Here is a 61,264-nt window from a genome sequence, read left to right as displayed (position 1 = left end):
ATAGTGGCAGAAATGGGTTATAATCCGTGTAAGAAGTTGGTAAAAATGGGATGAAAGTGGGGAAAAGGTGGTCAAAGGCAAAAGTGGCAAAAAGGTGGCAAAATAGATCACAAGTGGCAGAAAAGTGGCAAAAGGGGTTAAAGTTACTACGAGGTGGTAAAAAGGAATTAAAAATGATGGGAGAAAATGGCTGAAAATAGGGGTTGGGGGGGCCAAACAATTGCAAAATTGTACGAAAGTGGCAAAAAGGTAGCAAAAATGGGTTGAATGTGGCAAAAAGTTCCCAAAAAGCATGCAAAAATTGGTTAATTGTGGGAAAACGTATCTTAAAGGGTAGCAAAATTGGTTAAATGTGGGAAAAAGTTCCAAAAAAGGTAGCAAAATTGGTTAACTGTGGGAAAAAAGTTCCAAAAAAGGTAGCAAAATTGGTTAAATGTGGGAAAAAGTTCCAAAAAAGGTAGCAAAAATGGGTTGAATGTGGCAAGAAGTTTCAAAAAAAGGACACAAAAATGGGTCAAAAGTAGTAATAAGAAGGGGCAAAAAAAGCAGTCAAAAGAAGTGGTGAAAATGGGTAGAAAAATTGTTTAACTTGGTTAAAAATAGCACAAATTAATAAATTTTACACCAATTCAACCCAATAATGGCTTGCCATGCTTTTCAGCTCTTAATGAGGTAACTGTTAGCCAGGATGCTAGCACCAATGCTACTGATCCAACACGCATAGACTGATATCATCAATAAATCCCAACTGAGGAGGTCCCACTCTCTGGGATTTTTCAAGGGCCCAGCCAAATCTGTGGGCAGGCCTGGTTACAGTTCTTGCTATAAAGTTGTAGTAATAACATATGGTACAAATTACCATGGCACACGTAGACTTGGACACACTAGTGTGCCTTGGCACACCATCTGAGAACACCCCAGACCCCAGGTTGGTTCCTAACCTGGGGTCTGGGCACCAAAGATCTCAGGGGGGCGCAGGATCCTGTCTGCTCTGAGGTTGTCAAAATTATATGTACAAATATATTTAGTAAGAATCATGATTAGAAACACGATGTATAAAGGCCAACCTAAAATATTTTTAAAAATGAAGAGAACCTGTAATTTTTAGGCAAATAAGTTAACATTTTTCAGGGGAAATGAGGTTTTAAAGTTTTTTATTTTCCAGAAAAAAACCTCGGCATTTCAAAATTTAAAAAGTAAAGGAAATCTGCAAGACAATCTTGCGATTTCCGAGTTCACGAAGTCTTTAATTTTGACAATAGAAACTCATAAATGTCAAATTTTAAAATCCTTCAACACAATGGAAAGTAGTGTTTTGGCCAAAAATGTACAAGAAACCAAACTGAAAATATTGGTTTAATTTTTGACTTTATAATCACAAAACACAAAGTTTTGATTCACTTACATTTACAACTTTTAAAGTGACAAAATCTACTTTTTCTTGTAAATGAACAACTTTTTAAATTGAGAATTTAGAGTTTTTAATAAAAAATGACTAAATCCTCTATTGTTTTTTCAAGAGTTGCCCTGTAGTAATAATGGAAAGTTTATACATTCATTTTTGTCAAGAACAACAGTATGTGGGCCTATCATGTCCAGATTTTGTCGATAAAAACAACAAATGTTGTGTGGCAGCGTTCATCCAGGCTTTTAACAATTTCTACAATAACGCTGAAACTTTTTTTCCTGAATATTTCACGACTATAGGGACATAAAAGTAGCTTAAAAGTAAAGAGTGTTTTTATTTTTGCACTTTGAAATCTTGGTTTCCATGGTAACTGGAGACCCCACCAATCACTGACTACTGTGACACTCAAGGATTGTGGGTATTGTAGTATTTTTGTCTGAGATGGTGAATAAACTCTGTTTTTCTTAAAAAGGGGTTCATATTTTGTGACTGTTTAACTTCAACAGGGGCATATGTCGTGGTTTCACTCTCAGGTGGCTCGTGGTGAGTCTAATTTGGATATTTCTGATAAAATGGCTGATTATCAAATCCTCTATGGAGAAAAAGAGTGGGACTTCTACTTCCAGAACCACACTGTGGAGCCCTGTTGGAAACCACCTTGGAATCAACCAATCAGGAGCTTCGGAATGTTGGCGTGGAATAGAACCCCAATGACATCATCAATGGACATTCTAAAGCCTATAAAAGCTGAAGTAAGGTGAATCTATCCTCAGACTTCAGTCAGAGACCTAAAGTCTACCTGAGAGACGAACCAGAGCCAGGAACAAATCTCAAACCTGAACGCCATTTACGTTTCATCTGTGAACGTTGGAAGTAAGTACTTCAAGAAATCACTTAAACTTTCCCTAAGTAAAAAAAAAAAAGTCACTTTATGTATAAAATTGACTCTAAAACTTGGCACAAGTGTTTCATAAATCAGTTTACTTCAAGCTGACCTGGTGATTAAAAACTTTTTAAAATAAGACTAAAATGATAAAATATTCAAAATATATTTCTTTTTAAATATTAAATCATTCATAAAATCATTATTTACCAACCTTCAGATTTAATGTGCTGGAACTGTTAGTACAATAATCTCACCGACCAAATTATTAGGTACACCTGCTGAACTGTTAATATGTAATATATGTGATGCTTTAGCAAGAAATTCATAGATTTTCAGTAAACAGCTCAAAAAAGAATAAAACTGTCAGTAAACGTACTAAAATAATCTGTAAACACTGTTAAATGCATTAAAGTAGTAGCTAGTTCAACATTTACAATTTACATCCATGCTTAAACTGTATAAATGCCAGGATAAAAATTCTGAAAAAAGCTAAATATGTTAGTTTTTGTCTAAAATATGACTTGATAACCACGGTTGCCCATCCTTGGTGTTAAAAATGTGATCCTCCTCTCCATGAACGTGTACTAACTGAGTCTCTTCTCACTTTTCGTGACAGGAATTCTGTTATAATCACCATCTTTCTACAAGAGTTGAAAAATGGACCTAAATGCAGAATTTGATGGTATCATCGGGGAGATGGAGTGGTCAGAGGTGGTGTCAGAACTGAAGGAGGCCGTCCAAACCATAATTGACCTCCAGGCTGACGCTCCACCTCCAGAAGCTGGTCCTGAGACCAGCAGTCCTCCTCTTCTGGAAGGCAGTGAAGAGGAAACCCGACCGGACTCGCTGTCTTTTTGTTTCGATGATCTGGATATCTTGGACCTGTTCAGCACGTTGGACGGTCCTCAGAGGACAACAGCCCACATGAGGAGCTCTCCAGCTCCCCAGGCTGGTTCAGAGGTTGTGAATCTCAAAGAAGAGGACATCATGACACTCGTGGACGCCTGGGGTGAGAAGGAGGAGCAAAACAAGGTAAGTTAGTGAGTGAAGATCTTTGTGCATTAACATATTACTTCATAAACTTTAAGTCCAGAGAAAGACCTCATACTGGTCTGATCTCTATGACTCTCCAGTCACAACAGTCCAGTGACAGATAGCGCTAACACCTGGTGAACCAATGACACTGCAGCTTGTCTAACCTCATGTTCTGTTTCAGAATAATGAAGAACCAGTGAGGCCTGCTGGTCCCAGCACCTCAAACTCTGATGATGCTCAGCCCGGCACATCTCAAGGTGGAAATGAGGGTCGTTGTGCACGTGGCTGTTGCAATGCTGCTCCTAGCACATCGTACGTTGAGGATGCTGGTCCTACCTTGAAGCTCAATATTCTCCCACGCTCCCATGCTCCTCCTCCCAAGACCAACAAAAAGTAAGTGTTGGTAAAAATGATTTTCTCTCTCCTCTACACAGCAAAACCTGGAAACGTTGAACACTGAGGCGTCAACACTCAAATTTGACTCTGTATCAGTTTATTCCTCAGACAGGCTCATTACACAGACTTACTGTTTTTGTTTCTCCACAGAAAAAGACGACGGGAGGAAACTTCAGAGGACAACAGGCTGTACATAAAGAAGCCTGATAATTCCTTCATGATCTTCATGAAGGAGCGGAGGCCTGGTGTTCCTGATGAGGTCAAGAAACAAGGGATGGCAGCCAGTAATAAATACCTGGCAGGGATAGTAAGTCACTCTACATGTTCATGAAACTTAAAAACATGATAGAAGTTTGGTTAAAAAGCTTTTTAACATTTTTAACACCATCACTTTTCAGTGATACTTGAATATTTCTAGTCCTTAGAGAAGAATTTTGAAGTATTTGTTTATTAGTTAGGATGTCCATTAGCTGAACTCTAAGGACTGTTTTTATACTGTGAGTAAAGCCAACCTGTAAAACAGTGACAGTGTGTGTCTGTGAGAGCTTTCTGACCTGGTGTTGTCGTCTGTTCACAGTGGAACTCCATGCCAGGGGAGGAGAGACTGGTATATTACCGTCGGGCCGATGCTTTACTGGCGGCCCACAAACAGATGTACCCTGACTGGGACAACAGTGACAACTATGTAAGTACAAGCTGCCAACACTCTCCAACATGTTAACAACCTTCTACAAACACAAACATTAGACCTGGTCACACTACTCTGACTGACACAGTCAGAAGACTATAGCTTCATACTAACAGCCCTGCATGGACAGGACTGGATTGAAAATGTTTTCTTTACATGGATCAGGTTCAATCCTTTTTTTAAGTGTGTAAATTTGGCCGCTAGGGGGCTCTCAGTCAAAACAATAATAGACATTGATGTGCTCCCCCATCCTGCAGTTTAGTCCCAGTATTTAACTGTTGTGTTGTCTCCACACTGAAATCCTCAAAGTGTTTTAGTCTGTATGGTTTATGATATTAGGATCATATTGAAACTCTAGAGAGAGCCCAGTCATGACGTCTGATATTTTTGTTGTTTTTAGGGCAAGAAGAGGAAGAGAATAAGGAGGAGAGGCCACACTTCAACTGAAGGTATGTAGATATTTCTATCAATCACACTGTCCTTTATGTTAAATACACTAGATATTAGAAGTTGGACCACTCATTCAGGTTAGTGTTGGTTAATCTTATATCCAAATGTCAGCGTTCAGCTGGCTAACCATGCTCATACCTAGTTAAAACAGCCATGGCAATAACACTGGGTGGCACAGAGATAAATCAGTGTAGCAATCATGATGATTTAATTTCAGCTGGTTAAAACCAGCACAGGCTGTTTAAAACCAGGACATTTTAGCGTTTTATACTTATTTTGGGGAAGTGGGACACCAATCTAGAAAGGGGGAGGGGGTTCCAATGATCTGGGACGTATGGTCACTCCAGTTTATGAGGCAGTATTGCAGAAGACTGATTAGTAGTTTTGTCTGTTTATTCACAGATGCAGTGGAGCCTCCCATGATGCTGCCAGTCCCTCCTGTGATGCTGCCAGTCCCTCCAGTGATGCTGCCAGTCACTCCAGTGATGCCGCTGGCGCCTCCTGTGATGCCGGTAGTCCAGCAGCTGCCCCAGGCTAATGCCTTACCTGTTTACCTGGAAGTAACAGACAGTGTAACAGGTCAAAAAAGTTTCATCATGTTGCAGACGGTGAACACGGCCTTTGTGATGCCACCACAAGGCCAGGTCCCAGTATCTGCACCTGTGAACCTCCAGAGCCAGGGGCCAGCGGTGGACCAGAGCAGCTCCTCATCAGGAGATGAAACCGGCTCCTCCAGTTAAAGTCCTCGGTCCTCATTTATGGTTTTTTTTTTCTCTATTGTTTCATTTTATGTAAATATGTTTGTTTTCAGTGTTTATATTGATTTCTAATGAATGAAAATCATTGTAAATATTCTTTATTTGTCTGCATCCTGACTCTCCAGCCTACTGAAAGAGTTTGCTGATCATTTTCAGCGTTTCTTTCTTTATTGGACAGTAGTGCTATGAGGTGTCAGTGCAGTAAAAAGCAAAATAAATGAGAACATTTCCTTTTTTTAACTGATTGTGTTCAAAGTTTTTCTTTCACTGTCCCATGCCATTAGCCCAAACAACAACTTATATGAGTTTTACTCCTATCTAATGTGATCTTCTTAATAAAGACGTAAAAAGAGAAGAACTACTCTCTTTATTTGAATGTCTAAGCATGTTTTTAGTTGTAGTGGACTTCAAGAAAAAAGCATCCATAAAGACACCAGATATAACACTTCAGTAACAGCCTACTTTACCAGATTTGACAGTGCTTGATGCAAAAACATGAAAAAAAAAGGATAACTACTGAGAAGTAGTACCCACTTACTGAATACATATCCAACACAGCAATATTAAAACTAATACTGGGTTTATGAGCTTTGAATGTGTTTCTATTGAAGGATGTTTGGCCTCGTAATTCTTGTAAAATCTCATCTTGGAGACTTAGCTGCAAGGAAGATAGACGCCCCACAGAGCCTCCAGCTCTAATCTGGGTAAGCTGTAGACCCACAACCAAGCACTTCCAGGTCAGGTTTATGAAGCAAATGCAAAAAGCACAGGGGAAGAAGGACAGGCAAATAAATGGAAAAGCAATAACAGGAAAAGTACTGAAAAAATACAGGCTCCAATGCTTGTCTCAAAAATGGGATTTCAGAGAACAGGAAGGTTAACTACACCTACCAACGGAGGCAGAACAACAGGATTTCAGATAGTTTGACAAGAAGACCGAGAGTTTTCTACTCAAAAGATGATGTGAATCACATTACAACTAAAAAAAGGCAGACCATCACAACAGTTCCTCTTGAATACCATGACATACACTATATTGCCAAAAGTAATCACTCACCTATCCAAATAATTGAAATCAGGTGTTCCAATCACTTCCATGTCCACAGGTGTATAAAATCAAGCACCTAGGCATGCAGACTGTTTCTACAAACATTTGTGAAAGAAAGGGTCACTCTCAGGAGCTCAGTGAATTCCAGTGTGGTACTGTGATAGGATGCCACCTGTGCAACAAGTCCAGTGGTGAAATTTCCTCGCTCCTAAATATTCCACAGTCAACTGTCAGTGGTATTATAACAAAGTGGAAGCGTTTGGGAATTACAGCAACTTAACCATGAAGTGGTAGGCGACGTTAAATGACAGAGCTGGGTCAGCGGATGCTGAGGCGCATAGAGCGCAGAGGTCGCCAACTTTCTGCAGAGTCAATGGCTACAGACCTCCAAACTTCATGTGGCCTTCAGATTAGCTCTAGAACAGTGGTTACACTCCAGACACAATTTTTTCATGCAAATTATTCACACAAAATATTTACATTTCCAACCTGTAGCGAGTCAATGCAAGCTTCCACACCAGCAACATAATGTAACAGCGCAACACTGCTGCAGATATTTTTCAAAGTTTCGCTCCGACGAGCACACATGGTGGTGGTGCCTATTTTTTTCAGGCAGACGGGGGAAAAAAAACGTCCTCCTCTCTAACACCACCTGATATTTGTCCTCTTCTCATACGTCAGTTGTCAGTTCTTGTGTTTTTGCTTCACGTAGCCTGGTAGAAAGGGAGAGAGGCAGCAGGCAGCACGACATGTCCATATGAGTGCAAATGTTTATCGGAGGACAGAGAAAGCACACCGCAGACATTCACAGCACGAATGTGATTTTAGAATGCACGTAATAAACTTGCAAAATCATGTGGCTCCGGACATCCATAGAAAGGCGCTACTTTTCTGAAATAGCCAGAATATATTTTAAAATTTCATGTACCCCCACCGAGTGCCTTCACGTACCCCCATTTGAGAACCACTGTTCTAGTGGATGGCAGTAGATTGTCCCCAGCTATCCAGCTGAACTGGCTGTACAGCACTGTTACCACCTCCCCGCAAAACAAAGCTCACCCACGAAAGTTTTAAAAGCCAACCCATGGTCACCCCTGGTCTTGTTCCAAAATACAACGACACTGGTCGGGTATAGTAGAGCAGCTGAGTATAATATTTGGCGTGGAGGTTGAGCCAGACCCTGTTTGCCTTATTCTTGGACTTCCTGATAGGAAGCTTGTCAATAGACATCACAAACGTCTGTTTAACCTTTCAACATATGCTGCAAGGAAAAACATTCTGTTATCCGGATTACGGAAAAGCCTCCAACGAAGAAAAACTGGCACAAAATTATCATGCAGTGTATGCCCATGGAGTTTCTTACATGTATGCTCCACTCAACAATTCATACCTTCTGCAAGGTTTGGGATCTGTATCTACAGTAAACTGATCCCAACCTAGCCAACACATTAACTGTGGGATTCCTTAACAGAAGTGACACTGTCAACCAGGACACATAGGAGCAATGACTGCACCTTACCCTGAATATAGCTGTAATGGGACTGTCTTGTCTGCAAATATGAATGAGGGGTGCCTAACCGATTAACTTAGGTTTTCATCTTGGTCCACCTGTAATATATGTCACATCTCCAGGTTGACCTAGTTAAGTTACTTTTTCCCTCATGTTTCTAGTCTGTCATTTCCTGTTTTATTTTGGATACTTACCTTGTGTCTCTTTTCCAGATCACTCCTTCCTGCCCATCCCTACCTGTTTCCCTGTGTCCTGATCATCCTCATGTGTCTCACCTGTGTTGATTGTCGAGTGACTGCACCTGGTGATCCCCGGCTGAGTGTTCCCCTCCTCGTGTATTTAGCTCATTCACTCCCTGTCTGCTGTGCGAGATCGTCTTGTTTCCTTTGTGTCCAATTCCTTCGAGCCTTACTTCTGATTGACCTTCGTGATTTATTTGACCCAGTTTCCCGTCCTAGTTTCCGAGTTAGCCTGCCGTTTTTTGTACCTCTGCCTGCTTGTTTTGACCTCCCGTGTATCGAACCTTTTTCCTGATTAAACGGACTTGAAAGTGCTTGATTCCTGTGTCTGCTTTTGGGTCCTTTGGTCCGCATATCGTTACAGTACGATCTCGCCAACAATGGATCCAGCAGACTCTGACCCGCTCGACAGGCGCCAAAGCGCAGGGTCAGCGCCTTGCTCAACAGGATGAGCAAATTAAAGCGCTTGGACAGTTAGTGCAGCAGTTGGCCGGACGACAAGAGACTACCACGGCTGAGTTGGGAGCACAGCTCAGCACCATCACGCAGATGATCCAGATCAACCTGTCGAAAAATGATAACGCTCCTCCTCTGCCTCCTGAGCCGGCTACCCAGCCTTCTCTGCCTGCAGCTTCTCCCTCACTCGTTCCCCAGCTTTCCAGACCAGAGAAATTCTCCGGGGATTCTGGCGACTGCAAGACGTTCTTGACACAGTGTGAGCTTCACTTCGAACTCAACGCAGCTGCCTTCCCCTCGGACCGGGTCAAGATCGCCTTCATCGTCTCTCACCTGATGGACAGAGCCAGCCGTTGGGCCACTGCGGAGTGGGGCAGGAGATCGGACATCTGTAACTCCTTGGCGGCGTTCACTAAAGCCTTTACTCAGGTATTTCAAAACATTCAGCCAGCCAGAGAAGCAGCCAGGGCCTTAACTAGAATTAAGCAGGGGCATAGAAATGTGTCTGACTACGCCATTGAATTTAGAACATTATCTGCTGAAAGTGATTGGAATTCCACTGCCCTGCTTGATGCCTTTTTTGAAGGCTTATCTGAGAAATTAAAGGACCATCTAGTGACTTTTGATCTTCCTCAAGATTTAGATTCTTTGATTGCTCTGGCCATTAAAATTGATAAGAGACTCTGAGAAAGAGAGAAGGATAGAGGCAGGCAGCGGGAACGTTTTTATCCTGCTTACACTAGGAGGTCCAGCCCAGCTGATCTTCCCCAGGCCGGGAGAAGACCTGCCTCACTCCCGCTGGTCACCGATGCCCAACCTGAGGAACCCATGCAGCTAGGCCGCACCAGGCTCACTCCAGATGAGCGTCTCCGTCGAATGAAGGAGGGCCGCTGCATCTATTGTGGACAACTGGGTCATCTTTTGGTTGACTGCCCTATCAGACGGAGATCCCCTAGACTACAGACTGTGGTGAGTCGCAACCTCATATTTAACAATCCTGCCCAATTACTCCCTGAAGTCTCCATTGAAGCCAAAGACATTAAGACTGTGAAAGCATTCATTGATTCAGGATCTGATGCTAATCTGATGAACTCTCTCCTGGTTAGGAGACTCGGCCTTACGACTTTCAACCTGAATCATCCCCTGGAGGTCTGCGCGGTTAATGGCAGTTCAATGGGCAGAATTACTCACCGCACCCAGTCTGTGACCATTCGTTTTCCTGACTCACACAGTGAACAAATCAGTTTTCATGTTTTTGACTCCTCAATCATGAGATAATCTTAGGAGACCCTGGCTCGAGATTCACAACCCTAAGATTGATTGGGCTTCAGGACAAATAACTGACTGGGGAATAAATTGCAGTCTGACTTGTTTTCATAGTAAACCCCAGAAAGTTCCGGTAACAGTACCTCACCCTGACTCTGATTACCCTGACTTATCCCAAGTTCCTGACTTTTACCATGACCTGAAGGAAGTTTTCAACAAAGCTAAAGCTAAATCCCTACCTCCACACAGACTTTATGACTGTGCCATTGATCTCTTACCTGAACGCTTTCCTCCCAAGGGAGACTTTACTCTCTCCCGAAAGACAGGCAATGGAGCAGTATGTGGAGGAGTCTCTGGCGGCAGGGATAATTCGGCCGTCCTCTTCACCTGCAGGAGCTGGTTTCTTCTTTGTGGACAAGAAGGACAAATCGCTCGCCATGCATTGACTACAGGGGCCTTAACAACATCACCGTGAAAAACAGGTACCCTCCCTTTGATCTCATCTGCTTTTGAACAATTAAGTGAAGCTAAAATATTCACTAAGCTGGATCTGCGAAATGCTTATCACCTAGTCAGAATAAGGAGGGGGATGAATGGAAGACAGCATTTAACACTCCCACGGGTCACTACGAATATTTAGTTATGCCCTTTGGCCTTACTAACGCTCCTGCAGTTTTTCAAGCCCTGGTCAATGACGTTCTGCGGGATATGTTAAATGACTTTGTATTCGTTTACTTGGATGATATCCTAATTTTTTCCTCGGATGAGCAAACCCACATCAGCCATGTCAGAAAGGTCCTGGAGCGCCTCTTTCAGAACCAGCTTTTCGTCAAAGCCGAGAAATGTGAGTTTCACAGACCTTCCGTTACCTTCTTAGGATACATCATTGCAGAAGGTCAGATCCAGATGGACCCTGAAAAGGTTAGTGCTGTCAAAGATTGGCCAGTACCTTCTTCCCGCAAAGAACTTCAAAGATTTCTGGGGTTTGCCAACTTTTATAGAAAATTCATTCGAACTTTAGCATTATTGCCTCACCCTGCATGAGCTTACCTCCTCTAAGAGGCAATTTTTGTGGAACTCTGCTGCTGATGCAGCTTTTGTCAGACTTAAGAACTGTTTTTCTTCTGCTCCTGTCCTCATTCTGCCTGACACTAACAATCAGTTTGTTGTTGAGGTAGACGCATCTGATGTAGGCATTGGAGCTGTATTGTCTCAACGTTCTTCCAAGGATGATCGCTCTCCACCCCTGTGCCTTCCTGTCACGCAAGCTTTCTGCAGCTGAACGCAACTACGATGTAGGCAACCGGGAGCTGCTGGCAGTCAAAGTGGCACTGGAGGAGTGGAGGCATTGGCTGGAGGGAACTTCTCAACTCTTCTTGGTGTGGACTGACCACAAAAATTTAGAATATCTTCAAACAGCCAAGAGACTGAATGCCAGGCAAGCCAGGTGGGCATTATTCTTTAATCGTTTTAATTTTACCCTATCCTATCGACCTGGTAATAAGAATGTTAAGCCTGATGCTCTCTCTAGAATCCATTCTAATGAGGAGCAAAAAGCAGAACCTGAACTGATCCTCCCACGTTCCTGTGTTGTTGCTAATGTTACTTGGGAGATAGAGAGAAAAGTCCAGGAGGGCATCCCTCATGTTAACCCCCCTGTGAACTGTCCACCTGGTAGCCTGTTTGTTGTTCCTGAGCTCCGCTCCCAGGTTATCCAATGGGCACACTCCTCTCGGTTTTCCTGCCACCCGGTGTTAGCCGAACTCTGGGGGTCCTTAAAGAACGTTTCTGGTGGCCCTCTATGGACAAGGAGGTTTCGGAATTCATCTCAGCCTGCCCCACCTGTGCCTCCAGTAAGGTCTCCCATCAGCATCCGGCAGGTCTGCTCCATCCTCTTCCGGTACCCAAGAGGCCCTGGTCCGACATATCCCTGGACTGTGTCACGGACTCCCCATCAGAAGGTAACACCACTGTTCTAACAGTGGTGGACATAATTTCTAAAATGGCTCATTTTATCCCTTTAACCAATTTGCCCTCTGCCAAGGAAACAGCCGAGGCTATGCTGCACCATGTATACATGGTCTCCCTAGAGATGTGGTGTCGGACCGGGGCCCCCAGTTCACCTCCAGGTTCTGGAAGGAATTCTGTTCGCTGATTGGAGCCACTGTGAGCCTCTCCTCTGGATTTCACCCTCAATCGAATGGACAAACTGAGCGGATGAATCAAGAAATGGAGACGGGCCTGCGCATTCTGGCTTCCCAGAACCCTTCCTCATGGTCCAACCAGCTCGTGTGGGTAGAATATGCACATAACTCACTTATTAACTCATCAATTGGCATGTCCCCCTTTCAGTGTGTGTACGGCTTTCAACCTCCTCTTTTTCCTGCCCTAGATAAGGAGGTATCTGTCCCCTCTGCCTGGACCCTGGTGCGACGTTGTCGCCGGACCTGGGAGCGAGCCAGACAAGCCCTCCTCCGAGCTTCAGCCAGACACAAGACGGCGGCTGATCGCAAAAGGTCTGAGGCCCCCAAGTATCACTGTGGACACAAAGTTTGGCTATCCACTAAAAACCTGCCTCTGCGTCCTGGATTCTAAGAAGCTCGCTCCCAGGTTCGTTGGTCCGTTTCCTATTTCCAAAGTTATTAATCCTGTAACTGTCCAACTAAAACTACCCAGAACCATGAGAGTCCATCCTGCATTCCACGTCAGTCAACTTAAACCCGCCAAATCCAGCCCTCTGGTCCCCACCTCCAAGCCCCCTCCTCCCCCCCGTTTCGTTGATGGAGAAAGAGTCTACACGGTCTAAAAGTTGCTAGCCGCCAGAAGAAGAGGCCGTGGCTATCAGTATCTGGTGGATTGGGAGGGTTATGGCCCTGAAGAGCGCTCCTGGGTCCCCGCTAGAGACATCATGGACCCAGAGCTCATCAAAAACTTCCACAATGAACATCCTGATGTTCCTGGGCCGTCTGGAGCCAGCCGTGGAGGGGGGGGTACTGTCACATCTCCAGGTTGACCTAGTTAAGTTACTTTTTCCCTCATGTTTCTAGTCTGTCATTTCCTGTTTTATTTTGGATACTTACCTTGTGTCTCTTTTCCAGATCACTCCTTCCTGCCCATCCCTACCTGTTTCCCTGTGTCCTGATCATCCTCATGTGTCTCACCTGTGTTGATTGTCGAGTGACTGCACCTGGTGATCCCCGGCTGAGTGTTCCCCTCCTCGTGTATTTAGCTCATTCACTCCCTGTCTGCTGTGCGAGATCGTCTTGTTTCCTTTGTGTCCAATTCCTTCGAGCCTTACTTCTGATTGACCTTCGTGATTTATTTGACCCAGTTTCCCGTCCTAGTTTCCGAGTTAGCCTGCCGTTTTTTGTACCTCTGCCTGCTTGTTTTGACCTCCCGTGTATCGAACCTTTTTCCTGATTAAACGGACTTGAAAGTGCTTGATTCCTGTGTCTGCTTTTGGGTCCTTTGGTCCGGCATATCGTTACAATATATGTAAGATGTACAACCTGTTTTGTGTACCTTTTATTTCCTAGTAGTGTGTCCTTTTGTAAAATGTCTGAGCTGCCCTGTTCATGTTCTTGTTTGTTTATATGTTTGTTTTAATTTGAAAAACCCCTAATAAAAATATGATTGGAAAAAAAAAAAAAGAAAAGCCAACCCATGAAAGCCAAGGAAAGTCAACCCATGAAGTGGCGAACACCACAAGTCAACACACCTGTTCAACTGTTAACATGTAAAATGTATGTGTTGCTTTAGCAAGACATTTATACAACATAATAGTTAATAAATGGCTCTAAAAAGGATAAAACTGTCGGTAAACTTGCTAAAATAACCTGTAAACACTGTTAAATGCATTAAAGTAGTATCTAGAATTAATTCTACATTTACATTCATATTTAAACTGTATAAATGTCAGGATAAAAATTCTAGATAAAACTAAATGTTTCCGTTTTTTTCTAAAATATAACTTGATACCCACAGTTGCCCATCTTTGGTGTTAAAAATGTGATCCTCCCCTCCATGAACGTGTACTAACTGTAGTCTTTTCTCAATGTTTTTGACATGAATTCTGTTATAATCGCCATCTTTCTTCAAGAGCTGAAAAATGGATCTAAATGCAGAATAATAATACTTTGGTCAGTGAGATTGATATGCATAAAAACACGGGTCAGCTTTATAACAGATTGAAATGTTCAACAGCGTAACAGTGGTAATAACTGGCATTAAAACAAGCCACAGTTTGGTAAATAGAGACTGAAACTTGATTTTTATACAATTTAGAATTGAATAAATCATTTGAAGTTCAGAGTCTGGTGAATGACTATTTAGTGTTTGGTTGTTTTCCTTGTGAAATCACAATTTAAGGTAGTAAACTTTATTGTTTATAGTTTTTTACTGCTCATATAACCTCAAATTAACTTTATCTCAGTGTTACAACAGCTGTACTTTGAGTGTTTTTCAGATTAAAATCATTCACTTTAACTTGAGTTTATTTTGAATATTTTATCATTGAAGTATTATATTTTAAAAAGGTTTTTAATCACCAGGTCAGCTTGAGGTAAACTGATTCATAAAACACTCGTGCCAAGCTTTAGAGTAAATTCATACACATAAAGTGACTTTTGACTGTGTGTGTCAGAGAGGGAAAGGTTGAATGATTTCTTGAAGTACTTACTTTCAATGTTCACAGATGAAACGTAAATTGTGTTCAGGTATGAAGGGCCGTGCAAGACATAAATACCTCTGCCAAGGAGGTTATGTGATCGGCAGGGTTTGTTTGTTTATTAGCAACATAACTCAAAAAGTTATGAACGGATTTTGATGAAATTTTCAGGAAATGGCATAAGGAAGAACTGATTAGATTTTAGGAGTGATGTGGATTAGGGCTGAACGATGTGTGAAAAAAAATCGAATTGCTTTTTTTTTCTCCAGTATTGCGATTCCTATTTGATATGTGATTATTTCTAGATTAAACAAGAGGTAAACAACTTTTTAAGAAATAGTTATTGTACTGAATATGACTCGTATTGCAAATCAGATATGAATTCTTGTATTGAAGGAAGTGGTAATTTCTATATCATTTTCATATTCAATAAGAATAATGTAAAGAAAAATAAAAGGAAGAAAATAGTATTTTTTTAAACTATTCTAAAAAATGTAACTTGAATGATTGCATGATATGTAATGCATAATGCCTCTACTGCAAAAAAGTTGTAAACAGGTATTTTGGCACCAATTTCAGGTTTATGAAATATTGCACCATCTGCGATATGAAAATTGCAGCACACCATATTACGATTTAATCTAATTTACGATTAGTTGCCCAGCTCTAATCCGGATCATCATCTGGATCCAGGAACTTTTTAAAGGATTCTTTACTATTAGGAGATGGGGCTCATGGCGGAGGTCTGTGCTCTCCGAGTGCTTTTCTAGTTCATACTGGACCTTTCACATACAGTTGAAACCAGAAGTTTACATACATTTCATTAGTATTTGGTAGGATTGCCTTTAAACTGTATGACTTGGGTCAAATGTTTTGGATATGCTTCCACAAACTTCTCACAATAGTTTGCAGGAATTTTGGCCCATTCCTCCTGGCAGAACTGGTGTAACTGAGCCAAGTTTGTCGGCCGCCTTGCTCGCACATGCCTTTTCAGCTCTGCCCATAAATTTTCAATGGGATTGAAATCAGGGCTTTGTGATGGCCACTTCAAAACATTGACTTTGTTATCCTTAGGCCACTTTGTAACCAGTTTGGAGGTATGCTTAGGGTCATTGTCCATTTGGAAATTTTATTTGTGCCTAAGCTTTAACTTCCTGGCAGATGTCTTGAGATGTTGCTTCAGTATTTTCACATAATGTTATTTTGTCATGATGCCATTTATTTTATGAAGTTCACCAGTCCCTCCTGCAGCAAAACAACCCCACAACATGATGCTGCCACCCCCATGTTTCACAGTTGGGATGGTGTTCTCAGGCTTACAAGCTTCCCCCTTTTTTCTCCAAATGTAACAATGGCCATTATGGCCAAAAAGTTCAATTTTAGTTTCGTCAGACCACAGAACATGTCTCCAAAAATTAAGGTCTTTGTCCCTGTGTGCATTTGCAAACTGTAATCTGGCTTTTTTATGTTTCTTTTGGAGTAATGGCTTCTTCCTGGGAGAGTGGCCTTTCAGCCCATGTGGGTACAGGACTCGTTTGACTGTTGATAATGACACACTCTCACCAGCTTCAGCCAGCATCTTCACAAGGTCTTTTGCTTTTGTTCTTGGGTTGAGATGCAACTTTCAGACCAAAGCACGTTCATCTCTGGGACACAGAACCCGTCTCCTTCCTGAGCGGTATGATGGCTGGACATTCCCATGGTGTTTATACTTGCATATAATTGTTTGAACAGATGAACGTGGCACCTTCAGGCATCTGGAAATTGCACCCAAGGATGAACCAGACTTGTGCAAGTCCACAATTCTCTTCCTGATATCTTGGCTGATTTCTTTTGATTTTCCCATGATATTATACAAAGAAGCAGTGTGTTTCAGGTGTGCCTTAAAATACATCCACAGGTGTGCCTCTGATTAACTCAAATGTTGTCAATAAACCTATCAGAGGCTTCCAAAGACATGACATCATCGTCTGGGCTTTCCCAGATTGTTGAAAGGCATAGTAATCTTAGTGTATGTAAACTTCTGACTCTCAAGAAAATAATAAAAAATTGTCTAAAAAATTATCTCTCTCATTATTCTGGCATTTAGCAAATAGAAATAATTTTGGTAATCCTAATTGACCAAAAACAGGAAAAGTTTAATCTGATTTAATGTTAGACAGTGAGAAAAAAAAGTTTATGTGCCTTTTTATATAGTGTATGTAAACTTCTGGTTTCAACTGTACATACCTGCTTCTGTCATACACATATTCTTCCCTCACATACAAACATATATACTTCTCATATATACACACACACACATATACATACATATATATATATAGAGAGAGAGAGATACTCCTCTCACACACATATATTCTCCTTGCACATACATACATTCTTCTCTCATATACATACATTTGAGAGAAGAATATATGTATGTGAGAGAAGCATATATATCTGTATGAGAGAAGTATATATGTGTGTGCAAGGAGCTGGGCCTCGATTTAAGGACTGAAGTGACATCACCACAGCGGCAGGGGGAATCTCGCCACATTCAGATTACAACCAGCCACGCCACTTTGTTTGTTAGAGCTCTTGTGGTAAATTATGTATATTGGGTAACGTAAGGGCAAACATTTGGTGTTTTTGGTATAGTTAGTGTTGTAGTTAGAAATAATTAAAAACAGTGAAAATAAACATACACACAATGAAACACAATGGAAACAACACAACAAAAACATACAGGAGGATGCTAGGACGCTGATGAACTGGAGGAGACGGTGGCGTTCCCTGACGACGACCCGGTGGCCTCTGGCCTTGTGGTGGCATCACAAATACTGTGTTAATGTTAATATTTTCTAAAACTTAAGCTCAATTCACTTAATATTTTTTAGTAAGAATAACTCGTTTGGCAACTTAAACATAAAAACAAACCTTAAACCTGTTTGCTATTGAAATGTGCTCATCTTTTTGCTTATATGTAATTAAATTTATTAATACATTTTAATCAAATTTGTACAACTTATGGTCTACTCAATGATATTGTCACTTTGTCGCCTTAATTTTATTGAGTACTAGTCAGACTTTTTCCAGTCCACCTGTTGCAGTGTTCTTGTTCAGTGTGTAACAACTCTTGACGTAACACCAAGCTTAACCGCTGCAATGAAGATGGAGTTGTAGTAAGGTTTCTGTCATTTCTGAAATTTGTCCACATTAACATGTGGTAAATACTACAAAACAAACAAACAAAAAAAAAAAAAGATGCAAAAACATTCATTCTCTACTATGGTACAAAAGAACTGCATCTCACATGCATATGAAATAAAACTGCAAATTATACAAACATCCTTCAATAATGTCCTATGAAATATAATGTCCAACATCTCTACTTCAATACAAAATACACCCAGCATTGCCTGTCCTGTGCTTCTAGTGGATGGGAGTGGATTGTCCCCAGCTATCTGGCTGAACTGCACTGTTACCAACTCCCCACAAATCAAAGCCCAATCAGGAAAGTTTTAAAAGCCAACCCACGAAAACCAAGAAAGTCCACCCCTGAAGTGGCGAACGCCACCAGGCAACGCACCTGTTGTGTGTAACATTTGTGTTGCTTTATCAAGAAGTTAATACAAAATAATAGAAGAAGGGCTCTAAAAAGGATAGAACTTTCAGTAAACATGCTAAAATAACCTAAACACTGATAAATGCGTTAAAGTAGTAGCTAGAAATAATTCTACATTTACAGTTACATTCATATTTAAACTTTAAAAATGTCAGGATAAAAATTCTGAATAAAGGTAAATATTTTAGTTTTTTCTAAAATATAACTTGATACCCACAGCTGGTCCTGAGATCAGCATACTGGTCTGAAAAACCTGTCCTCGAGTGCTGAATAGAAACCAGGACATAGTGGCATTAGGGCTTGGCAATATATAGAGTTATTAAATATATTAATTTTTTTTTAAAGACATAAAGGGTAAAACAGCATTGTTTAATCCATTGTTGACATAAAAATTAGATACCAGTGCCAATGCTCAGTAAAACACAAATATCACCACAAGATAATATGTTTGAAATGTTTAGAGTGAATGGAAAGTTATCATTTGAAGATTACTATTAGTTTATAACATTTCATTGAGTTATGAATATTTTAATTGTGCATAGACCTCACAGTGTCATAGACTTCCATTCATTTTGAGCTGCAGTATCCCCTCAACTCTCCACGTTTTACCATTTTGAACAGGAATGAGGAATTTCAAACGGAATTCACCTTTTTATACCCACATTTGAGCCGGCTCACTGGGCTTCTCTGAGAAGTCAGAAATGAATCAAGCATAACATTCAAGCACTAAAACTCATTTTTCTGTTCAGGAATGCAAGTAAATAACTATAATTTGACATTAATCAAGAAATATTAATGTGCTTTACTATTTTTTCAGTTTTTTTTTGTAAATCATTACATTTGAAAATTCATGGATAACAATAATAATTATATTTTAGCATGAAAACTATCATTTGGGTTAAAGAGCTTCTACATATTGGTGTATTAACCATTGCAGAAACATAGAAAATTATTTTGGTAATTACCAATGCTGTTAATTTAGGGCAGCTGTGGCATAAACCTTACTTTGGGTGGTGGTCCAATGAATTTGTTAAGCACTGTATATTTTGAAAAATAATTAAAATATTTTAATTTATTCAAACAAATATAGCATAAATGGAGCAAAATACCAGCTCAAATATCAGTCATATGTCATGACATCACTAAATTTGGCAGTTCAAATGAAGCCAAGTGATACCGAATGAGGAGCAGTTTAGGTGCTAAACAGCTCTTCTTGCTAAAGACCAAAATACCTGGATAACTAAAAAGAGCCAGAATTCCCAACACTGCTGGTTATATACAGTACCTTAGCAAAAAACTGCATTACTGATAGAGTGCTGTGATAAAGTCTTCACCCCCTTAGGATTTTTTTTTTTCCTTAATAGATAAAACCATCACTAAGAAACTGCATTTTGTATTTACTTGGGTTGTATTTGTGAGATTTTAAAACTGGTTTGATGATCTGAAACATTTAAGTGTGATAAATATGCAAAAAAAAAAAAAAAAATCAGGAATCAGAAAGGCGGCAAATACTTTTTCACGGCACTGTAAGTTGCTGCCATAAAGTCTCAAACGTCACCGCCACCTCTGCTCCCAAGAACAAGCACAGGGCATCTACTAAATATTCTCAAATGTGCTGTTAAAGGTTACCTTGGAGAGCTAATGCTGTGCATGCAGAATGCAAAAATATAATGGGTTCACAGCTATAAAACCAGAAAAGAAAACCCTCGTACTTGGCTCTTAATTCTGCAGTTAAGCAAAAACAAAAATAAAATCACACTGAATGAATGGACATGTTTCTGACTTTACAAAACAATAGTTTAATTTACATTCAGAATGTAATCTTAATGAGAATATAAATAATAACTCTTGAGATACAGCTATTTTAAGACATGAAACATTGAAAAATATTCAAACAAGTGTATAAATTATTAAATTCAAATAAATTGACATTTGTTATATAATAAAGAAAGAGTTTAAAACATCAATCTCAGTTCTTAAAAGCTGGTCTGCTTAGTGTCCTTTTCCTTTTCATCATCCATTTGTTTGGTTTCGTAGCTGAGGGAAAAGTCGACAGAGAAGTAGAATTAGTTAGAAAATAGAAACTCTAGTACTGTGAAAGTTCAAACAATATGGCGTCCTGGGGGGAGGATGACAAGGAACAAATATATTTTGACGTAAAGTTTCTTACCCGTTTTCTTTTCTGCTCCTTTTACACCAGGCTTGCAGAACAGTCACTATGAACACCAACACCAGAAAGCCGGTCACTGCTGAGAGGCCGATAAACACCTGGTGCCGGGTATCTACAACTGAGTGCAGAAAAACAAGAAAATCTCAGCAAAGAAAGCTGCAAATAGCAAAGTGGAGAGACTCACAGGTCAGGAGGACCAAGGTTGATGCTCGTAAAAGAAATGACACTAACAAAGCTGTTTTTTTCTGTTTTTAAATGTCAGTAAATCTACAAAACAAAGTCATGCAGATCAGTAGTGGTTGTCGTAATGAAGTTTTGGTTATTGTTCCTGCACGCACTCTTACTTTGTGTCATTTAAGAATAAAATAGCAACAACGTATATGATGATATCTCGCTGGAGGACATGGTGCAGTTTTACCTGCAAGATCATTTCATATTTTAATTATGATTATCGGCTCCCCCGAATGAGGTCTGCAGATTTCCTCCAGTATAAAAATGTAAATTTAACCTTGAAGATTTAAAAAAACAAAACAAAACAAAACAAAAAACAAATAAAAAAAAAAACCCTTGTTGAGTCATAAAAATCTGAAAAAGTAGAGAGTGGAAATAGTCACGGATGAGGGAAGGGAATTAATTTGTGTTTTTCATTTCATGTTTTCATTTTGCATCCCAAGATTATGACCTAAATTTAGGATTTTGAAATTTTTTTTCATATTTTGACATTTTCAATTCATAATTTTGACCTTTTCTCTCATATTATGACCTTTTAGGTTCACAATTTTTCATCTTAAATCATATTGTGACCTTTTAAACTCCTAACTTTGACTTCTAATCCCATATTTTAACTTTTTAAACTCTTGACCGAGAAATTTATCTCATATTTTGACATTTAGAGTCACAATTTAGAATTTTATCTTCTATTTTGACCCTTTAAAGTCTTGGTTTTGCATTTTCTGTCTCTATCATATATTTGCCTTTTAAAAACTTATTTTGACTTTTAATTTTGTATTTTGACCTTTAGGACTTATAAGGCTGACTTTTTAACTCAGATTTTGAGCCTTTAACTCATTTATTTATTTATTTAGCATGTATTTGACATGGACACACAGTAACATTGATGCTGTGATATTTAATCGTTTTGACTTTTTTTTTTTTTTTTTTTTTTTTTGAAATCTTAGAATATTTAATCATCACTGCTTAATTTTCCCTTTAATTCATTACCTGTAAAAACACGGCTGACAGTTTTTAGTTAAATCTCGACCCTGTTAGGCCCTCAGGTTAAACCTAAATTCAGATTTCGGCCCCTGCTGTGATTGAGTTTGACACCCCTGCACTAGAAGAAGTGATGACTCAGGATCACGTCAAAAGTCCATCATATGGTCATCATCTGCTCCTTATCTTTACATGAGTCAATATGTATGGGATTTTATGACCTTGTAAAGCACATGGATTGGCCAGATTCCATGTCTGTCACCAGGAAGAACAAACACACTGAATGCGAAGTTTGCAGTAGATACGGGTGGGGTTTAGTTGCCTGAAGGAAGGACTTCTGCTGATGGAGCTGTTAATGCATATATATATATATATAGAGAGAGAGAGAGAGAGAGAGAGAGAAAGAGAGAGAGAAAAGTGACTGGGTTTTACCCAAGTCACTTTGAATGGAGAGTTTCCCTGATGAATGTGAAATATATCCCATGCAAAGGATATATGAAGCAGCCTGTCTGGTGCAGGGGTGTCAAACTATCACAGCAGGGGCCGGATTCTGGATTCAGAACTAACCTGAGGGCCTAACAGGGTCACCTTTTAAACCATAAACCGTCAACCTTGCTTCACACAATCTGAGAAAAGTAAATTTATTAGTTCAAAAAGGTCAAAACATGACATTGAAAAATAATGTTTTTTTCAATGGCTAATACATTAGAAAAAGTCAAAAATCACGAATTTAAAAGGTCAAAATATAAAATAAAATTTGTAATCATGAAATTAAAAGTCAAAATATGATTCAAATTTTTAAATTGTGAGTCTTAAAGGTCAAACTATGGGATTATTAAGTCTAAGTTTGGAGTTGAAAATATAAGGTAATATACAAAATAATTGTTTAAAAAGGTTAAAATATCATCTAAAAATTAGAATTTTGAATCTTAAAGCTCAAAATATTGTATGAGAAGTCAAAATTACGAGTTGAAATGCTCAAAATATGAAATTAAAAGTCAGAATCCTAAGTTTGAGTCCTGATTGTGAGATGCTAAATGAAAATGTGAAATTAAAACACAAATTAATTTCTTTTCCCACATTCCTGACTACTTACCTAAATATTTTTACTCCTTTTTCAGATTTTATGACTTAACACAGAAATCTTAAATCATCAAGGATAAGTTCACATTTTTATACTTCAGGAAATCTGCAGACCTCATACTGATGGGTCAGTTATAACAGAAATATAAGATCATCTTGCGGGCCGGATTTGGCCCCAGGGCCTTGAGTTTGACACCTGTGATCTGGTGTGTCAGGTTATAATTCACAGTGAAAGTGAGAAATCTCAGCAGGCACAGTGCCTATCAACAGTGTTCACCCCCTAAGATGTTTTTCCCTTTTGTTTATTCTATAAATCAACCATGGTCAATGTAATTGGGCTCTTCCAATGTTTTTTCACAACAAACTTCTTCAGTGTCAAAGTGAAAGCAGATTTCTACAAAGAAATATCAACTGAATAAAAAAATGTAATGTAAAATAAGTGACTGCATAAAAATTTGCCCCCTTCAAGTCAGTATTTTTTCATAGAGCCACCTTTGTCTTCAATCACAGCACTGAGTCTGTGTGGATAGGTCTCAATCAGGGTTGCAGATCTGGACTCTGCAATTTTACTCCATTCCTGTTTGCTTTCCTGTCAGACTGCTCATGGAACTGTGTGAATATTCTCCTACAAGTCCAGCTACAAATTCTCTATTGGAGTGAGGTCTGGGATTTGACTCGGCCACTCCAGAACATTCACCTTGTTGTCCTTAAACCATTTCTGTGTGGCTTTCTCTGTATACCTCAGGTCATTATCTCGCTGGAATATAAATCTTATCCTGCAGACTGAATAAGATTGTCCTGCAGGATTTCCTTTGTTTAGCTGCATTCATTTTACCCTATACTTGTACAAGCCTTCCAGGGCCGGCTGCTGAGAAGCATCCCCACAGCATGATGCTGCCACCACTGTGCTTCTCAGAGGGGATGGTGTGTTTGTGGTGATGTGCAGCGTTTGGTCTGTTGACTGTTGGCCAAAAGCAACATTTTGGTTTTCTGACTTTTCAATAGCCTTTTCTCTGAGTTGCTTGGAGTGTTCTTTTGTCATTATGGTGTAATGGTAGCGCGGATTGCTGATTAACCAGTCCCTGGACCTGACTGGACCTTGATACTACAATCACACAAGATACATTTACTGCACTCAGGTGATCCCCATCTTTTAAAGAGGGTGAATAACTTATTTTACATTCCATATTTTTGTTAAATTGACATTATTTTGTAGAAATTTGTTTCACTTTGATTCTAAAGAAGTTTTTTGTGATTTTTTTTTGTCAAGAAAGCCCAAATTATATTGACCATGACTGATTTATGAAATCACTGAAAGGATAAAATTATGAGGGGTGTGGGGGAAGACACTCCTTGCAGTGGAGCCAAAGTTGCATACATTTGAATTAATTGACTCAATTATTTTTTAAATTGGCTAAATGTCAAATATCGACAACAATAATCGGCCTGGTTGATAATCAATCAACCCCAGAACAGGGCTTTGGGAACTTGCAGTGCATGCTGTGGTATGAACTTAATGCAGAGAAAGACACACGGACAGTACAGACTAGTACTTCTTACCATTGCCGTCTCCCTCTGGGTTTATTCTGGAGACCAGCATGCCTTTGGTGTTGTCCAAATGTCCGTCATTGATCTCAGGTTTTATTCCTAATAGATGGCACATCAGTGGGTACACATTAACTGTCTCAAAGTTCCCAAACCGCAGGTTTTTCTTGAAATCAGGACCCACAGCCCTGAAGAACGGCTTCATATCCATCTCCAAGTTGTCGAAGCCGTGCTCTCCTTTGTTGGTTTGGAAAGAAAAGAACTGTACAGGGAAAAAAACAAAGTGTGAGCCATGATGGTAGGTATTTCAGATAACATGATTATCCTGAATTAGACAAGGTCTCAAACTTTTTCAGTTTTTACTGCAGAGGGTCTTGAGCTAAACACCCCAGAACAGCTGGAAACAATGCAATAAAGTATTTGCCCTTTCGAAATTTATATTTTTGACATTTTTGGCACACTTAATTGCTTCAGATCATCAAACTCATTTTAGTATTTGACAAAGATGACAGGGCTGCAAGGCGGCGCAGGGGTTAACGCTGTTGCCTCACAGCAAGAAGGTCCCTGGTTCGCTGTCCGATCAGGTCCTTTCTGTGTGGAGTTTGCATGTTCTCCCCATGCATGCGTGGGTTCTCTCCGGGTACTCCGGCTTCCTCCCACCACCAAAAACATGCTCATTAGGTAAACTGGTGCCTCTAAATTGGCCGTAGGTGTGAATGTGAGCGTGCCTGGTTGTTTGTCTCTATGTCAGCCCTGTGATTAACTGGCAACCAGTCCAAGGTGTACCCTGCCCCTTGCCCAATGACAGCTGGGAAAGGCTCCAGCCCCCCCGCGACCCTGAATGGGATAAGTGGTATAGAAAATTGATGGATGGACAAAGATAACAGCAGCTGCCCTCCACCCCCAAGTGCTTCATGCTCCCAGCTTCACCTGAAAGTCTGGCACAGTCTGTAATTGGTTGGTTCTCTGACGCCATCGGGGCAGTAGTACAGCCCATCAGTGTCTGTAGGACAACTTGCAACTCTTCTCCCAGCTCTAGGATAATACGAGTCCCGCTTACGTCCTACAGTTGTTCACTGACGTTACAAGACACACTCAACTGTGGAGGAAACACTAATGAACTGATCTCTGCTTAGTCCTGGACCTAGTCAGACATCAGACTCTAATCACAAGTGAGAGGCTTATTTTGGGCAGAAATAGCTGAAGGAAGTGTTTCGTGTTTATTCCTTTAAAGCTGCATTTGTTGTCTTGTTGTCTCTGCTCATGGCTGTTGATTTACTTTGCTGTGTCCATTTATGTCCAGAACAGTGCCTTCACTTAAACACCAGTGTGACTGCCGTAGAATCCAAGTCCAGCCACTGGGTTTTAGTGTGGTGAAGTTACCATACTGACTCTGGTTTAGCACCCTTGAAAATGGGAAGTGCCCTTTAAACATCTAGACCAAAATTCTAAGTATTTTAAGTATCAGAAAAGGGGAAGTTCTTAGACTTTTCCTCTGACAGGAATTTGAGTTTTAAGTAAAAACGTGCTGTGCTTTCACTCACCCCATTGATAACATATCCAGGATCAGCATAGAGGATGATGGGCAGGAGTCGAGGATGGTTACTGTAGTGTAGTCTGGCTGGCATCTCCTCCTTCTTGTACACATGAAGGTGAGGGTGTCCCCCCTTCAGAGCCTGGTACACCTTCTCCAGCTTCCCCTCTTTAGGAAGCAGCATCCCAGCGGGGCCGTAATCCACCAGATGAAACTCGATGTCTCTGAAGCTGAAGCCGGGGATCTTAGAGAGCATGATCTCATTGACCGTTCCACCTCGTAGGACTGTGGTCATCCCGTGGTCGGCGGTGATGATGATGTTGAGCTTGTCTGTGAGGCCGTGTTGTTGGATCTTTTCTCGTAAGTAGCCCACGGTACGGTCCACTTGTTTGACCATCTCTCTGCGCTCTGGAGAATCAGGTCCATATCTGTGGCCTACCAAGTCTGGTTGTCCAAAGTACAAGGAGACAAAGTCCAGGTCTTGTTGGTGGAACCACTCTCCAACCACCTTGTCGATGTTCTTCCTCCAGTCTGTCTCATTGGAGTGATCGTAGAGAAAGGGCTCTACCTGCCGAAACTTCACAGTCTCGTTTCTGTAGGTGGCTGCTGTGCCAGGAAAATGCAGAGAGCCTGCTTTCAGACCCTTGAGGAATAAAACGATACATGAGGATAAATGTGTAAATGCAGTACATATTTAGACAGATATAAACCTCACTAACCTGTCTCTGTGCTGTTATCCAGATGGGTAGGCTTCCATTGTCCCAGTAGGAATCAACAAACTGGGTCTGGTAGTACTGCTTCTTCTCCTGAGTGGTCGTGTTGAACCACAAGTTATGGATGACGCCGTGATTCTCAATGTAACGACCTGGAGACAAAAGTTCAGATAGATAAGGAGATTAAGAGAGCAGGGAGGAAACTTTTTGCACAGAGGCTGGTGGTGAGAAGAGACTGACCCTAGTTGGACTTTACTCCAGCACCCTGAGGGCTGACATTTGTGGTTTGATGGTTTATTTATCTAAAAATGTCAGGTCAGATAGATCAAAACAATCACTTAGAAATACTAATAATGGTAGCAAAATAGACCACTCTTTAAGTGAGGAGATACTACGTGTCTTGGCATTCCCACTGTCTGTAAGGTGAGGTCATAAGCAGCAGAAAGTATTGGAAAATGCCTGACTGAGGTCAGCCATTGGGTTACTGAAGAATCCAATCTGCAGGACCCACCAAATTGAATACACAGTACCACTCTGCATTCTTCTTTTTGGCCATATTACTGCATAGTTTATCATATACCACTGATCATCAACTGGAGGCCTGGGGGCCACATCAGGCCCCTCATAGCTTCTCATCCGGCCCCCAGAAGACTATCATGTTCCAAAAATGGGAGGAAAATGTATTATGGCATTTACAGTGCATTTGCATTTTCAGAAATCCATACAGCTATTAACCCGACGCAGTAGCTGGATTTGACACGATTTTACTATTTAATCCCATATTTTGACCATTAAACTAATGATTTTGACTTTTTAATCCCATACTTTGACCTTTAAACTCATTATTTATATTTTTTAAATCCCACATTTTGACCTTTAAACCCATATTTAGATTTTTTAATCCCATATTTTGACCTATTAATTCATGATTTTGACTTTTTAATCCCATATTTTGACCTTTAAATTCATAATTATGATTTTTAAATCCCATATTTTCCCATATTCATGATTTTGACTTTCTTATATATTTGCCTTTTCAAAATGATTTTGCCTTTAAATTTGTGTTTTGTCCTTTTGATCTCATAAGTTTTTTTTTCTTAGATTTCGATCCTACAAACTTATCATTTTGACTTTTTTAATATCAAATTGATTATCATCAGTGTTAAGTTTTTTTTTTTTTTCATATTTTATTACTGGTTAAAATGAGGTTGACAGTCTGGTTAAATGTTGACCATCTTGGGCTCTCAGGTTAGAGCTAAATTCAGTATCCGGCCCCTGCTGTGATTGATTTTGACACCTCTGGACCAAATAGTTTGGCCCTCAGGACATCTCATTTCAGCAAATCTGGCCCTGGACTCAATATGAGTTTGACACCACTGATCTAAACTGACTGGAGATATGCTTTAGCACCATGATAAAGTTTCTGCTTTGTTAGAGGCAATTTAGCTTCCTAAGCAGACTGCTGTTTGTAAATTAGTTAATTTTTACTAGTTATCTTTTGTGTACGAGATTGGAACGTTTATCTCACATACAGAGGCAGGCTGATAACTTGTGAATACAAGATAATATTTTATTTTTTGCCAACATGGGGCTCTGTAATATGTATGGAAGACCATTTCTGCCACTTGAAAAAGAAAAATGTGAAAGTTAGGCAATCTTCAAAAAAATAATAAAGAAAAAAATCTTAAGTCATAATTATGAGATAGAACATCAAATAATGGGGATAAAAGTCAATGAGATTTTAAAAAAATTCAAAATTTTGAGAAAAAAGTCATAATTATAAGATAAAAATTTGAACTTATGAGATAAAAGTAAATATAATGAGATAAAAAAGTCAAAACTCTGAGATAAAATCATACATATGAGATGAAAAGTTGAAATTATGAGAAAAAAAGTTATAATTATAAGATAATTCCCACTCTCTTCATCACCCCACTCTCATGCCCTCAGGGAGGCGAGACAGATCTCTGCCAACCAAGTCAGTAAGACTCAAAAACAGTTTCATCCCCTCTGCCATAAGAACACTCAATCAAGCCATGGACTAAATATGCCTTTTTGTTGTACTGTTGTCTAATGTCTAATGTTTTTATCTGTTCTGTGTTGACACAGTTGATGCGAGCGTCCTTTTCAAGTGCTGTGCCGAAAGCAAATTCCACCACATTGTTTGTGTGGTCATTAATAAAGATTCTGATAAAAATTCGAACTTGTGAGATAAAAAGTCTAAATTATGAGATAAAAAGTCAAAATATTGAGATAAAAAGTAAATATAATGAGATAAAAAATTAAATTATCAAATAAAAGTTATAATGATGAGATAAAAAGTCAAAAGTATGAGATAGAAAGTCAGAATATTTAGATAAAAAGTAAATTTAATGAGATTAAAAAAAGTCAAAATTATGAGACCAAGGTCATAATGAGAAGATTAAAGTCAGAACTCTGAGTTAAAAGTTATACATGAGATAAAAATTCAAAATATTGAGATGAAAAGGAAAAATTATGAGACAAAAGTCATAATTATTAGATTAAAAAGTCATCTCATAATTCAAACTTTTTAATCACATATTTTAATCTTTTTATCTCAGAATTCTTTTTTAAATAGAGTTGTCTAACTTTCACATTTTTCTTTTTTAAATGGCAGAAATGGGCTTCCATAAATGTGTTTTTCAAAACTGTCAAATTGATAAAAATCAAATTAGCTAATGTGAGATTTACGAGTCAGTTAAACTAAAGGCATATAATTTTATATAAACACAGGCTTGAAATGTCGGTCTATAAACCTCTTTTAAACTGTAGTGGACCTCCCACCACTAGAGGTCGCTGTAGCTTCAGTTAATGGCCGCTGCCTTCCTGCCTGAGATTTCTCCAAATATCCAAATATAAATATGAGAAGCTTAGCGGTTAGCGTGTAGTAGGAACAGCTCAGTATTGCAGTGTTTTTAAGTAGTAAATGGAAATTAAGGTGTATGTATGCTGTTGAGGGTTTCACCTGTAACTGCTCAACTAAAGTAAAAGAGGCCAAACATCAAAGCACGATATCAATCTGCGAAGAGGAGCGAAGGCTGTCGGAGCTAGCTGCTAATGTTAGCCACACTGGGGAGAGTATATCAGGTCACATCACACCCACTAACACAATGGCTCTGTGATGAATTTGACTGTTTTTTTTTAAATGTTCTTCTCTAAAGGCTAGTCGGTTAAACCCAGTTTAACTTGGCGTTTAGCTGAATGGGGAAATAGGCGCATAAAAACATCCCTACTTCTGACCGTCTTTGTTCCAAAATGTCTTATGTTCAAAACTTGTGTTGAAAGTTGACATGAAAGGATAGATTTCATCTTGAATGTTCTAGACATTGAAATGTTTCTTTCAAACATCCTCTGTATAAACTTTTCTTTTAGTTTTCTGACATTAAAATCTAATCTGTAAATTCTTCTTCTTTTCTCTTTCACTTCTAATCAGTTTAGCTTTCTGCATGCAGGCCCTCTCTGAGTGTTTTGGTAACCGTTACAGGCTTTAATGTTTGGAGAAACTGACCAGTTTCCTTGTCATGTTTCTGACTGATCCGCTCTATCACATTTTGTCTGTGTGCCAAAATGAATACAGATATCTTTCAGAGTACCTGTGAGCAGGGTGAAGTGTGCCGGGCTGGTGATGGTGAGGAACGGCGGTGTCACGTATTCTGCTTTCACCCCATCCAGGACCATCTGATCCAGGTTAGGGGTGTCCACATCTTGGTCGTAGTCCCAGCGAAAACCATCGAAGGAGACCAGCAGTACCTTGTTCCTAGTTGAGGCAGATCTGGAAGCGTCCCGTGTCGGGGCAGCAGCAGAGGGAGAGACGCCACAGAGGCAGAGAACAGCGAGGCAGAATGGCAGCAGCATCTCGGACCTAGACCTGAACGTCTGAGTGAGCAGGGTGAAAGTCTGATCCTCTGAGGTGGTACAGGCTTTATCTACTCCTTTGTCCTTCTCTCATATGATCCGTTCATATCTCTTGACTCTTTTCTTAATGATGGAATTGAAATTATTGCGGTTGTTTTACCCATATCACCTGATCTGAAGCAAACCTGACAGAGATAGAGGCCGATAACGCTCAGCTGTATCTGCACTTACACCAAGAGAAGGTGCTCCATCTTATCTTATCAGCTCATAAAGAAATCTGAACCTTACATAACCCATCTGTCATGGACTGTAGGTTTATGACTTTATGAGCAGGTGAGGGTCAATACAGATGGATAAAGAACAAAACTGCAAACACAGACGGGACTTGTGGTAAAAACAATATGGAAATGATTTAGTTAAACAGTGTAGTTGATGATGCTCGCAAGCAATATTTTAGACATAGGAAAGAACAGAAAGACCATGTTAAAAAATAAACCTTGAGACCTCTGGTGAAAAATGAAGCCAATGCAGAAGTGCAAAAAATTGCTGCAGGAACACCAGAAGTCCCATCTTAACACGTGTTAAAAAGCCGTTTTTTACACTAGAAATAAACTGGTTTACAGCCTGGTTCAAAATACCAAACGTGTCTCATTAGCTAATGTCTTCATGTCCTCCCACTGCAGGGGGGTGAATTTTTTTGTACCACAATGGTTTAGATTATATGTAGGAAAAACCTCACTGCATACTGATTGGCGCATCTCATTTGATTGACAGATAGCTTGACAGGTAGAAGCTACATTTCTGTCAACCAGAATGCTAGCTAGCTAGCTGACAGGAAGTCAAGCTTAGTGGGTTGGGCTGTTAGGTTGATCCAAAGTTTGGTTGAGACCACGATTTCAATATGGAGGCCTCCATGGTTTGACTTCAAAAGCAGTTTGAATCGGCCTATTATAGCAGACCACTGATGTCACACAGGGTTTGTCCAATTCTTTCTACAGTCTATGTATTGATATCAACTATTAGCAATAAGCATGGCAAGTTAGCTATTAACTGTGTGCTAACTTTAAGCATTTACATTCTCAGTAGTGTTAGGAATAAGCAGGATAGAGTTCCTCTTCTGTTCTTTTCTTTTCTCTTTATAAATTATTTTGGACTGGTTTTCATGTGGGAAATAACTAAAGGGTTAAGCTGTGTTGGAGCGTGCAGCTACCGAGGAATAACGCGAACCATGGTGACTGTAGACATGTCAGTACACGACTTTTGTCATTTTTGAAAGAAAACAACTCACTGCTTTTCTTTTTTCTTCTTCTAACAAAGAAATTTCATCAAGTTCTGATAAAACTGGCGTTTCAAGAGCATCCATGCTAATGTCATCTGCCATAATTGTACCGGCCTCTTGTTGCTGCTTGCTTATGTCACGACTCCGCCGTGCCTGAAGGTACTGCCCTCGTTGCTGATTGGTCCTGTCACTTTCTAACCGGGCCCAAACAGTTCAGACGGGAGCTTTGCAACATGGATTCGCCAGTGAGAAACAAGGAAACGGGCGTATCCATCTGCTTCGCAAGGTTATTGTGAGGGTTAAATAGAGCCTTATTTTTAAATGGGTTACAATGAGAAATACGTTAATGTCTTATTTTTTCTCTGTTGTTCATATTGTTTGTAGTGGATGGATATATAAATGTAAAAAAAAAACACACACTAAAAACTATCAAGATTACCTTGAGCAGCTTGCTTTGTTGACCTCAGTGTTTGTGTTTGCATTTGAAAACACATATTTAAAACCCAAATTGACATTTTGATGCTTTTCTTTTTAGTGGCTTGCTTAGTGGCTCTAATTTGTTTCTGTGGATTTACTTTATCATGTTAACTTTTAGGTTAATTATCTAAATGAGAGCTTCTCTACAATCTGAAACCATGAGTTACACTTGGGAAACAACTACAAAGGTCAAGGTCTGTTTAATAGTAAATAATTCATTAAGAAGTTTCAGGAGTGCATGTACAAAATGACTAACTGATGTCAAAAAAGCCCAGTTAAATGTGACCCATGAAGAACTATTTAACAGGGGGAACTGACAGAAGCATTGCAAATATCTTGACTCTGATTATGATGAAAATGTTTATTGTTATTCAGTAATGTTTTAAGTCAATAATTTTAACTTACTTGTACTTTAAATAATACTTTTATATTGCAATTTTTGGGGTCTTCACCACCTGTTTGGATAAAACCATGCTTTTATTTTGAAAGGAAATAAGAAACTCCTGGTAAAAATTAAGAAAAAAAAAACAATGGCTTAACAATGGAAAAAAGAACTTGCTGTAATGGTTGGACATGTATTTATTTTTCTCCTCTCAAGATAGTTTACATTTTGTATTTTGTAGTTTAGGCTGCGTAGTTTTCCTGTTCTTGTATCCCTTTGTTGCAGGCTGGTGGGAGTGGTAAGAGGCCCTGAAGCTCTCCAGCTGCAAGCAATGTGAAGCCATCAGCTCCAGCTCAAATTCACCCGGCTGATGGTTGGAAGATGCCAGAGTATGCCTTAACCAGTATGGTAACTGGATCTTGCTCTAGCTGTTTTTGTGAAAAGATTTTGTAATTTCCCGAAGTTTTCCATGAATTTTCTTTGTTCTCCTTTTTCTTCCAGCGCCTCCGTCCAGACTTCCCGTTTCTCGACCACTTCGCCAGCCTCCCTTCTTCAGCCAATCACACCAGCCTTTATATTTTCTCAATAAATATCAACTTGTTCCCAACACTCTAGTCTGTGTGTCACTCCTGGGATCAGACCAAAGTTGTCGTCACACTTGCAGTGGATAGAAGAGTAAAAAATAATAAAAAATTTGACATGTTATTTTTGTACCTTACATTTAAATGTATCCGTTTATTTTCATATCTCAGCTAAACTCCGTCCATGTTTATACTCTCCATAGTGCCCATACTGTCTAGCCACCAGCAGCTGTGTAAACATTAGGTGAAAAATAACCTACAGGTAAAGATTTAAATCAGCACGTAGTGACAAAATGAGTTTTAATGCAATTTTATTTAAGGTCATTCAAAAATACAAATATCTGTAAAAACAATGAACTTAGCCATACATACCTGGAGTCGATCAGTTTAGTTGAGACCTCGGTGCCCTAAAAGATTAAGATCAGTCAAGGCCAGTCTGAGTAATCTGAGACACGCCCTGCTGATATTCTACTCTCTTTTATTCTTTAATGGCTAGTGACCAGAATGACTTGATAATGAGCCTTTAAATTTAACTGTAATGAAGCATCGCACTAAATCGACATTAACATCACTCATAACAGTGAGACAGGACAAATCAACAGGCAGCAAACATGATACAATGCCTCTGATAGCGTCCTTGCTCCGTCATTGTAAAGACATTGAGATAAGGGCGCAGAGGGCACAGCCTTGTAGAGATCTGTGGAACAGCAAGAACATCTGATAAAACATCATAAACTCTGTCAGGGATCGTAACTCATTCTGATCACAGATATCGTGGTGATAAAGACATTTTCTCTTGCACAACTTTAAAAGAAATGCAGCAAGGAAAACTTAACTTCCAAATAAGCTGGGACACAGTGTAAAACGTGAATAAAAACAGAATGCAATAATTTTTATATCCCCTTTCTTAACAAAACATAATCAACTTGTCAGGTGTTGAAACTGAGACATTTTACCATTTCATTACCATTCTCAAAAAAGTAGGGACAGGGCTGTGTGTACCATTGTGTAGCATCCCCTCTTCTTTAATAACAGTCTCTAAACAATGAGGAAGTAAGGAGAGGAATGTGTCCCATTCATGTCTGATGCAGGATTCTAGTCCTGGGCCTTCTTTAAACACCCTGTAAAGTGAAATCCAAAGTTTTTGTCTTACCACACCAGATATGTTTAAATATGATTGCTGTAAACATGTGAAAACACAGAGATCTACATGTGACTGAATTTTGGATTGAGAAAGTTTTTCACCTCTTATCTGGCTGGGTTTAATGTGGGCGGGGCCAATTTGTGGGCTCAATGACCACGCCCCCCTAACACTACAATATAAAATCACAGAGCAGTTCATCTCAGTACAGTCTGTTGTTAGCTGATGTCACTGCCATTATTGAAAGTCAACAGTCAGTTAAATGCTGTTTTTCTGTTCATTGTGAGGTAAATTTTCCAAATCTATCAACCTGTGAATCATTTAAAGCATCATAACGGAGATTTGAGCCAGATAACTGACTTTGTCTCTTCTTCTAAGGTCAACAAAAGGTCAAGGGACAGTCTAATGGCATGAGTGCTTTCCTCCATTTAGATTGTAGCATTTTTAAATCTGAGAGGATCTTAATTCTCATGAGTGGGCGTGGCTTCAGCTCATTCAACAGACACACCCACACCATCCTGGAGCAGATTTTACTGCCTTATTTTCATAATTTTGAAGCTTAATTGTATAAACTAAGAGATGTTTTATTTGACTGAAATTTGACCTGGGGGTTCATCACACAGTGACCTGTCTTACAACAAACCTTAATACAGATCTATTTTTACTCTACAGGGTCTTTAATGGGTTTGCAGTTTCATGATGTTCCAAATGCTTTCTATTGGTGTAAGGTCTGGACTGCAAGGCCTGCCCTTCCTTTTTTCATCACATACTTTAATTCTAAAAGGGACATATTATGCAAAAATCACTTTTTCGGGCTTTTCTAACAAAAATATGTGCCCGTGGCCTGGCCGCAACCCCCTCAAGTACCAGAAAAATCCATTCCCTCTCTCCCTCTCTCCACCTTTCAGAAAATGTGTGCTGAAATAAGCCGTTCTCTGATATTACATCTAGTGACCTCACATGGGGAGTAAGCACCCGCCCCCAGGTTTGGTTGGCCCTCCCCCACTTGGAGGAAAGTTCCGCCCCCCTCTACTGATCGTCTCAGCTACCAGCTGAGATGCTGGATAGCTCAGTGGGTTACCCTGCTAATTACTGTCTGGGAGGTTGATGGTTCAAATTCCTGTCAGGTCCTAAACTTTGGGTAAAAATGTCTATAACATCAGGAGTGCTGCATCCATTTCCTGAGGGGGGTGTGGTCAGGGGTGGAGTCAGACAGCTAATTACCATTTAAAGCCACAGACAGAAATGGCTTGTTCTGAGAAGGGCTGAAACAGAGGGGTTTTTAGACATGCAAAAATCCAATACTGGAGTGTTTTTTCAGCAACAAACTTCACAGGCATGTTTTGTGGATCTCTGAGAACAATATAAATTTGACTTAAATGGGTAAAATATGTCCCCTTTAAACATTCATATTTCAGCGAGACAACCTAGACCACATACTGCATCCCTCACAACAGCACAGCTTCACATTAGAAGAGTCCAGGTCCTGAACTGACCTGCCTGTAGTCCAGACCTTTCAAGAATAGAAAACATTTGGAGCATCATAAAACTACAAACCAATTAAAGAAGACCCAGGACTGTTGAAATGCTAGAATCCTAAATCAGACAAGAATGGGAAAACATTCTTCTCCAAAAACTGCAGCAACTGGTCTCCTCACTTCCCAGGCTGTTGTTAAAAGAAGAGGGAAAGCTACAGAATGGTCAACACAGCCCTGTCCCTACTTTTTTTGACATGTGTTGCTGCCATCTGATTCAAAATGAAGTAAAATTTTTCATGAAGTGGTGAAATGTCTCAGTTTAACATCTGACATGTTCTTTGTGTTCTGTTGTTAATAGAATATAGATTTATGAGCCATTGAATTGTTTCTATTTACACTTTGCACAGCGTCCCAACTATTTTGGAAATTGGGTTGTATTTTGTTGTAGGTGGATGTAAAAATGAAGTTGCATGTTCTTATAGGGCCAGCAGGTGGTGACTTTTCTCCATGAACCAGCTCTGATAATCAGGCTATGATTTCTTTGAGAGTGTTTCTACATTTATTCACTCAGACTTTCCTCATTTTCACTCCTAAAATGTTAAATATCCTTTCATTTACCTAAGAAATCACAATAGCAGGAATGCTGACTGTATTAAATATTCCATATTTTAGTTTCAGTATATTTTTTTGAGTTGAAATGAAGCTGCTTGTGTGTGAATCACTGCATGCAGGGCTTTAGAAACAGATGAAGGTACAAATCTCAGTGTTGCTCTAATCTGTTTTTGCATGCTGTTTCTGATTGTAAGACTTTAAAGTAATGCAAACATCGCTGACAGTGAATCCCTTACACGTTTTCTTTAATCTCCTATGGATTAAATAAAATCCCAGAGCCTTTATAAACGTTATTAGAAATGTTCTTTAATGATATCTGAGATGGTTTCTGCTTTTTCCCTCGACAGAAACACAACAGCGAGGATCTGAGAATCTGTCAGCCACAGGGGACATAAACGAATCATAGTTATTACACCAACATAATGTCTGAACTCCATACAGTAAATAGATTTATCACTGTGGAGAAAGCAGCTCTGGAGGACCATTTGAACCACGATGATGAGGTTTTATTGGCTGGTCTTGATATCAAAGCCTTTATGATGTGTAAAAGACCTGACATCAGCGGTGGACTATTATTAAATGGACATCAAAGTTCTTATTGAAGTTGCTCTTTGTTTTTTTATTTATGAGCTGGTTTAACAAGGTTGTGCAAAATGAAACAGATAGTAGGAGCTAGTACACAGTTTCCCAAACTTTGCCATGCCATGGACCCCCACATAGACGACATAGACGTAGACGACACTCGGCCTGGTCGAACATTCACTGAGCACACGAGAGAGAAGCCTGGTATGGATCTCATATAAATACATCAAAAATATTAGACAAAGATAACCCGAGGAAATACATAATGCCACAGCATTTCAACTGGATTGAAGTCCGGACTCTAAAACCTTCATTTGTTTAAAAGCCATTCAGAGGTGGACTTGTTGGTGTGTTTGGGATCATTGTCCTGATGCATAACCCAAGTGCTTGACCTTGAGGTCAGAAGTCTCGGTGACCATCAGGATGTTTTTAGTCAAATATAAGACCAGTCTTTGTATTGTTTTTGGTCAGCAGTGGTTTTGGCCTTGGAACTCTCCCATGATGCCATTGTTGCCCAGTCTCTTTCTTACTGTTGAGTCATGAACTCTGACCTAACTGAGTCATGTAAGGCCTGCAGGTGTGTAGATGTTGTTCTGGGTTCTTTGTGACCTCCTGGATGAGTCGTCATTGTGCTCTATGCGTCAATTTGGTTTGCCGACCACTCCTGGACAGGTTCACCACTGTTTCAAGTTTTCTCCATTTGTGGATAATGATTCTCAAGATGGTTTATGGACCTTATCTGGGTCAAGGCATAAGTTTGTATAAATAAAATTGGTCATTTAAAAACTGCATTTTATATTTACTCTGTTTTTTCTTGCCTGAGATTAAAATTAGTTTGATAATCTGAAACATCTAAGTGTGATGAATATGCAAAAAATAATCAGACTGGACTGAGCTGGGCTGTCTTTGAGTGCTTTGGGACTGGCCCACGGCAGCAGTCGCTGCTCATTGAGAAGAGTAAAGAACGATACGTGCTTTCACGTCAGAGTCTCTAAAAGTCTCCAAAAATGCCAGAAAAAAATGCTAGATTTGTTGCTGGTCGCTTTCTTGGAAAAAAAGTTGCTAGAGGGCTCTGAAACCTCTAAACCCTAATGCCAGATTTAGTGACAAAGTCACTAAGTTGGCAACACTGCCCAATTCTGCATGTCTGATAGTGATGAGGACAAACTATTCTATGCTGCCATAATAAATGCTTGAAAACATTACAAACATGAGATAACTGACTGAAATGAATGATATAAAAGTGACTTGAATTTTAATCCCTTAGCTTTGTTTAGTTAGTTCTAGGACTTTAAAAACATCAAAATAATCAAATATTTTACACTAATTTGAGAAATGATTGAAGGCTGCGTACATAGCCGGCTTTGTTTTTGCTGGCAGCGCTCAGGACCTCAATTCCAGAGCACTTCTCGTCAGCGCCTGTTGCTTATTACAAATAAAGAATCCCTCTTCCCCTCTCTCCTTCCTCGGTAGAATCTGTAACATTGTTTAAATAATAGCTCCACCATAGTTCCATTTTTAAGGAAACATGACACAGACATGCAGACAATGTAAAAGAATCCTGTCCTGTCAGACCTGTTACGCTCAGTCCCTCTTCTGCTATTGTCAGAAGTCCCGCCCCTTCTTGATTCTGATTGGCAGATGAGGAAGGAATGACATTGACAAGTGCACTACTGTTCCAAAAGTTGAATATTTTTCAACTCAGAGTGCTTTAATAGGTTGTTTCTACCAAGCGGTCCGGTTCAGTTTGATGCAGCACGGCACAACTTTTACTGTGTTTCCATAGAGCAAAAGTTGGAAAAGGTCCCAAAAAACTGACTTGTACCGTCCAACTTTTCAGCACCCTCCTGTAGGGGTACCAGTCTTACCTATCCGTCCCATAAAGGTGGAGCTACACACACAACAACAGGAGTTTGCTCTGACGTCACATCAGTGTGTGACAGGACTGCTCTGCTCCAGGCTGAAAACATGGAAGTCTGCAGGAGAAAAACTGACTAATATCTGCTTAAATTGGGATATTTGGACTCGACAGAGATCCACATTGTTTCCTAGTCAGGGGATATTGATATCTGGACACAAATACACTGGTTTTGAATTAATATAAAGCGCTGCCAGCGCTAAAAACCAAGCAAAGGACACAGGCCCTAAATCTTAAAATTGAGTTAATGGTTTTTAATCATTGTAAACAACCTGCACCTGCTGTGATCCACACTATAGGAAGCACTGCTCCAGACTAGCCTGCGTTAGAAGAACAAGTTTAAAGGGGAGAAATATCTCTCAGTTTGTCATTAGATCTGTCTTTTTAAAGGACTTGTTGACATCAAGAGGAGTCTTCTTAAAGAGTCATATCATGACTCTAATGCTTTCATTGCATCAGATCAAACCAAAGGAATGAAATCAGATTTAAAGCTTCTCCTTTCACAATAACAGACGATCATTCAGAAGAGCATCTCAGCAGACAGATTTCTGATTAAAGCTGATACATCCCAGTCTTAGTTTGAAGTCTCATCCTCTCTCAGCACCTGTCTAAAAATCTAAACACCTGAGGGGTCTCTTCATTAAAAGATGTAAATGTCTCCCTGTAGTTACAAAACACTCCTTCCACAGCTGTCCATCACGCCGGCTGACAGTGAGAGCGCTCAGTTTCTCGCCTTCCTCTGCCCCGAGGGCGGCCGGGTTCAAGGCTGACGTGTAATCTTCGAGAGGAGATCACAGTTAGCGTTCATGCTACAGGAAACAATCGCATCCATATGCATGAAGCGATAGTGGATTCAGGTTCGTTGTAAGGTCCTGGCTATTGGGACTGACAGACTCAAAGACAGAAATCAATAGGGAAGGCCTGTGACTGACCTGGTTTTCTTCTCCCTCTATTCCGGCTAAAACGCTCTTTAACGACATAAAAACAGCAGAAATCTCGCTTCATATTGGCAGGGATTAAACTTTAACGTCTCTAGCTTGTATTATAAAGTAACGACACAAATGTACTTTGCAGTGATAGAGAGATCCAACATTTCAAGCTCTGATATCGACCAGATACCTGGGCTTTGGGTATCTGTCTATACTGATACCAGTGTTGAATTGATAACCCATACTCTTCACTGTGAGGGTAGAGACAGGAGTCATTCATGTATAATGCAGCATCAGATTTTCCCAACTTGTTAAAACAGATCAGATTTATATAAATAAATCAAAGCTTTCACATGGAGTTTGTTGCAAACTCCAAGCTACTTTTAATGTGTTTAGCACGGATGAGAGGCTTCCATCTGGCCCAGATCGGATGTTTGTCCTTCTGGAACGTTGTCCCAGCTCTGCACAGGATCTCAGAGTGACCATCAGGTTCTTGGTCACCTCTTTTACTCAGGCCCTGATTGCTCAATTTGGCTGGACGATCAAAACCTGACATGCCAAATACTAATACATCTGGATTGCATGGATATATTTCACGTTCATGTGGAATGCTCTTATACAAAGCATTGTGGAAGGGCAGGACAAAGAATGAGGCTGTATGCATGCGCTTCTCTTGAGGTGACAGGCTACCACTGCTCTATTTGTGGATGGTGGAGCTTCTCGGTGAATAAAATTGATGCCAAGGCTGGTCGGAATACGTGCAGAGACAAGCTTTCGGTGTAGCTCTTTGCTTTTGTATTAAAAAAGAAATGTGATGCAGTTCCAATTAAACTGCAGGTTTCCTACAGCTACATCTGAGCTAATAGCAACCGCAGCATCCACTGGATACACCATTAAACCACACCTGTAACGACTGCAAACCCATGCCAAAACCAAGAGAAGAACGAAAACATCTTTTCCATCATAAAAAGCTTTCAGTGTGGCTCTTTGCTCTTGTTTTGATACAGAAATGTTGTCCAGTTCTGACTAAATAGTCACTGTGGCTATGTCTGAGCTAATCACTCCAGTAGCAGCCATTATATCCAACCACTCACAGCACAGCTAACCCCTTACCCCCAGTAACTATCACAAACTCATGCTAAAGACGGATAGCAGAAAAGTGAAAACATCCTATCCATCATGAGGAGCTTTTAATCCTATTTTATATAGAACTGTGGTCCAGTTATCATGCTGTTTTATAGCTAAATCAAAGCTAATCACCTCACTGGCAGCAGCCATTGCTAACGTCTTTGAGTACAACTAATCTCAGCTCATAGCTACTGCCTCGTTCTCCCTTAATGATGCTTATTGATCCAAACAGTGTTCAGTTTGGGACAAACATTGTGGATTGGAGCTTTTCAAGATGGATTAGCCCCAGTCTGGCAAGTCCATCTGCTTTGCAAGGTAAAGAAAAGTTCTGCTTGTGCCAAACTTCTTCTATTTAAGAATTATAGAGGCCACTGTGCTCTTGGAAACCTTCAGTGCAGCAGAATTGTTTTTTGTAGCCTTCCTCAGATCTGTGCCTTGAAACAATCCTGTCTCTGAGCTCTGCAGGTAGTTCCTTTGACATCATGGCTTAGTTCTTGCTCTGTCAGCTGTGCGGCCTTCTGTAAAGAGGGGTATGCCTTTCCAAATCATGTCCAATCAGTTTAATTTACCACAGGTGGACTTCAGTCAAGGTGTAGAAACATTTCAGCAAATATCCAGAGACATGGGGGTAACTTGAGCGCAAAAGTGTTTTTGCAAAGGGTCTGTAGCATCAGGCTGCAACATAACAAAACTGATAAAAGTGAAGGTGGTCTGAACATTTTCTGTTAAACTATTCTGTGGAAGTTTCCCTGCCTTTGCAATGCATCTGACAAAGTAAACTGCTTTGTTTCTTTCCTTCCTAAATTCACAGATTAACCTTTGCCCCTTTAACATGTGCATGCATTTCATGCAGTCATGGAAGTTATTGGCATAACGTGCAAAAAATACATGTTTTCAACATCCAGTCATGAAACATGCTGAGCCTACACTGATGCATGCACAAATCCCTGTTGTAAACACAGAACATTTGCAAATGATGATCCAGTGTTATACCACATTAAAGAAGATAAAAAAGAAGCATTATAGCTATTTTCCTTATCATAAGTAACAATGTAATACTTTCTACTTGTTTCATGCAGACTGGAACCTCTCAAACTGAAAAAGACTTTTCAAAAAAACTATCTGTAAGAGAGACCAGCTGTCCAGCACCATAGCCTGCCTCTGTATCTCTGCTCTGCTCCTCTTACATTATTCAGCCCTCTGTCGCCCTCTGCTGCACATAACATCCTTTAAATTCTGCAGACATCACTACACGAGCAGCTCATGTGGTTTGTTGTAATTCTGCATTTGAGGTGAGTGTGAGAATGAACCAGAGAGATAACAAAGTCCTGACAGAGCTGACCATCTGTAACAGCTGCAAGCGTTCATGTGTAAAGTCTCTGTTTTTACAGCAGACACATATGGTGCTCCTGCTTGGTAAGCTATGAGCGGTTTAATGACCTGCAATTAAGATCCAGTTCATTGGATGAAAGGGAGAATAAGCAGCGGTGAGGGAAAGACAAAATAAGGGAGAGAAACCACGCGGATGGTTCTGCATTACCCCTTTATGGCTTTTCTGCATCTACATAGTGGCAATTTGCTCGTCAACTAATGAACAAACTCAAAATCAAATCGACAACTGAGATATGGGGATAGCTGAGCTTACACAGGTTCAAAAAATGTCATTGTGCAAGAAAACAGATAAAGTTTTTTTGTATTTAACAAATTCTTCTTACGAACAAATTCGTGTTCTCCTGGACCAAACAGCAGAGAAGTTGAGGAGAGGGAGAATAAGCTGACAGGTCTTGTTGCCCTGCAGTTTCATTTTTTCTGCTTCTTCTTTGGTTGTTGTTCAGTAGAAGCTAGCAAACAGTTACTTAGCATTACCACCACCTAGATTTGGGTGTGGATACCATGTAGGCATTTATCTTTTTTCCTCCATTTGCATGTGTTCAGTGTGTGACTGCATGCACCACATTACAACCAAACACTACCACACAATCATACAGAGCCTATAAAAGATTTTACCCCTTGGATGATTTATCCTTTTAACAATTTCATTAATGAATCAGGGTCAACATAATTTGGCTTTAAAAGAGAAAAGGTTATTACAATTTTAAGTCAGGGTAGGGATACATAAAAATTTCCAAGGCACTGAACATCCCCCTAACCTGACATGCGTTTCACACATCCATCAAGATTTAATAGGAAACGTTTGGGAAAAGGCAGAGGCTTTAAAAAAAGTGTGATTGGATGAACGTTCTGTCTGTCACATCTCTATGGGCCAATCAGAGCAACAAAACATGTGATGTGGCTGCTATCGAGCTGCGTGTGCGCAGCTACTGAGGAATAACGTGAAACATGGTGACTGTAGACATGGAAGTCCTTGACTTTTGTCGTTTTTGAAAAGAAAACAACTCACTGCTGTTCTTTGTTCTTCTTTTAAAGAAGAAATGTTGTCAAGTTCTGATAAAACTGCCACTTTAGCAGCATCCACGCTAATCTCTTCCTCCATAACTGCACTGGCCTCTTGTTGCTGCTTGTTTACATCACGACTCTGCCGTCCCTGAAAGTACTGCCCCTCGTCGCTGATTGGTCCTGTCACTTTCTAACCGGGCCCAAACGGTTCAGATGGGAGCTTTGCAGGATGGATTCGTGAGAAACAAGGAAACAGGCGTATCCATCTGCTTTGCAAGGTTAACATCCCCCAGAGTTCAGGTAAATCCATCATTCAGAAATAGAACAAATATGGCACATGTGTAAATCTGTCTAGATCAGGCTGTCCTCACAAACTGAGTGAGTGTACAAGAAGGAGACTACTGAGAGAGACCACAAAGATCCCTATGACTACTCTGAAGGGGTTCCAAGCTTCAGCAGCTAAGATGGGAGAGACTCTGCAGCCAACAACTGTTGCCCGAGTTCTTTACTAGTCAAAGCATGTTGGTGGCAGCATTATGCTGTGGGGATTCTTCTCAGTGGCTGACCCTAGAAGGCTTGTAAGAGTAAAGGGTATAAATGGGTGGTAATATGGCTATACAGTATCCAAGGTGACCAGATGAGCAGTATTGCAAGGAATGCAATATTGCAGCCAAGGGCGCATCTACTAAATACTGACTTGTAGGGGGTGATTTATGTAGTCATTTGTCTAACATGACATATTTTTATTAAATTGACTTTGTAGAAATCTGTTTTAACTTTGATATTAAAGAGGTTTTATGTGTCATAAAAGCCAAATTATATTGACCATAATTCATTTATCAAATCAGTCAAAGGGATGTTTATCCAAGGTGTTGAATACCTTGTATAGCCACTCTGCATATCTCTTTTTCCTGTATTCATATGTTGTCTTGGTTTTCAGTGAGCTTTCAGGACCACCGTACTACAGAGAGTTCAGGCTGGCATTGCAGAGCTTTGTGTTTGCATGTCTGTAAACATGGGATTGAGTTTGTCGAAGGAGCAGGGAGAGAGAGAGAGAGAGAGAGAGAGAGGGAGGTGTTTGTGTGTGCGGCTGCAGCACTGTCGCCCCAGTCTGTGCTGCGCTGACAGTGATGTATGGGTAATTTAAAAAGTCATTCTTTTCTACAGAGCGGTCTGCAGTCAGGCCAGCCAACCGCAGCCCATTCCCCTACAGCGCTGAGAAAACTCATCTACATCCACTCCAGCTCTCACACAGAAAGGTAACGCAGCACACACACTGACATCACAGCCAATAAACAAACACACATTTGAATATTTCTGAAATAAAACGCTGTAAATGAACTCCAGCCTGTTTTCAGACGTTTTTATGCTCATTAGTGAATAAAGTCTGTTTACCTCTTTGTTGTTTTCTTTAAATATGAACGTCTCTGAGACCATCTAACATGGACACAAAGAGCCAGAGGTCAGCAGCGTTACCCTGTGGAGCACTTCAGCCCCCAGCCCCATCAGCCCATTACTGAGGCAGGGGTGTGCGTGCAGTTTAGGGAGTATAGATGGCGCCATTGGTTCTTAGGGTCTAGACACATAGACCAGAGTGTCTCTCTCTCTGATGCACAGATTTACACTCACTTGGCATGTTTGGCGAAAGACCACAAAAATAATCCCTCCAAATTCTGCAAGTCACATTCAAGTAGGGTGGCCATACGTCCGTCTTTTGGCTGGACAGTCTGGAATTTCAATGCCTTGTCTAGCGTCCGGCGCAGCCTCAAGCAGGATGCTTATTTGTCCTCCTTTTGGAGTCGCACCTGAATGTAACGCAGCATATTGTCCATTGCTCTCTTTCTCTGCACATCAGTGTGGTGTTTGTATTTTAAATATGATCCAGGTAATGCATATACAGCATTGACCAAACATAAACTTTACCTGGCCATCACACATTAGTGCCATCCATTATTCTGCAACCTCTCTTGTCAAACGTCAACTTCTACCATTGTTTAGTTTGTGAACTTATGATAAAACTCCGTTAAGTTCCCCGATGGTTCTGATCAGGAATAACTGACGTTGTCAAACTTCCTTGCACAGATCAGCTGTTTTAAAATCAGATCGCGGGTGAAAACAAATAAAGGCAATGCATATTTTAAGGTGATTTAAAAAAAGATGATTACAATAGAGCAGAAACATAGAGAAGAAGAGAAAAAGCCAAAACAGATGAGCTTATTCTATGCTTATTAGTCTGGCTTCACTAGATGCTTCAAAGTGTCCTCCTTTTTGGTGCAGTGGAAATGGCCACACTGAACTCAAGCTGTATTATAGATTTGCCTCTAAGACATCATGGTTGGGGTCCATCCAACAGTAAACTCAATTGTTACCCTGTTATACAGCCTGCTTGACACATATCACTCCTGACCGGATCTTGGAAATGACTGCAGAAAAACCTTTTATTTATCTTTGTGAAAACTGTCTAAACAAACATCATGAAAATTGTAATCTTTTCCTTACACACACAGCCAGTTGCATAATAAACTGCTACATTCAACACACTTAGCTTCACATTAGCACTGTTAGTTCTAAGTTAGCGCATTAGCTTCTACCATAGCTCAGCAATTTACAGCAACTAAATACCATCCTCCACTAAGAACACCAACAAATTGTCCAAACCAAAAACTAACCAGTGCTTCGTTAACTAGACACCACCTTAAAACTCATAGACTGATGATCTCAACTGTAACCTCCACTAAAACTGTATAATCCAACCATTGTGGTTTATTTGGAGTAGTCCTGAAAAAAGACAAAGACACCCACCCTGGATAGTTCAGTACAGTCCTCCTCTCATTCATGGCTCTTCTCACACTGCTGCTGCTGATCGGACAGGACGCCACGAACATGAACACCCAGCTACGGGGAAGCTAGCTGGTGCTCCCGCCGTCTGCCCTGATGATCCACGCCTTTCTGCATGACATGATTCTATGCTGATATCTGAGAACTGGTCATATTGCATTATATATATGTTGATCACATGAATATTCATAGACCTATTAGGTGTAAAGCCCAACTGCTCAGGCCACAGGAGCAGTTGATCACAGATCCTATGAGTGCAAGGCCCTGAGAGAATGTAATACCCCTGTAGTTTTTCTCTGTAACACATCAAAAAGAGCTAAATGGCCTAAAGATTCAGTTTTGAATTTATTGTTTGGCATAAAACTTTTCTCTGTATTTTGTTTTGACCATGTTGCAGACCATATGAGAGGACTGGAGTGTTTATACCGGAGCAAAAGATCAAATATTAAACCTTGATGTTCCACACTGATGCTGTATCCTGATGCTGCAGATGTATAGGCGTCATGAGGGTACAGAAAGTAAAGGTTCAGCAGTCAAAGTTTGTATTTTTGAGTGCTTATGGACAGAATACTTAAAATGCTCCTATATAATGTTTCCTTGGCCTCTCTCTCTTGTGTCCTCGTGTCCCTCGCCCACTGGTGGAGGTGTGGATGATCAGACAGCAGGGCTTCCCTCCTGTTGGGTGTGTGATGGATGAGGGCTGTGTGATCACTCCACAATGACACCACCCTAATCCTCTCTCTCTCCTGCTCTCAATCACTACTCCTCTCTGTATTCATCTCCTCTCCTCTATTCCTCTCTCCTTCTATTTCCCTTTTTTTGTTCCTTTCTATCATGTTCTGCTTTTTTCTTCTCTAAATTCCTCATGGTTTGTCTCCACACTTCCACCTCCCTCCTCTCCTCTGCTGTCCAGAGGAGCGATGGCAGGTTAGTCTGGGGGTCAATGATTTGTGCTCTGTGTTGTCAGTGTTACCGCAGTGACAGGTCCTGACAACACTGTTCATGGGAAATGTGGTATGTTTATGCTAATCTCTCCCTGCATCCTAACAACATGTCTGTGAAATAGAGCTGTCGTGACGCCCGCTGGGACACTTGCACATTATTCAAAGTCTCCGGACAACTTCTACGTGTCTGCATACCAAACACAGGCAGAGAGTCCAGCCTTCTCTTATCACATCACAGCCGATCCTGTCCGATCAGATACACACGATGGTTTTTGATGACCATATGCATATAAAAAAGTCCACTTCTTACACCATACAGGACCACATGGCAAACCTCTACAGATCAAACAGCCTTACTTAACTGCAAAAAGGGGCAGATCCACTGAAGAATTATGCCGCTTTTTGCTTATTTTTCAGCTGTGCAAATGACAAAATAAGGAGTGCCTAATCCACGGAGCACATGCAAGGAGCAATCCATGCTAACTGCACACAAAATGCATGCAAACCTGTCAGCTGAGCAAATGGAACCCTGTCTCGTTTGCATGTATGTAAATGAGGAGAAGGAGGAGGAATATTAAAAATTTGGTGCAAAATTGCTCCCTTCAGAAGTAAATCAGCCTCATTAGAAATGACAACTAAGCAACAAAGGCCAGCACTAACTGCAACAGGCAGCAAATTAGTGCAGTTCAACACCAGATGAATCCAGGTATCAAATCGGCGGTGTTTCCCTTTCCCCTTCTTGCTTCTCCCAGCTCCTCTAGTCATTTTATAAACCGCATTCCAAATGATAATGCAAATTGGATTTTAGTGACATAAACAGTACATTTTTTGTTTTTCAGTTAAACTCAGGTGCTATGTCTCTGGGTGTTTTAGATCGCTGTAATCAATCCCAGACACCTGTGATAACTAGTTTGCCAGGTGAGCCAAATTAAAGAAAAACAACTTAAAAAGGATGTTACACATTATTAAGCAGGCCACAGGTTTCAAGCATCATGGGAATGAAAAGGGATCTCTCTGCTACTGAAAAGCTTTAAGTAGTGCTATGCCTTGGACAAGGAATAAAAACATTAGATATTTCATGATAACTTAATCGTGATCATCGTACTGTGAAGAAATTTGTGGCTGATCCAGAGCACAGACGGGTTCATGCAGATAAAGGCATAATGAGGAAGGTTTCTGACAGACAAATACATCAGATTAAGAGAGCAGATGCTAAAATGCCATTACAAAGCAGCAAACAGGTTTTTGCAGCTGCTGGTACCTCTGGAGTCCCATGAACCTCAAGGTGTAGGATCCTCCAGAGGCTTGCAGTCGTGCATAAACCTACTATTCAGCCACCCCTAACCAATGCTCACAAGTAGAAACTGTTGCAGTGGGCCAAGAAATACATGAGGACTCATTTTCAAACTGTCTTGTTTACTGATGAGTGTTGTGCAAGTGGTGGAGTAGTGGATGGTAGGTGGATGGCTACCATGTCCCAATAAGGCTGTGATGTCAGCAAGGAGGGGGTGGAGTCATGTTTTGGGCCAGAATCATGGGGAGAGAGGTGGTAGGCCCCTTTAGGGTCACTGAAGGTGTGAAAATGACCTCGGCAAAGTATATAGAGTTTCTGACTGACCACTTTCTTCCATGGTACAAAAAGAAGAACCATGCCTTCCATAACAAAATGATCTTCATGCTTGACAATGCACCATCTCATGCTGCAAAGAATCCCTCTGTGTCATTGGCTGCTATGGGCATAAAAGGAGAGAAACTCATGGTGTTGCCCCTATTGAGAGCCTTTGGAGCATCCTCAAGCTAAAGATCTATGAGGGTGGGAGGCAGTTCACATCAAAACAGCAGCTCTGAGAGGCTATTCTGACATCCTGCAAAGAAATTCAAGCAGAAACTCTCCAGAAACTCACAAGTTCAAAAGGTGCAAGAATTGAAGAATTGTGAGTTAAAGGAGGTAGATGATAGGCAGACGTTGAAAAGTTAAAGTTCACAAAGTTCCCAGTTCAAAGGCCTGCATGAAAGAAATTCTTTTTCACATGTCTTCCTATAAATGACAGCGTCTCCTGTGATGGTAAATATTTTTACCTGATTGTTGTAGTGGACATGAAGCTCTGCTGGGAAGTAAAAGGCGAAGTTTGCCTCTCTCTCCCTGAGTCTCTGGTTACCTGTTGAAATCCTCTCTGTTGGGCTATCACCTTTTAATGAGGGTAAATGCACAGCTGTTGGCCGTTGTGGGGCATCTGTTGTTGCCGGCTGATCTGAAGTATCAGCTCTTTCTCAAGATAAAAGTGAATTCTGGCGTGGATGCTCCTTGGCCTTTTGTCACCTGTAGGTTTTGGCACAGGTATGCGGTGTGCTCGATCACAGTCACAGGCTTGCAAAGTTGTTCACCCTGAGTAGCTGTGGTAGCAGCTCTGTGACGCCTTTTTATCCACCACCTGATATGACTGCAATCTTAACCATTTTTTGTCTCAATCGTCCCTCCAAGTCATCGATTTTTGTTAACAATTTTTCATACATTTTTGTCATATCAGGAAAAAAAAATTGTTTCAATGTGTGAATGCTTCACTCATGATCAGTTCCTTGTTCCTCTATGGCGGCAATCCTCTCAATCAGTGCCAACGGAGTGCTTATTAGTTCTACAAATTTAAAATCTTAATATAGGGGTTAAAGGTGTGGATACCACTAAGTTAAGTCATTTTACTTTAAGACAGGATTTAGAGAAAAATAACGCAATTTCCACCTGTAGCTCTGAGAAACCTGACTTCTCCATGTGCACCTCACTTGCGCCCCCTCTTGACTCCTGAAAGTACACTGGACATGTTGATGTAATGTCTGTTTCTTCTGATTACATCAATAGAAAAAAATCCCCAAAACCACAGAAATATCCCTTTAAGTGGGAAGCTAAAATCATAATCAAAACTCAATTATTGTTCAGCTCTATCAGTCACATACTGTCCATAGGCGGAAATGGGAGGTTAATGTGACCTCTGCTATTGCACAGAGGAATCTGCAAACATGGTCTCCTCTTTTATGAAAAAGTTTGCACATTTTAGAGATGTCTTAATCTAGGTATGCAAATCAAGAGTTCTTGTTTTGAATAATTTTGTGAAAAACCCTCTAACATTCTTTCCCATCATGAATTTTGTTTTAAACTGTTCTATGTTGCTGCTCTGTAGCCAGAACATCCTCTTCCTGTTTCCAAAAAAGTTTTCCCACTTTTTCCGACAAACTTTTTCTTCTTAAACTTCCTCCACCTGATATGAAGACACAGGCCGTACATTTGGAGCTGGCTAATGGGAGACTTCGTGCTGTCGTGCTGTGTATGCGATAGAGTAAATAAATGGTGGGCAAAAAACTCAGTGACAATAACAAACCTCCCAACCTTATTAGTGAAACATCATCATCAGCCACTCTATCCAAACAAATCCTCCTTTCACGCTGCCATCTGCACACTCTCACACTCGTATAAATCTTTTAGGAGAGAAACTACCTGCTACAGCACATTTGTCAGAAGTGAGAGGGAGATGGTACAGATTGTAATTATCGTTTTCTTCTGTGTTTTGTGTCGGTTGCTTCTGCTCATTAGTGGGGAATAGAAATAATGTATTTGTTGGTTATTTATAGCAGCAGCAATCAGAGGTGATCTAAGGCGAATGTGAGTGAAGAAATGCACTAAAAGCAATGGTCATTAGTGGAGTTACCGTGACATGTTTAGACAAGCAGTACCTACTAATTATATACACTTAAAGTGTGGCAGTACAGCAATTTTAACTGCTAATTGCATCACTTGCTCGCTCACTCCCTGTCAAATCCAGGAGAGCAGATATTGGCTATACATTTTAAAATATAATCATTTTTTAAAAGTTTATTTTGGGGCTTTTATGCCTTGATTTTTGACAGGACAGCTGAAAGATAAGAAGAAGATATAAGGTAGAGAGAGCGGGGGAAGACATGCACCAACAATTCCCAGACTGGGATTCAATCTGTCGATCCTGCAACCAGTGCATTCATCAATTAATCAATAATTAATAGGCCTACTACGCCAATCTTATGTGCCTTATATTATGCCTGATAAACACCAGCACTCCCCTCCCCTGGTTGCCCCAATAAAAATAAAAACAGAAGCCGCCTTCCAGTGTTCTTCATGCTCCCAGCTTCACCTAAAGTTTAGCACAGTCAGCCATCAGCCAAGTCGAGTACAAGAATTTTTTCCTTCCTTCGACATCATCCGGACAGGAGTGTTGCAGAAAGCCTAGAGTATCTGGAGAAGGATGCACAACTCTTCTTCTGCTTAGAAGGATGATACGAGCCCTGCTGTCTTCCTAGAGCTGTATGTTGATGCCACAAGACTTTTAACTTGCTGGAAGCATGGAAGGAACAATATTGGACTGACCCCTGCTCACTTCTGGATCTGTTGGACATCAGACTCTGTAATGATCTGTTAGTTGAGAATTTCAGTGAACAATCTCACATCCTCAGTTTATCTAAAAAACAATATTTATTTAACGATTATAATATTATTAACCCACAAGGCCCAATCTAGCAGTTGTCCAACAGTATGTCAATAATTACACTAGATAAAATCACCAGCCATGGGCTGAAAACGAGTCCCACTCCGGCTATGTCGTGATCTAAAGAAATAGATAGACAAAGAAAGTCATTGGTGTCTATCAGTCTGGAGAGGGTTAAAATCTATTTCTAAGGCTTTGGGAATTCAGTAAACCACAGTGAGAGCCATTATCCACAAATAGTGAAAACTCTGAATAGTGGTGAATCTTCCCAGGAGTGGTCGGCCTACCAAAATGACTCCAAGAGTGCATAGATGACCCATCCAGGATGGGTCATCTATGCACTTTATGTTCTCAAAAGAACCCAGAGCCACATCTAAAGACCTGCAGGCCTCACTTGACTCAGTTAAGGTCAGCGTTCATGATTCAACAATAAGACAGAGACTGGGCAAAAATGGCGTCTATAACCACTGCTGACCAAAACAAACGCATTTGACCAAAAACATCCTGATGATCCCCAAGAAGTTTCAGAGGATATTCTGTGAACTAACAAGACGAAAGATGAACTTTTTGGAAGGTGTGCTTCTTGTTACATCAGGAGTAAAACTAACACCATTTCATCATAAAACTTCATACCAACAGTCAAACATGTTAGCAGTAGCGTGATGGCCTGGGGTGGCTTTGCTCTAAATTGGCCCTTGGTTTTCTTAATCCAGCTCCAGCTGGACTTCTGACCGTAACCCTCAAACATAATTAACAGGTAAACTGTGCCTCCAAAATACAATGATTAAGGCAACCTGAGATAACATTTTTACATCTGCACAGCTGTTTGGTTTTCACTCCGAAAATCAAACTATGATGGCGACACTGGTGGTGCTCATGGTTGCGTTTGCTAATACTAGGGGTAAAAAGTTTCTCTTCATGGTCGTGCCGTCTTTTGCTCCCATAGAAGCACCTCCTCCTCATTCTTATGCCACACATGCTTTGTAAAAGGCTTCCAGGGCTGTTTCAAACTTTGTTTTCTTCTTGTTTGGCCTCTCCTAGAAGACCAGCAACTCTTTAATGATGAAGGTGCTCTCAAGGTAAGTCCTTCTTGGACCAAGAAGCAGAAAACATAAGGTAAGAGTTCAGTGTAATTTATTTAATATGTTGGTGGAGGCTGAAGGTGAAGAGTTGATTTATATAGAAGAGTTTCAGACGGACAGATCCCGCATGAATGCTGAACCTGAGGCACTAATGCGATGATTTCAGATGAAACTGGTAGCCTTTGGTTGCATTTTACCTGTTTGTTTGGATAACAAGTTTCTGGTGCTTGAAAAGGCAAAGCTTTTAAAACCACAGAGCAGAACAGAGGGACAGAGTTCAGACAGGAACTAAATGTTACACTTCAGCAAAGAAGAGGAGGTCTGCTGACACACAACACACTCAGACTGCAGATCTTCACTGTCAGGCCCCATGAAGCTTATAGCGGTCTACCACAGACACTTTATTTGATATTAAAAACAAGTAAGAAGAAGAGACTTATGTCCACTACTGCTCTCAGATGTCTAGAGCAGTGGTTCTCAACCTTTTCAGCCCACGACCCCCAAAATAAAGGTGCCAGTGACCGGGGACCCCCACTGTACCTGAAGTTGGTTGAACACAGCCATGAACATTCAAAAATAGTCATGTGCAGACAAGGCTGTCCATAAAGAGGGATAAGGGGGAAGGTTTCTGGGACCCAGCCAAACTGGGGGCTCATGGAGGTCAGGAAATTCATGATCCATTGTGAAGTTAAGCTGTGAAAACTATATTTCATATTTTACCTAAATAATGACCACTCTTATCAAGGAAAAACAAATATCTTTAAATTTAAGCCTTCTTAAAATGAAAAGAACTTTTGTTAAAAAACATTTTTAAAATGGGTGAAAAATTGCTTAAATTAGTTAATAATGGCAAAAAATGGTAGTAAAGATGTTGAAATTAGATTTTTAAAGAACATAAATGGGTTAAGAGTGGAAAAAATAACCAAAAATTGATTAAATTGGCAAAAACGGGCATAAACAGGGGTAAAAGCAATATAAAAAGTGGCTGAAATGGCTTCAAAGTGCCAAAAAAAAGGGAAATTAGGTGGACTGGGATGAAAAATTGATATAATCTGGCAAAAATTGAATAACTATGGTGAATTGGGCAAAAAGGTGTGTAAATAGTGGCAATAATGAGGCAACAACAGGCAGAAAGTGGCAAGAATTGGTTTAGAAGTGACAAAAACAGGCAGAAAAAAGTGGTGGAAAGGGGATACAGTTGATTCAAATGGGCTTTAAGTGGCTAAAATGTGCTAAAATTGGCAAATTTTGTGTTATAAAGTGATGAAAAGTGATTAAGATTTGGTAAAATTGGTGTAAAGTGGCAACAGTGTAATTTTTTTTTAAATTCTTTTTTTTTTAAGGCATCTGGTGACCCCATCTCAGTGTCTTGCGACCCCAAGGTTGAGAACCACTGGTCTAGACAAGGCAGAGAGATCTCTAGAGATCCAAGATAGATACTACTTGTTGTTAACAGGCAATTGCAAGGATCACTAGATGGGGCCTTTATGGGTCTCTTATGGTCTGATCCACACTCGCAGTTCACACGAGCAATCACAGGCGGGGCCACCATGGAACCCATGGACAAACCTACATGGGACCTCTACTGTAGCCCACATATAACCCATGTGGGGCCCACAAGGACTTGCTGGTTGGGCTGCTTGGGACAAACAAATTTGGGCTCAAAATACAGGATGTCCTGGCTAATACAGGTCTAATTTGGGCAACCCAAATTTCAGTGCTGGCTACTGCCAAAACACGTCAATCCACATGGAGCAGATCAATCAAAATGGCTGTAAAATTGACTAAAACATCCTCTCAACTTAAAAATACATCACATGGACATAGACTCCTAAAAGTAAATAATCAGTTTATCAGCATTATATCCTGTGGCATGAAAACACACATCCTTTGTAGCAAACATAAGCTTTCTAACTTCCTGATGTACTCCCTCATGGAAGAAGCAAAAAAACAAATCATAGAATCATGTTGAAATGAATGGAATATCAAAAGAAAAAGGTAAAAATGTGGTGTTAACATACCATTTTGCTGCAAACTCAGTTTTCCTGTGATCTGGGGAAAGGTTGCTTGCCTTTGGTCGGTGCAAAGAGCTGCACAGCGGAAGCTGAGTGTGTGGACCTTTGGGTTTACCAAGGACTTTTTTCCAAAAATGCATGGTTTTGCTTGTAATAGATTCTAAATCCTGGGGTTAGTTGTTCACCTCACAAGCTACCAAAGGCCGAGAGCATTTTCAGTTTTAACCATTTAGGTTTTGGGGATCTCTGACTTTCAGCAAAATGAGTGGAATTTAAATCTTTTATTATGGGTTATTGGACACATTTATAAACAAACTGGTGAAGAAATTTCCTGCTAAGGTATTTATTGGACTATATTCCCTTCCCAGAATGTAAAAGTCATGGATGAGAAAGTTTTCCATGCATAAAGAGCATAAATGAGGTCATCAAGAGTTAAAAGGGCGTGAACAGGCTGCAGCGATCCAACAGCGTCCCATGCACACAGTGATGTGTTGTAACATAAAGGGCAGCTATTTACATGAGAGGATTTGGGTTTGTGAACACGTGTTTGAGATTGATAGTCCTCAGTCATGCAGCGTGGCAGCTGCAGAGGGCCTGTAAAGGTGTCTGTCCATGAATCAGAGAGGAACAGCCAGGCCAGCCCGGCCAGATTGATGAGGGGCCAACACATGGTTAAGTCTCATTTCATTTACAAGCAGCAGCTAACCCACACGCTGCAGAGTAACGGGGCCCACGGCTGACAGCTGTTTGCATGTATGTCAGAGAGAGAGAGAGAGAGGAGGGTCAAGTTTCTCCCCGCTGGTCTGCTGCTTTAATAGAAAAGTAAAATCCCCTCGGCCATAGATGCTGTAATGAATAATAGGCCGGCTGAGATGGATTGATGGCTGTCCCTTGGCAGGCTTGATCAGCCGAGCTTAAAAAGCTTCTTCAGAACACAGTTTCCCAGAAAGCTGTGGGAAAATCCAAAGCTGGGAAGAGCCTGAAGGATTTGACAATTTGCTCACGTTCAGACAGAGTCAGGGATCAACACATACCCCGAAGAGTTTTCCAGCATTTCACTCGATCCTTTTTATGGCCTCATGACCAAAGAGGGAGTGATGGCTACAGACCACACAGAGATGACTGTTCTAATTACTCTGTGCAGGGCCGTCCATAAGGGGGATGAAGGAGCCAGCCAATCTGGGGCCCATGGAGATCAGCAAAATCATGGTCCATTGTAAAATTAAGCTGTGATAACCGTATTTTATTTTTCACCTCTTTTATCAAAAGATTTCTTTTATTTATTAACAATGTAATTCAGCCGTTTTCAAAAAGAAAACCCTTTTCTCTAAAACAGAATGACCTTTTTATTAGCAATGATAAAAATGTGGATAGGCACACTGAATGAAATGACTGATTGAATGATGAAGTAATGTCAGACTTCATAGCAAAGCCATGATGTGCACAAATGCCAGGATGCCAGAAAAAAAAGTAGAAGAAACTGAGAAAAACTTAATGGAAAAGAATTGTTTATTGGTGAAAACAGACAAAAAGAAAATCAGCAATGATGAGGAAAAAGTTGCAAAAACAGGGAAAAGAGTTGGGGGACAAAAAGCAAAAGTGGGCAGAAATTGACTTAAAGGGTTGTAAATGGGCTGAAAGTGGGAAATAATAGGCAAAGAGACCAAACAAAGTGGCAGAAATTTGGCAAAAAGAAGCAGCAAAAATGGGAGACAAGAAGCTAAAAAAAATGGAAGAGCAAGAAGGAACTCTCAGAAATCCATGACAGGTGCAAAAAATGCCTGAAAAGGGGAAAAAATGGGCTGGAAAATGCAAAAATTGGCAGAAAGAGTTGAAAAAATGGTAAGAATTGGCAAAGAGAAGTGCTAGAAATGGGCTACAAGGGGCAAAAGAGTGGAAAAAATTGGCAACATGTGGCTAAAACGTGACAAAATTGGCATGTAAATAAAAGGTGGCAAAATGAGCGACATGTGACTTAAGCTGTCAAAAATGGGTGATAAGTGGCTTAAAAGTGGCAAGAATGAGCAACATGGGGCTCAAAGGTGGAAGAAAATGGGGGATGAGTGGCTAAAAAGTGGCAAAAATAAGAGATGTGGCTTAGAGGTAGCAAAAATGGGCGGTAAGTGGCTACAAAGTGGCAAAAATGAGAGACATGTGGCTCAAAGGTGGCAAAAATGAGAGACGTGTGGCTTAAGGTGGCAAAAATAAGAGACATGTGGCTTAAAGGAGGCAAAAATGAGTGACAAGCCTAAAAAGTAGTAAAATGAGCAACATGTGACTAAAAGATTGCAAAAATAGGTGATTAGTAGCAAAAGAGTAGAAAAAATGGGCGACAAGTAGCTAAAAAGTGTCACAAAAGACTGAACATTGAACCCAATAACAGCCTGACACAGTTTTCAGCCCTGAGATGAAGTAGCTGTTGGCGAGGATGCTAGCACCAATGCTACTGATCCAACACACATACACTGACCGGGACGGCCTGTTCTCTGGGTTTTTCAGGGGTTCAGCTGGTTCTGTGGGCAGGCCTGCTGTCGGACGTGAGCGGTCCCTTTGAGTACCCAATATTGTTTATGAGTGACGCTTAAAACTCAAATTTAAAAGAACTGATAATCCCTTACTGCACTTCCAGGTTTAAAAACAAAGGTAAAAGCAGAAAAGTGTGAGCAGGTTTCAGCTTTAATTTTGGAAAACGAGTTTAGTGCACGTATTTGCCTGACGAATGTTTGCATTCATTTCTGAAAGCGGAGCCGTGGTTTGCACGGGGAGGTAATCTCTTTACATTTTTGGCATTCTGCATGTTGGATCTGCACTGTTTACTTGTTTATTTACAGTCCTTATAATCAAGTGTTTACTCTGGCACTGTGCATGTTTTTACCTGCACCTTCCTATTTACATCTTTAATCAGGAGACTGCTAATCTGTCACATTTCTGGCAATCACTGCTTATTTATCGCTTTAATTATAACCTTTACTCTTGTAAGTTGTTTGTTTTCTAAGTGTACTCTACATATAGCAGCCATATTTTAACGTTGCATCAAAACTGTTGCACAACAACCTCCAAATAATTTAAAAATAGGACGACTGCATGTTTGAAAAAGCAGAGCTTTATTCTGGTGCATTGCCATGTGCTGCTTCATGATGATATGATGAATGCTGCTGCAGGTGAACTTATCACCTTAAACTAAGCATAGACAGAGAAACACATTCAGGTGCAGAAGAGGTTGAGATTTAGTCTTAAAGATGTGCAGCTATTGTTGTATTTTCACATTTCTGCTTACTTTATTCATCGTTCTTCTCAAAGTTGTGTCCAAAACCTGCAGCACTGATCATAAGTTTTTCTATTTAAAGGTTATATTCAGGCCTTTATCTAACTCTCTAACTCAGATACCCTCACAGCCACTTGGTCTAGTCTTAGTATTGAGTGGAGATGTGAGCCTCGTGGCTCCTCAATCTGCTGGCATTGATCTGAGAGAAAGATCAAACTGTGGCCAGACTCTCTGAGGAATCTGCTCTTCTTTAACCATGTCACTGTGTCTGTAGGTGAGTGTTGAGGAGTAAACATGCATATACTCCACTGTGACATACATGCTGAGATATTCAAACAAATGTGACACATTTTACAGAGAACTCTGAGTGAATATGAAATCAGATCTGCCTCTGGTGAAATTTTCTATGGGCTTTGTATGCACCAGAGTGTGACAAAGCTCCGTCTCCCTTGGGTGAGGGTTTGCATCAATGTGTCAAAGTGTTTGCACATGCTGTGCATGGGTCTATGCGACTGATTTCTGAGTGGCACCACCAAACCTGATAGTGGATTGGACTGGAGAGATGGCTGGGCAGTCAGACTCCATCCAGACGACCCAGAGCCAGCGGCGTCTCCTTGTTTTATCAGCTGGGACAGTCGAGCAGCTCCAACATACAGCAGGACGGCCAGTCAGGGGAGGAGATATTCTTGACTTGGCCGCTCATTCAGTTAAGCTACAGATGAAGATATCAAGGTGCATAAAAAAGTTTTTGAGGCACTTGTCCTTCAGAAAAATAAGTTTAGCATTTATATGTTGGAGCAGAGAATTCAATTTTTGAGGTAAAAATGGGGGTTTATGTGAATGATAAAATAAAACAAAATTTCTTTGTATGTTGGTAGTCTGATATTTTATGCGAATCAAGCTGCATAAATACCCACCCCTATTAAAGTGACTGACCTAACTCAACAGAGGTCCAGCCAATTAGTCACACAGTTAATAAAATGGGGATCACCTGAGTGCAGTGAATGTGTCTCAAGGGACTGCAGTATAGAGGCACCTGTCTCTGGACGGTCCAGTCACTGGTTAATCAGTATTCCTAGCTACCATTACACCATGAAGGCAAAAGAACACCACAAGCAACTCAGAGAAATGTTGTTGTGAAATCAGTTGTTTACGGCGTCTTTTTTTCCCCTCACTCTCTGAGTGGCAGCTGTCAATTCAGCACCATGGACAGAGACTCATCTACACAGGCTCATTCTTGTGCTAAAACATCAACGTCACTTTTCACAACACAAATGCTGCACATCAGGAGGTTTAATTAATATATTATGTCAGTCCCATTGCAGCTGTACAAGAAACAACACAACAACACCACATGCAAGACATAACGCAAACAGGCTTTAGCAGAGCAAGTCTGCTTAAATCATCAACAATGCTATAGTCAGTTTGAGTCGACAAGCAGACCTTTTTCAGCAGTGCACAGTACATAACACATCAGTGTGTATAATTATAATCCAATCTGTGATCCAAATAAACTCATTTCACTTTACAAGCAATCAGCAGTTCCAAAGCAAATCTCTCCACACCTGCACTGTAAACCCAAATGAGCTGAGTTTACTTAAAAAATACTAGTAAACCGGTTACCTTAAAAAAACTAAGTAATGTAAGATAAAAACTTATGTTCATTTAACTCAACATCTTAAGTAGTTACAATTATTATTGAAGATGATTCTACTGAATATCTTTAATTAAAAAAGAGTTAATGCCTATTTGATACAACTTAAGATATTAAGTAATCTTAATAATTTTGCAAAATAATAGAACTAGACATTTTCAGTTAAGTCGATTTAATTCTGAGTCAATTTCACTTAAAATCTTTTGTACGACTTATGATACCATCAAATTATTCTACTAAATGTTTTTACCTTTGAGTGATTAAATAAGATAAACAATACAAAAGCCAAAATATAAATCAAAGCCATGGCCATGCATAATTTTTATAATGTTCATGTTCATTGCAAAGTTGTTATTATGCATATTTAGTCTATTAGTTGATGTTTTTAGTGAGAAATGTTTTTTGAAGTGTGACACCATGAGTGAGGGGGTCAATGTTGCAGACCAGCCTGTCTGCATGTAACTGTATCTGTGGTTGAGAATAAATAATAGCTGCTCATGCTTCCTGTGTGAGAGCTTGTCAAAGTCATTCATCTTGTCTCAGAACCATTCCTTTTCACTGCTTACCACAATATGAAACCAGAATAGCACTCAGAAAATGCAGACCTCTGCCGTTAGCCCTATCATCCAGTAGTGAAGAGTCCTTTAAAAACATTCCTGGAACATTCCTCCACATGGAAATCTTGACGGAAGCATTGCCTGCCGGTCTCAACAGATGCACTGACAGTTTCACCCATGGTTTTTTGAAAATTTTGAAATAGCCCCTCCCCTTAAAGAACTAAACATACTAAGTTATCTCAGCTTAACATGATCATTGCATTGCATCTTTCAGCTGAATAGTACAAACAACTAATCTGATTTAGTAATGTCAACGTTTTTTGACAAAACACGGAAGAATAAGCGATGATTACTAAAAAGTTTAAGTAGAAACAAAATCTGGGTTTACAGTGTGAGCGCGTTCGCGAGCACAGACACACAGACATACACACAGTAAAAAAGGAGCCTACCTTTCACTAGTTTACATGGCAAGCTTTCATCTCTGCAAAAGTCTGCTCGCTACGAGACTTGACTGAGATTTTGATGACTGACAGACTTCTGATGTGGTGAAGCTGCTTGCCTGTCCTTGACTTAAAGACATGGCTGAGGGTTTATCAGTCTGTAAACATAACCACGGACTTGGTGGTTCATGTGGAGGTGAAGGAGTATCTTCTCTTGTGATGCTAGCGGCACTTGCAGCTGCCGCCAATTTGGCATTTTTGGGGGTTGAGCCATCCTTATTCAAGTTTCCTGGATCAACAAATCTTAAAAATGCACCTGGTTGTGTCTGTAGCCACTTGCTCCATAAGTAGTATTATTTTTTATTCTCGTATCCGGATAGTCTTGGTGTTTTTGACATGCTAGCGACCAAAATGCACTTAATACAAACTAAATTTGTTACAGTACACTGACCTGTCATTGGCTCATAAGGGTTAGGGTAGGTGAGGGGGTAAGATGAATGATGGGTCTGGATTA

The 61,264-nt window shown here is 40.3% G+C and overlaps 1 protein-coding gene and 1 long non-coding RNA gene across 2 annotated transcripts; one reads left to right on the top strand and one right to left on the bottom strand.

Annotated features, from left to right (window-relative positions):
• The first annotated feature begins 12,951 nt into the window (after positions 1-12,951).
• Positions 12,952-13,584, top strand: LOC121528519. The gene is made up of 2 exons (XR_005993486.1): positions 12,952-13,148; positions 13,239-13,584. It is a non-coding gene; the product is annotated as an uncharacterized LOC121528519 (long non-coding RNA).
• Positions 13,585-20,386: 6,802 nt separating this feature from the next.
• LOC121528546 (ectonucleotide pyrophosphatase/phosphodiesterase family member 7-like) lies at positions 20,387-30,698 on the bottom strand. Its single transcript, XM_041816053.1, has 6 exons — positions 30,282-30,698; positions 26,674-26,819; positions 25,965-26,597; positions 24,436-24,682; positions 20,581-20,698; positions 20,387-20,447 (listed from the first exon to the last, which is right to left on the bottom strand). Exons 1-6 carry the CDS (start codon positions 30,541-30,543, stop codon positions 20,387-20,389), a joined length of 1,467 nt encoding a protein of 488 aa, XP_041671987.1. The 5' UTR covers positions 30,544-30,698.
• Positions 30,699-61,264: the final 30,566 nt, after the last annotated feature.

Source organism: Cheilinus undulatus, linkage group 20 (genome assembly GCF_018320785.1).
Source record: "Cheilinus undulatus linkage group 20, ASM1832078v1, whole genome shotgun sequence".
NCBI lineage: Eukaryota > Metazoa > Chordata > Actinopteri > Labriformes > Labridae > Cheilinus > Cheilinus undulatus.
The sequence above is the reverse complement of the archived record's forward strand: the minus strand, read 5'-3'. Positions and strand labels throughout refer to the sequence as shown.

Excerpts from the sequence above, each read along its gene's own strand:
- LOC121528546 (XM_041816053.1), bottom strand. The coding sequence starts at position 30,543 with ATGCTGCTGCCATTCTGCCTCGCTGTTCTCTGCCTCTGTGGCGTCTCT. Across the intron at positions 26,820-30,281 it reads ACACTTCACCCTGCTCACAG|GTCGTTACATTGAGAATCAC; the intron begins GTACTCTGAAAG and ends TTTTGTCTCCAG. Across the intron at positions 20,699-24,435 it reads CCCAGAGGGAGACGGCAATG|TTGTAGATACCCGGCACCAG; the intron begins GTAAGAAGTACT and ends TTCTGCACTCAG.